The sequence below is a fragment of the Peromyscus eremicus genome, chromosome 23 (assembly GCF_949786415.1).
Source record: "Peromyscus eremicus chromosome 23, PerEre_H2_v1, whole genome shotgun sequence".
Lineage (NCBI taxonomy): Eukaryota > Metazoa > Chordata > Mammalia > Rodentia > Cricetidae > Peromyscus > Peromyscus eremicus.
Window position 1 is genome coordinate 3582034 of NC_081438.1, and position 60948 is coordinate 3642981.

The 60948-nt window shown below is 51.8% G+C and overlaps 3 protein-coding genes across 3 annotated transcripts; 2 read left to right on the forward strand and 1 right to left on the reverse strand.

Annotated features, from left to right (window-relative positions):
• The first annotated feature begins 19362 nt into the window (after positions 1 to 19362).
• Positions 19363 to 23012, forward strand: Ficd (FIC domain protein adenylyltransferase). The gene is made up of 3 exons (XM_059248953.1): positions 19363 to 19602; positions 20368 to 20723; positions 21791 to 23012. Exons 1-3 carry the CDS (start codon positions 19376 to 19378, stop codon positions 22864 to 22866), a joined length of 1659 nt encoding a protein of 552 aa, XP_059104936.1. The 5' UTR covers positions 19363 to 19375; the 3' UTR covers positions 22867 to 23012.
• Positions 23013 to 25663: 2651 nt separating this feature from the next.
• Positions 25664 to 52847, reverse strand: Sart3 (spliceosome associated factor 3, U4/U6 recycling protein). Its single transcript, XM_059248761.1, has 19 exons — positions 51511 to 52847; positions 47605 to 47731; positions 46389 to 46493; positions 44527 to 44711; positions 43635 to 43686; positions 43102 to 43226; positions 40399 to 40554; positions 38437 to 38575; positions 37770 to 37877; positions 36634 to 36711; positions 36458 to 36516; positions 35399 to 35508; positions 33044 to 33156; positions 32200 to 32276; positions 30735 to 30903; positions 29277 to 29728; positions 28725 to 28877; positions 28125 to 28303; positions 25664 to 26541 (listed from the first exon to the last, which is right to left on the reverse strand). Exons 1-19 carry the CDS (start codon positions 51823 to 51825, stop codon positions 26367 to 26369), a joined length of 2877 nt encoding a protein of 958 aa, XP_059104744.1. The 5' UTR covers positions 51826 to 52847; the 3' UTR covers positions 25664 to 26366.
• A 116-nt stretch (positions 52848 to 52963) lies between these two features.
• Positions 52964 to 58889, forward strand: Iscu (iron-sulfur cluster assembly enzyme). The gene is made up of 5 exons (XM_059248762.1): positions 52964 to 53123; positions 54527 to 54640; positions 55350 to 55460; positions 57067 to 57145; positions 58400 to 58889. The coding sequence occupies exons 1-5, from the start codon at positions 53010 to 53012 to the stop codon at positions 58483 to 58485; spliced, it is 504 nt and encodes a 167-aa protein (XP_059104745.1). The 5' UTR covers positions 52964 to 53009; the 3' UTR covers positions 58486 to 58889.
• Positions 58890 to 60948: the final 2059 nt, after the last annotated feature.

Consider the following 60948-nt stretch of genomic DNA (forward strand, 5'->3'; position numbering starts at 1 on the left):
AGCCCCAAATACACTTGACACCAAGATTTTGTTCCAGATATTTTTCTGTTAAGTTGAAGCGGGACTCCCTTCAGAATTGTGGTACCAATGATTCTTCAGACAAAGAGCCATCTTGTTCCAGAAAGCAGGGCGTGCTCAAGGAATCCTAGACTGCAAGAGACAAGGAAGCCTGAAGAGGCCCTCACTACCCAATGAGACAATTTAAGCATCAAAATTGATGACATTAGTGACAGACTGCAACCCACTCACCGCAGTAGCAAAGAACAATTCCATTCTCACGTACATAAATGAAGGAAGGAAGTGAATGCTCCATTACTCATGAAAGATGTAGCCTCAGCCAGGTGTGGCAACACACGCCTTTAATCCCAGCACTTTGGAGGCAGAGGCAGGTGGATCTCTGAGTTCAAGGCCAGCCTGGTCTACAGAGTGAGTTCTAGGACAGCCAGGGGTACACAGAGAATCCCTGTCTCAAGAAAAAAAGAAAGAAAAGAAAAGAAAGAAAGAAAAGAAAGAAAAGAAAGAAAGGAAGGACGGAAGGACGGAAGGACGGAAGGACGGATAGGGTTCAGCCAGGGACATGGTCCCCAACAGCGAAGAAGGCCAGGAAGGTACAACAAAGGACTGGAGGAAGCTAACACCGGGGAGGAGGAGAGGGTCCTGTGAACACGTGGGGGTCTCAGTTAGATTTCAGCTTCTTACTTAGAGTTGGCACAGCAGGATGAGACCCAAGCTGGACTTTTGTTTGAGGGAATGAAGATTTTGTTTATGATGTCTGTCTGTTTTTGTGAAGATCTCACTCTAACCCAGGCTGACCTGGAACTCACCCACAAATCCCAGACTGGCCCTCAAATCATGACAATCCTCCGACCTCAGCCCCCCCCCAAATATGATCTGTATTTCAAAGAAAATCCCTCAGTAGAGAGATGTGGGGTAAAGGAGGAGGAAATGGGAGGGGTACCAATAAGTGGGACCAATGTGTCACTAGAATCAATGTCCCAACCCCACATCTGTCTGGACACTATTTTTATTTTTTTATTTTTTTCTTTCTTCCTTTCTTCCTTTCTTCCTTTCTTTTTTTCGGAGCTGAAGACCGAACCCAGGGCCTTGAGCTTGCAAGGCAAGAGCTCTACCACTGAGCTAAATCCCCAACCCCACACATTATTTTCATAAAGACGGTATTTTTTTATGTTATGTGTATGGGTGTTTTGCTTACATGTATGTGTGTGCACCATGTGTGTGCCTCCTGCCCTGGGAGGTGAGAAAAGGGCATTGGATCCCTTAGAACTGGAGTTCCAGACAGTTGTGATCTACCATGTGGGTGCTGGGAACCAAACCCAGGTCCTCTGCAAGAGCAGCCCATGTGCTTAACCACAAGCCCTCTCCAACCCCTCGATAGACACTGATAGAAGGTTCTGTGGGTCTCCTCCACCCTTCCACACCCCCACATCTGGATACCCAAGACAAGTTGGCAGTACCCAGGATAAGTATTGTCCCGGTCACTGGGGAAGCATCCTTCAGTGAATGACAGGCAAGCACTGGTAGATAAATCCCTAATGCTGCTGGGACACTTTCTCCGGGAAACTTTTAACCAGTGTGTCATTTTACAGTCTCTCGGGGATTCCATGTGAGTGGGCAGCTGAGGGACTAAGGGAGGTTCAGACCCTCAGCTCAGGTCCTCATCTCAGCTGAAAACGGAGGTGGCATGCACCCAGCCTCCTAAAAGTCAGGCTGGGAAAGACCCCCAACTTAATTTGAAAGCACCCCAACCCCAGTTTGTCCCACAGACTCCTCAGCAATGGTGGCGGTGCTAAGCCTGCTAATCCTGTAGGGTGACCACAGGACGCATGGGGCCATTGAACACTGAAAATGTGGTTCATGAGACTGAGGGATTGAATTTTTTCCGTTGTATTCAATTTTTCGTTATATTTAATTTTAATGGATTGAAATGTAAATGGCCCCGTGGGGCTGATGGCTGCAGTATTGGATGCTGGGAACAAAATTCTAAGGCATAAAGCACTGATGCCTTTGCCCAGCTCCTGAGTTCTCTAAATAAAGCCAAACTGACCTCTGTTGTGTGTCCTTGGTATTTCAGTTCCGGGGTCTACCTGCAAGGCTTAGCTCTCCTGAGAAAGAACCGGGTGCTAACCTGCGTGGCTAGATCCTCACCCTGCATGGCGATCTCCTAACCCTGCATGGCGATCTCCTCTTCCTGACGTAGCTCTCCCTGAGAAGGCTTCCCCTGGTTGGCTGTCTTCTAAAGAACCCTTTCTCCTGAGCCCGGCTACTCCACAAGGCTGGGAGTAGGGATTCAGATCTTGCCTTTCTGGGGACAGCTAACACAATCTGCCTCCTGTTGAGATGCAGGGCTGCTCAGAGCTTGGGAGCAGGAGGAGGAAAGGCCTGCTGTGGGACCAGCTGAGTGCCATGTGGCCAGGTCTGTTACAGCCAGCCACCAGCAGAAAGAGCCTCCTCAGCGATGGGGAAGGCAGGCTTTTGTGTACCCTGAAAAGTGAAGAGACCCGTTTTTTGTGGGAGTTGACTAGAATTCATTCTCTTTAAGCAGTGAGTCCCAGCAACCCTTAGCCTGGATTGCTCTCCCTTCACCCTTAGATCTGACACCAAACGCCCCAGCACAGCTGAATCCCTCTTTTGCCCCCCCCTCCCTAGCCCAATGCCATCCTTTCTCACAGTAATGAACAGGCCATGTCCGAGACATCCTGAATTCCATTCTTACCCCAACGCCTGCCCTCGCACACCACCCTGTCTTGAACAGGCTAGATCAGGTTAGGGTAACATAACAATCTATCCCCTAAAGCCAGTGACTTGGAACAATCAAGGCTCATGTAAGTAAATGTTCGACCCACTCACAGGATTCAGCGGCCACTCCCATGGGCTGCGGCTGTCTGTGGCCTGGGGGGGGAGGGATGTGTTCTGCAGCATCCTTCAGGAGCGGTTCTGAGCCCCAACCTGCCTGGAAATGACAGCCTCTGTGGGCTGTGGATGCAGAGAGAAAGTTAGCCGTGGGACGGACCCGAGAGAGCTCTGACCCTTCCACAGGTGGGGAAACTGAGGGCAGAAGCAGAGTTGACTTATCTGTGGCAACAGAGCTGAGCAAGGTGTCACCAACCCTTTGTTCCTGTGACAGAGCACGTGAGAAGACAGCTCAGAGAAGGGAAGGTTCATTTCTGCTCACGGACTCGGGTCTCCGCGTCCATGCCCTTGGTTCTGTCACTTGTAAAGCCAAGAGCACCATGGTGCAAAGGTGGCCAAAAGGGAGAGACAGCTAGCGGCGTGAATTAGGGACAAGACAGACCCTTTAAGGTACAGAAAGTGCCCTACTTCCTCAGACCAAGTCAACGTCTCACCAACCAGTCAGTAAGGGAACCCTACAAAGGACTGATCTAGTGAGCTCATGCTCCAATTGCCTCCCAACAGCGCCACCTGCTGATCCAGACATGCCATGCACTGAAGAGCCCAGCTGGGAACCGAAGAGCAGGACCCAGCTGCTGCTCACCCAGTCCACTGCCTAACCAGGGAGGCAATGGGCAGTTACATCCCAGATGAGACACAGAACACTGGTTTTCCCAATGGCTCTCTTGAGTCAAGGAGAAATTCCACAGGCTTAAACAGGGCCATGTATAAATTGGTTCCTATGAACATCCCACCATCCTGGCAAGGGACATGGGGTGTGGGCACCCTGGATCAGTGTCCTTGGGAGTACTACACTATCGTGGGCCAAGTCCATGCACTTTTCTGAGGTTTAAATGAGTCACTCACCCCTTGGGGTAGATGATGTGGGGACAGACACAACAGTCCGCTGGTGTCCTCTGATTGCTGGCTGTGGGGTTGGCAGAGGAGATATATCTGGTACTCAGTAAAACATTCACTGAGTGAATAAAAGCAGAATTATAGGGAAAGATGAAATTTTAGGCTCTAATGAACTCCAATCATGTTTTATCTTTGATGGTTAGCAGGTAACGTCAGATTGATGGGGACATGAAACACCTGGATAATCACTATACATCCTACACTGTCACCTTCTGTGAGATAAGCCTCATGCTGTCCGTGGGGTGTGGGTTTGAGGACACAAACCTACCGGCTACCCCCATCTCAACTCACCATCCGCATCTGCCCCCAGAAGCATCATTGTTGAGAGTGTGGCTCTAGAGCCAGGCTCCAATTCTCACCTCTTACAGCCGTGTTACTCAAGCTCCCTGCACCTCAGTTTCCCCATCTAGGAAATGGGGATTCGATGCCATACCACAACCTCCGCATTAGTTGCTTCTGTCTTCACTGACATGATGCCTCCCAGAGCCGTGAAATAAGGGGAAGGTGTGTTTGGCTCAGAGGGAGTGGTCCACTGTGGCGAGGAAGTCCATGCTGGCTGGAGCTCGAGGTACAGATGCCCAGTCAGGAAGCAGAGAACAGATGGGAGTGGGGCGGGCTGTGAGGCTCAACCCCGATGCCCCAGGTCTGAAAGCTAGGCCTCGGTCCCAAAGGTGATGCGACTTCCCCTAGACAGTGCCACCAGCTAAACACCAAGTGTCCAACACATGAGCCTGTGGGGACAGTTTATGTCCACACCGTGACAGTCAAAAAGAATTTTTTTAGGGGCTTTTTCAGTTGAGTGTGTAGTGTGTGTGCACACACATGTACATGTGCACACACACCATGGCATGCATGTGGAGGTCTGATGACAATCCATGGAGTCAGTTCTCACCTTTTTTTACATGGGTTCCAGGGACCAGACAGGCCGCCAGGCTTGTGTGGCCACTAAGCCATCTTGCTGGACCAAGAATTTTTAAAGAAGGTCATACCTATAAAATGAGAGCTGACTGTCATCAAGGGCATCCTTAAGAGCCACTGGGGGAGCAGTGGCTGTACAAGGAAGAAGAGCTCCTTGATGTCAGGAAAAGGTGCAGGGTGAGTGTGGCTTCCCCAACCAGCCATCGCAGCCCCACGTTCCAACCACAGAAGGCCAGGCCCACCAGGAAATACCTCCAAAGCCCTGAGAATTGAGCCCTTCTGCTCTCCAGAGCTTCCGGGTGAGATGCAGCCTTAGGAGTCTGTGCAGCGACTGCCCCAGACCAGATCCCAGAGGTCCATTTCCCTAAACAAACAAAAGGAGAGAGCTCAGCAGGTGAGGCCACTTGCCACCGAGCCCTAAGGCCCGAGTTCGATCCCTGGGACCTGCAGTTTGGAAGGAGAGAACCGACTCCCGCAAGTTGTCCTGACCTCCACAAGCACTGTAGCAACCGCCCTCCCCATCACAAGTAAATGTTAAAAAGGAAAAAAGAAAAAAAAAGTTATCACTGTAAGAGCTCAAGCGATGTCAGCCGCCACCATCCTTAATGTGTTAAGTGCTATGAAGAAAACTGATGAAGAAATAAAGTAGGCGGGAGACAGTGTGTTCCATTAGGCTGGTCACAGAAAAGCTTCACCAAGAAGTTTTTGCTGAGGCTGGAAGGATGTGAAGGAGCCAGAAACCCGGAAGAGCTGGAGGCGAAAGCACTCTGAGCATCAGGGGATGCACAAAGGTCCTGAGGTGGCATAGAGATGAGGAGCCACATCTGGAGTGAGTCCCTCCCTCCTCCCTGCCTTTGCTGGGTGGCTGTCCCCTCCCTCTCCCCTCACCTCCAAGCCTGGCCCCTCTGGCCAATCAAACTCCTGCTTTCCCAGCTCGGCTCCAAGCTACCTCCATCCTCATATGGCTGTCTCTGATCCCTTATAAGAGCACTTGTCGGGGCTGGAGAGATGGCTCAGTGGTTAAGAGCACTGGCTGCTCTTCCAGAGGTTCTGAGTTCAATTCCCAGCAACCACATGGTGGCTCACAACCATCTGTAATGAGACCCAGTGCCCTCTTCTGGCCTGCAGGCATACATGCAGACAGAGCACTGTATACATAATAAATAAAAAATAAAGAACTCCTTGTCATGGAGTTTGCCACACAAACACCAGGAAGAGATGGCATGAGATTCTTAATTGCAGCTGCAGATTCCCAGGTCCCAGGTTAGGATGTGGACATGTTGGTTGTCATTGTTTGGCTTGGTTTGTTGTTTATTTGAGATGGGGTCTCCAGTAGTCCAGGCTAGTCCCAAACTAGCTGACCTTGAAGTCTTAAACCTCCTATCCCGGGATTACTGGCAGGCACAGAAAGGGAGTGAGCACTCTCAGCCCACTGCACCTTTCTGTCTCCCCTCACTGCTCAATTTCACATTTGTCTGTGGGATTACTTGGCATGATTATCTTCTCAGGAATCGAGGACCAGGGTCAACTCTATGTCTGTGCTATGTATAGAAAGAGCTGCCGCAGGTGGGTGTGGCCTGAACAATGGTCTGGTCTGGAATCTAAGTTCAGAGGGATGCTAGGCAGTGAAGCCACATGCCTAATATAAATACCCTTAAAAGAGAGGATTGATCCGTCTGTAAAGAAAAATGAAATCATGAATTGTGCCGGTGAATGAGTGGCACTAGAAGATCATATTGAGGTAACCCAGACTCAGAAAGACAAATGTCACGTGCTCTCTTTCACCGGAGGCTCCTAGCTCCAAATCTTCAGATATGAGTGCATATCCTGGAGTAACTACAGAAGCCAGGAAAATAAAACAGGCCCATTGTGGGGATAAGGGGTTCGAGAGCCATAGAGAGGGGAGTAGCAGGTGATCTGATTGGGGAAACAAGAAACACAGGGCCCTAATTAGGGAAGGGGAGATAAATACAGAAGAAGGAGGAGGGAGGGTAATGTAACAGTAAGAATGTCTGAAAAAGTCATAAGGAATCATATTACTATCCACCTAAAAAGAAAACCTATAGTATATGTAATTCTTGGTATAAATATACAGATAAAGTTTTAATGAACTTCTCTTATCTGGGCTGACAGTGCTTTCCACAAGAGTCATAAACCATCTAATAAAAACCCCAACAGCAGGCACAAGAAGCCTCCTTGAGTTGTTGGTCAGGATTAGCCAAGGGATTCCCAAAGCATTATAGACTATTGCTGTTGCCCTTGGCTGCCTCCCAAAGGTGGAAGATAAGTCCCTATGGCTGGACACCATGCCCTTTGGACAGAACGCAGAGGACCCGAGTTGGAGCTGACCTGGATGCCTCCTTCCCGAGGACTAGCTTTCATGGTACAGAAGGCACCATAAGCTTCCAAAGGAGGGAAGCCACCAACAGTCCTACCCAGCTACGATGCCTGTGAGATATAACAATAATCAGCATGGCCTGGTAACACTAAGGGTGTAGTAGTGGCAGGCACACCTTGGCTGTAACCAACAGCTCTCTAACTGGTCTTAAGACTTGCTGAACAAGAGGAAAATCATGCCTGGTACTGGAAACCCAGCCAACTACCCAGGGCAAGTGAAGTCATGGATCTTGGAGGAGAACCTATAACTGTCATTTTACTAAACCAGCATGGTCCCTAACCACACTCTAAATATTTGTCCTTACACCCACAAATAAGTGTGGTCCTCAACCCTTATCAAGAAAACCTCTCTGCAACAGATAGAGACCATTACAGAAAACCACAGGCAATCAAAAGGCAGAGTTGTGGAGCTCAGTTCCAATGGATACATCTACAATACAACTCCTACACCCAAGACTAAAGGAACATTCCGGAAAAGGGGGCAGAAAGAATGTACGAGCCACAGGATCCGGGAACTTGCTGTGAGAGTGTGTCTCTGAGGAATGTCAGAGGCTACACACGAAGTCTCATCAACATGGCTGCCTAACATGACCTGAAAGACACCAACAGACACACTAAGTAGACAATGGAACACTCCCAAGGCCTCAACCGTAAACAGAGACCTGTAGGCCGCTGAGGAATGCTGAGGGTGGGATGAATGGTCTCCCCAGGGAAGAGCACACCCACTGGGTAGCTAATGCCAAATGATCAGTCCTGAAAATATCCATACAAGTAACGTAGAGACTGGGCAAGGCGTATTTATGTACTTAGGAATCTATAACAATGAAAGAAAAAGGCCAGGAACTTGAAAGCAAGAGGTGGGTACATGGGATGGTTTGGGGGTGGGGGATGATATAATTATATTATGATCTCAAAATAATTGAATTACTTAAAGTTTTGGTTTTTTTTTTTTTTTTTTTTAAGGTAAGGACTAAGGTTGGCGGGTGAGGTGGCTCCGTGACAAACGCGCTTACCAGAGAACAAGCTGACTGTCATCCTCCGGGAAGCTTCCCACCACCTGTGAGGCAGCGTGGCTCACCTGTCTCTGACATCTTGTCACAGCAGCGTGACTCAAATAAGTGTTGTTGCTTGTTGTTGTTGTTGTTTTTCTTTTTTTCTCTCTTTTGTTTGTTTTTTAGACAGGGTTTCACTGTCTAGCCCTGGCTGTCCTGGAACTCACTCTGTAGACCAGGCTGGCCTCGAACATGTGTCTTTTGAGACTGACACCAAAGGGGAGGGCGGAAGTGGAAGCGTAGGGGGTCCGATGCTGACGGCACAGGTCACCTGAGTGAGGTAGACAGCTGGGAGAGGAGGACATGAGACCCCATAGGCACAGGCTGGATTCCTCCAAGATTCCAGAGAATCCAGGAAACTCATGTCCTCCCTGCAGTGAGAAAGGAGGGGACCACACCTATCCCCTCTAAAATACAGAGGCTGACACGGCTTTATATATGAGAAACTACTGGCCAAGAAGCAACGAAGTATTTACAGTGTGTTTCCCAGAACTCAGAGAAACACTGAATTTTATTTTTATTTTTTTATTTTTTTTTGCACAGGCCTGAAACCAAAGCATGATTTATAACAATACATCACACTTAGCAGTACATAAATTCTCCCCGCCTTATAAAAACACACCGAGAATTGCTCAGTCTCCACGAATGACTCAAGGCCATCCCGAGTTCACACGTCACCGTGGAAGGATTCTCATCATGGGGAAGAGGCTGTTTCTACTGGTGATGACTTCCACAGTGGCAGAGAGATACACTAACATGAGAAGCAGAGAAATCACCACAAAGCACCCAGATCTCTCCACCATGCATTAAGCCCAAAAAATTAGTGTCTTACTGAACGTCTGTCTTTCAAGGACAACACTAGAAAAAACCTAAAAGCATAACTATGATCTACAAACTATAGTTTATGCACTGCTGTATCCCAAATACATAGTAACTGCTCAACAAATACTGGTTGTGTGTGAGGAGGGAGAGAGGAAGGGAAATAGGGAGGTCTCTGCAAGATACAAAACCATCAGTTAGCTATGGCCGCAATACTGCCGTGTAGCAAGTACCGCGATGGCCGAAAACTAGTCTTTTTACGGTTGCCTCCATGAGTCTGAAGGCTGCCTGGAATTCTTTTGACCCCAGCTGAATTCACCCACATCAGGTCCAGTCATTCTGGTTGGTGTCTGATGACCTTGGTTGGGACAACCAGGCTCTCTCCCTCCTCTCTCCCTGCATGTCTTTCATGGCCCCCTGGAAGACTGCTCTGGGATGTTTTTTAGCTACCCTGGGCATGCTCCCATGAGGACAGCGTGGTACCAAAAGAGCAAGAGGAAACACACATGTCTCTGCTGGCATGATGCTGGCTAGGGTCATCGGACAAAGCATGTCGTGTGTCCTGCCAGATAGAGCAAGGGGCTGAGTGGTAAATACAGGGCACCAAATGACTGCAGAGGGCATGGATGCAGCCAGCCTACCACAGAGCGATGCCCAATTCCCGTGCTCCCATCCCTAGCCCATGCCACACCCAGTTACCTAAAACCATGCAGAAGAAACAGAAATCAAGAATTTTCTCATCTGGGAAACTGGTGGCCACACGCTCTTCAGTTAGAGACACGCTTGTTTAGAAGGCACGCACAAATCTTTATTCTTTGACGATTTCACAAATGTATCCACTGGATGTGGATCGGACCGACCCCCACTCCTCCAACTCCTCCCGGTTTGCCTTGACCTGGGAGCAAGCCTCCCACCTCTCGGGGGCTGCAGTTACGGGCACCTGTCTGCACACCTGACTGACCATTGGGAAAGTCCATACATCTCAGAACCGTCGTCCGGAGGAACGGTCTGTCTTCCTCCAAGCTCCTCTGAGCTTCAAGACAGCACTCGCAGGCCTTCTGAGAAAGTGGGGGTCTTCAGGTAGTGTCGCATGAATCTTAAAAGATCTTATTAATAAAATCAAACCTGAGGCCAGTTATTGGGGTGAATGCTGGAGGATCAGAGAAGCAGAACAAGCCACAGCTTCCTCGCCTTGCTAGTTTCTCAGCTGATCCTATTTCCTCAGATTGGAAACCTCTGTGGCCTCATGCGGAATGAATCCCAGCTGAACTGCTGCTCAAAAGCCTGAAGCTTAACCAGCTAAAATCTTAACCAGCCAAATGCTTCTAGTTTCTGGTCTTCACGCCTTATATATCTTTCTGCTTTCTACCATCACTCCCTGGGATTAAAGGCTCGCTTTCTGGGATTAAAGGCATGAGTCACCATGCTTGGCTGTATCCTTGAACACATGGACTTCTGCCTCTGGAATGCTAGGATTAAAGGCGTGTGCTACCTACCACTGCCTATCCTAAGTATCTAGTGGCTTGTGTTCTCTGACCCCAGATAAGTTTATTAGGGTACACAATATTTTGGGGAACACAATATCACGACAAGGTAGCTTTGTCAGAGAAGTAGGATGCAGGGAACACCCGCTCTGTTGGCCGGTCATGTTGGCCCTGGCTAGAACGATGACTCCAGCATGAGTCTGGGCAACCTGATGCGTGTGTTGATGGGCTCTGAAGCCCAGACTGGCTGTGCAGTTCATACCTGGCCTTATCACTGTCCGAGGGCTTACCAGTAAAGACAAGGAACAAGGCCTCATCTCCCAGGAACAAGGCCTCGTCTGGGAGGGACTGTGGGTCCATCCACACAGCTCAAAACCACGACACCTGCTGCTAGTTCATCCTGCTTTGGCTGTGATCCAGAGCGCCTGTGACCTGGGTGGCTGGGATTCAGCTCAGCCATGATGTGGTCCTTTTCTTGGTTTGTCTGATACCATCGCCCTTCCATGTAATTTCCTAAGCCTACAGAATAGGATGTATTTTTCTTCTGTTCCCATAAAACAAGGGCCAATACCTTCTGGCATTTGTGAACCCTCTGTGTTTGCCAATAATGGGAGGGGGTGCTGTAGTGGGTACTCTGCCTCAGTCTTTTCTTTGAAAGTGCCCTCTTCTAACTCTCTGGGTACCTACTGGAGCTGTCTGTCAGTGCTCATAGTAATGGGCATGCTCTAATGGAGAAACCCTGACTCCTGAGCTGGGCTGGTTCTGGCGTAGTCATGTGACTTGACCAAGGCCAATCAAGAATTCTTAATAATCTGCAATTGTCTCAGGGAAGACTGAGCGTTGCCCTTGGCATCACAAGGCTGAAATCTGGGTCTGCCATATGCTCATGCTACTCGGAAGCAACCTGGTCCTTCCTGCCAGGTGGCTCCAGGTCCAGCGATCAGATGACGCCACCTCCTCAGTGTCCATCTGGCCATGGTTACCAGGGTGATTTGCTATTGGTCCTTTGTGGGTCACCTTACTGCCCCGTTCGACTCCTCAGCTGTTCCCACACTTGAGTCGCCAGCTCCCTGCACTGTGCTCCTGGCCAGGCCTCGCTGCCTCCCTCCCCGCCATCCTCTATCCCACAAGAACACTAAGTTTCTCTGATGCACATTAAACCAACTTTCCTTACTTTAAAAACCCCAGAGGCTTCCCATCAGCCTTAGGATACGACCTAGGTTCTTCGCTGCCACCCACACAGCTGCTGAGGACCAGTCTCCTGCCTGCTCCCTTCCTCATGCCCTGCCCTTCTCCCACATGGAGCCTGCATTCCATCCCCGCCCTAAGCAGCGCCCTCCACGTGCCAGTCTCTTATCTCCTCTGAGCATTTGCACGTTGTTCACTCTGCGTTGCAAGACTTGACTCTCAACCTGGCTTCCTCGATTCCTCTCCCTGCAACCAGTGCCGGTATTAACGCCCTTCTTTCTAGACCTTCTCCCCCGCCGCTGCCACCAGTCAGCAGCCAGTGGAAAGCCCATTGTCACTTTTGATTTTGCCTCAGCGCCCTGAATGCTTCTCTCTTAGGATGGTTATCATCCCGTTCACTTATGAAATGTCAGCCTTCCTCATTGTCTAGCACCACGGAGCAGTTCCGTGTCACTATCGCATTGTATGTCCAGTGTATTTGTCACACTAAGGAAATAGAGCAGGAGAGAGAGACCGAGTCAGTGTAGGGCGGGGATAGAGAAGGTGGGGCTGTGGTACACAGTGTTTGTGGAGCATGCGTGACATCCTGTGTACCAACCCCGGCCCTGGGTAAACTGGGCACGGTGGCATCCATCTACAGCCCAGCACTTGGGAGGTGTTAGAAGGAGGATAAGAAGTTCAAAGTCATCCTCAGCTAGATAGAATGAGTTCAAGGTTATCTGGGCGAGCCTAGCCCATTCAGATGGATACCTAATATTGACATGACCCCAGGCCAGAACCACAGATCTATCAGGTAAAAGAAAAAACATGGGGTCACATGGTGTGGGGTCATCAACGGGGTCCTGTGGTCCTGAGGCTGTCTTGGGTTGAATTCTCTAGAAACAGGATCTAAGCAAAGATTAGCATTTTATTAGAGTTCATTCAGAACTCACGTAGGGCAGGAACCTGGAGGCAGGAGCTGATGCAGAGACCATGGAGGGGTGCTGCTTACTGGCTTGTTCACTATAGCTTGCTCAGCCTGCTTCCTTATAGAACCCAGGGCCACCAGCCCAGGGATGGCGCCACCCACCATGGGCTGGGCCTTCCCCCATCAATCACTGATTAAGAAAATGCCCTATAGCTGGATCTCATGGAGACATCTTCTCAATGGAGGCTGCATCCTCTCAGATGACTCTAGCTTGTGTCCACTGAGCCAGCTCAGGGAGGGAGCCCATGTGGAGCTCAGTCCTCAGCTTCCACCTTGTTTGGGGCAGGGTCTCTTGCTCGATGCTGCTCACTCCAGTCTAGCTGGTCTATGAGCTTCCGGAGATCCTCCTGTCTCAAAGCAGGCATGCTGAGATTGCAGACACCTGGGTCGACATACATTCTGAACATGTTCCCATGTTTTTTTCCGGCAAGTGCTTTTCCCATGGATCCATCTTCCCAGCCCAACATTGTTAGTTTAAGAAGTAAAGGTTGTCCAGGCATTCAACTTACACCTGGTTCCCTCTAAGAACTCCCAAATGCCGCCAACCTCTCTGATTGGGGCCGAGCTCATTCCCCAGTAATTAAGGAGCATGTCCTCGGCTCCTGAAATAAACCCTTTGATGTCTGGCCAAAGCTCTCCCAGGAAAGAGCCCTCTCTCTGAAAGAGAGGCACACGCATTAAAAGCTTGGCTTCCTTGGCCAGCAGCACCCTTCTTCATTTCCACGGCTCCTGTTACTATGACAACACAGAGCTTCCACCCACAGAGCTTTAGGGATTCTGGATGAATCAAAGGGACAGAGATATCTGCAGCCCCTCTGCCCAGTAGCCCCCATGCCACCTCAAGCAGACTAAGCAGAGGGTCTAGAGAAGCAGGAGATTAAGGGGGTGGCTCCTCTCGGGCCTCACTGCATCATGATTTACCATCCCGGAGCAGAAGGAGGAAGCATTAGTCACGTCTCGGTGAGGCTAAGAGCACATTGAACACCTGTAGCATGAATCTTAAAGAGTCTTATTAATAAAAACAAACCCAAGGCCAGCTATTGGGGTGAATGCTGGAAGATCAGAGAAGCAGAACAAGCCACAGACACCTCACCTCGCCAGTTCCTCGGCTGATCCTGTTTCCTCAGACTGGAAGCCTCTGAGTCCTCATGCAGAATGGATCTCAGCTGAACTGCTGCTCAAAAGCCTGAAAGCTTAATCAGCTCTAGTTCCTGGTCCTCAAGCCTTATATACCTTTCTGCTTTCTGCCATCACTTCCTGGGATTAAAGGCGTGAGTCACCATGCCTGGCTGTTTCCAATGTGGCCTTGAACTCGCAGAGATCCAGATGGATCTCTGCCTCTGGAATGCTAGGATTAAAGGCATGTGCTACCACTGCCTAACCTCTGTTTAATATTATGGCTGTTCTGTTCTCTGACTCCCAGATAAATTTATTGGGGCAAACAATATATCAACCACAAACACCTGAGCCAGTTTCCACACCAAAAGGGCATCTTTAGGCTTTTCTGGCCATTTAAGAGTCCGTTGGCCGGATGTTGGTGGCACATGCCTTTAATCCCAGCACTTTAGGCAGAGGCAGGCAGATCTCAGTGAGTTCGAGGCCAGCCTGGTCTACTGAGCAAGAGTAGGCACCAGGACAGGCACCAAATCTATACAAAGAAACCCTGTGGGGTGCGGGGAGAGTCCTTTGTCTGGGAAAGACTCATGCACAGCTCAGGGAGGTGGTGACCAGTGGGAGTTTCCTGTGCACTCAGATAAATCCCACCCCTGCAGAAGCTCCCCGGCCTGGATCAAGGAGTCTTGACCACTGGGCAGAACTTCTGTTGGACCTGAAGAGGGAAGGAGAGCCAAGAGGCTCCAAGATGGCCCTGACTGCCCTTTTCTTGTGACGAGTGTCACGGGGAAGCCTCCCACATCATACCTACAGCAAAGGTGACAGTGTGTGGCTTCCAAAGCTGGATCATAAATGACACCGCCCAAAACACATGGGAGGCAGCAGCAGGCGGATCTACTTCAAGGCCAGTTGGAGCTACACAGTGAGATCCTGTCTCACAAAAAAGAAAGACATTGCATCCATTTTTGTTTTGGTTTTTATAGACAGGGTTTCTCTCTGTAGCCCTGGAACCCCCTCAGTAGACCAGGCCAGTCTCAAACTCAGAGATCCACCTGTCTCTGCCTCCCAAGTGCTGGGATTAAAGGCGTGCACCACCACGCCTGGCTGACATCGTACTTCTGAGCCATTCATGCTGGGATGTCCAAGCTCCATTCAGACACTGCGGGGCACAACGAATCTTCACTGATCTCAAAAGATACCTCCATCTCAACAGTCCAGTGATCCTTTTTTTTAAAAAATGATATATGTGGGAGGCCTCAGTGGGGGGTTGTCCTCTGGAACCTCAACATCTGTCTCCTTTAGCAAAATATGGCAGACGTGTAGAGATACAAAGGCTTGTGATTGGCTTTTTTCTTTCTTTCTTTCTTTTTTTTTTTAAGTAACTCCAGGTGGTGGTGGCACATGCCTTTTTTTAAATTTATTTATTTATTGTGTATACAGTATTCTATCTGCATGCATGTCTACACACACTAGAAGAAGGCATCAGATCTCATTACAGATGGTTCTGAACCACCGTGTGGGTGCTGGGAATTGAACTCAGGACCTCTGGAAGAACAGGCAGTGCTTTTAACCTCCAAGCCATCTCTCCAGCCCAATGTTTGTCTTTTCATAATGGACATGTTTTCCATGCAGCCATTTTCTAGGTTGTCATGTGTCAAAAGAAGCATTAAAAAAAGAAAGAAAAAAAAAAAAACTCCTCCAAGTACCACAAGGAAGCAATTCTACCCAGTACAGAATGCTAAGGATGGAGAAAGCCAACTTTTCGATATTGCTCCGGGGACCATGTTTTGTGCATTCTACGCAGCTAAGTGCAGAGAGCAGAGAGAACCCATCACAGCCTCTCCTGAGGAGGGATCGGACGAGGAAAGCCATTCCAGGGCAGCTACTGCCCCCTGGTGTCCACACAGCCAGGCTGCTTGCTGCTCTGATGCTCCCTGCCACGTTCCCCTGCACATGCTGTGGTTTTGAATTGTTGTTACGTTTTAGATTTTCTACTTAATATATTTTGATCATATTCCTTCCCTTTTCCCTCAAGGCCTCCAAGATCTGCTTCTGTCAGATTACAGCCTGGTCCACAGACGGGCCGACTATTTAAAACTGTGGAAACTTTACTTAACAATCCAAGCCAGATGAGTCTTCTGAAAAACGGGGGCCAGGGGTGTCCTGTCAACTGTCAGAGTGCACCCAGCCTGAGAGCTATGGGTTAGAGCTGAACATGTTCCCCGCAGTCCCCACCTCTCCCCAGTGGCCCTCGGAACTTCTGGATCTGCCTCTGGTGGCCTAAGTTCATTACAGATTATTTATGTTGGCCTCTCAAGAAGCCCAGAGAGAGGAGGGCTTTAAATATGAGGATTTTAAAGCAAGGCGGTGGTGGCATGCGCCTTTAATCCCAATACTCGGGAGGCAGAGGCAGCCAGATCTCTGTGAGTTCGAGGCCAGCCTGGTCTACAGAGTGAGTTCTAGGATGGCCAGGGCTACACAGAGAAACCCTGTGTGTGTGGAGGGGTGTGTATGAAGATTTAATATCTGAATGCCTCTGCCTGGTAACTTCAGAGGGTAAGTGACTTGCCCAGGGTGGTGCCCCAGCATTTGAACAGCTGTCAGTCTGGCCTGAGAGCCCTCTTGTCTTCTGTGACAGCAACTGCCTCCCTCTTCCCTTACACCAGGTGCCTCCTCTGGGAGAGGCTTTTACAGAGATATTACCACTTAGGGCATCAGGCTGAAACCTCAGAGGATGCTGAGAGGACTATGCTGAAGAGCAAGGTTCAACGTAAGGACCGCTTGGCTGGCTAGTGCTGTGCCAGCTCGGCACTTGCTCCAGTGTTGTTGGTTGTTTTTACTTTTTGGGGGGCCCGCCACCCAGCTCCCAAATAAATTCACACACAGAGTCTTATTATTACTTATGAATGTCCAGCCTTAGATCGGCTTGTTTCTAGCCAGCTTTACTTAATTATCCATCTATCTTTTACGCTGGGCTTTTCCCGTTCTCTTACTTCCGTAAAGCTTACTCTTACTCCATGGCTTGCTGGTTGTATACCTGGGTGGCTGACCCCTGGTGTCCTCCCCTTCTCTAATTCCTTCTCAACCTCCCTTTCCAGATTTCTGCCTCTATAATATTCTCTCTTCCTGCCAGCCCCGCCTATCCTTTCTCCTGCCTCGATATTGGCCATTCATCTCTTTATTAGACCACCAGGTGTTTTACAGGCACAGTAACACAGCTTCACAGAGTTAAACAAATGCAACATAAACAAAAGTAACACACCTTAAAATAATATTCTACAGCACTAGAGCAGCAGTCCTCAACCTTCCTGATGCTGTGGCCCTTTAATAGAGTTCCTCATGCTGCGGTGACCCCCAACCATAAAATGATCTCATTGCTACTTCATAACTGTTATTTTACTAATGTTATAAATGATAACATAAATATTTGATATGCAGGATATGATATGAGACCCCTGAAAAAGGATCATTCTACCCCCCCCCAGGGGTCAACCCCCCACTGGTTGAGAATCACTGTGCTAGAGTTATATGGAAGGAAAGAACCTCAACTGAGAAAATGCCTCCATAAGAACCGGCTGTAGGCAAGTCTGTAGGGCGCTTTCTTAATTAGTGATTGATGTGGGAGGGCCCTGCCCGTTGTGGGTGGTGCCATCCCTGGGCTGGTGGTCCCAAGCCCAGCACTTGGGACACAGACGCAGGAGGATCTCTGTGAGTTTGAGGCCAGCTTGGTCTACAAAGTGAGTTCCAGGACAGACAGGGCTACACAGAGAAACCCTGTCTTGAAAAATAAAAAAAAAAAAGGAAGGAAGAGAAAGAAAGAAAAAAAGAAAGAAAGAAAGAAGGCTGAGCAAGCCATGAGGAGCAAGCCAGTAAGCAGCACCCCTCCATGGCCTCTGCATCAGCTCCTGCCTCCAGGTTCCTGCCCTGACTTCCTTCAATGATGAACACTAATGTGGACGTGTAGGCCAAATAAACCCTTTCCTCCCCAGCATGCTTTTTGGTCATGGTGTTTCGTTGCAACAACAGAGTGCCTAACTGAGATGACCAAGACAATCACCACCCTAACTCTGTACCCTGAGAAAAGTTTGTCCTGCTGCTGGTATTTCCAATTCAAGTGGTGAAATTTCTTGAGCCTCTACTATGTGCCAGACTGTACTGATGAGAGGTGAGAAACTGGGGGCCCAACAGACAAGGATGAAAGCTGGTCCATCTCTTCACAAGGTTCCTCCGGTGTCTGTCACAACGGGTGACTCTGGCCATAAGTCTCAACTCTGGTCTGGTCCCAGGCACTGTAGTTTGTGCTGAGGGTCAGCAGTTCCCCTCCACCAGACTCAGAATGAGGCTGTCCTCGGGGCTGGGGCAGCCTGCAGCTCTGGAACTTTCTTCTGTAGAGAAAAATAAATAACCCCTTGGTGTTTTTTTCAAAACGACTCTGATAGGTTGGGCATGGTGGCCACATGGTTAACCTCATCACATGGGAGGCAGAGGGAAGAGGATATTGAGCTTGAGGCCAACCTGGTCTACATAGTGAGTTTGGGGCCAGCCTGGGCCCTGTCTCACAAAATAACAGCAGGGAAAGAAGGTAACTCTACTGAACAGACAGTACTCATCAAACACACTATCCATCAGATGCATAGACTCTCACTCAAACCCCCAGAAACATGATCACTAATTGGGAGGTTGGGGCAAGAGGACTGCTATGTGTTTGAGGCCAGTCTGGGCTACACCATGAGTTCCAGACCAGTTTGAGCTACCGTCTCAAAATAAAATAAAATGAAAAATGTAAAAAGATTCCACAAGCACATTACCTGCAGGTGACAGATTGGCAAACTGGATTGGCACCATCAAATCAGTTCAACTCAATTTGCAAGTGGCAGAGCTGGGATTTGAACCCAGGGCTGTGTGGCTCCACAGCAGAGTCAGCAAATTAAGTGAGAGACCCAAGTAAATATCATGACAGGCCCCTAATAACTCAGTTAAGAAGTAGGCCTCGCCGGGTGGTGGTGGCGCACCCCTTTAATCCCAGCACTTGGAAGGCAGAGGCAGGCTGATCTCTGTGAGTTCAAGGCCAGCCTGGTCAACAGAGCGAGATCCAGGACAGGCACCAAAACTACACAGAGAAACCCTGTCTCGAAAAGTAGGAAGCGAGACCCTGTCTCAAAAACAGCAACAAAGAAAACAGAAGGGAAAGAAAAGGGTCAAACGCCGGAACGGAATGGCTAAGAAGGGGAAAATGTTGGGTGGTGTGGCTACCGCCATTGCACACCAGAGAAACTGAGTCACACGAAGTCTAGGCGGAGGCCAGGGAAAGCAGGGCAGCAGTTGCCAGGGAGGTGAGGCAGGGCGCGAGCACGCCCACCGGCCTGTGACCTCGACTCCGCCCCCCCGCCGCTTATTGGCTGCCGCCCGCACGCGACGCACAGGCGACAGCCAATAGGGGCGGCACACGGCGCGCCTTAGGTCGAGGCGAACTTGAGAACCCGGAAGCGCGACGATGGACAAGTGGAATCCGCCAATCCGCCGCGGCGAGGGCGGCAGGCCGTCCAATGGCGAGGCACCGGAGGCGGGGCCGACGGCTGTAGCCCCGAGGAACGGCCGCGCGGGCTTGGATGGTGCGGCGGGCGCGAGCCCTGGGCCAGTTTCTCAGCGGCACCTTGCGGCAGGCCTGGCGCCACTCCCAGCCTCAGTTTCCCCCGCTGCGGGAGTTAAGCCCAGCATGCTGGGCTGGAGCAGCTGCACAAGCCGCGCGCAGTGATGACGTGGCGGATAAGGCCCTCGAGCCCCGGCGCCGCCTGTCAGAACCGCGGCGTCCCTCTTCTGTAAACCGGAGCTACAGGTAGCTTGCTCTTCCGCAGGGGTTGCTCTGGCAGGATGCAAGGCTGGCGGCCAGCGCAGTGCTCGGCACACCATAGTTGCCCCATAAATGCTTATTGTTGGCGAGATGGCGTTTGCATACCTGCACCTCGCTCCCCCGAGCCAGCCCCCAAGCCTGTGTCCGCCCTGAACTGAGGTGGGGCATCATCACCCGCTGTTGTTGCACAGGTCCAGGATGGACAAGCTAGGGAAGGAAGGCCAGAAGGGACACAACACTGTGGGCACTGAGGCGGCGTTCGTGTGGTAACAGATCAGGACACCAGCCATTCGTGCTTATCCAAGAATGTGGTGTGTGTGTGTGTACACGTGCGTGTGCAGGAGTGGTGGCCCCCGACACTAGGTGTCCGGTGGCAACGCACACTTATGGTAGTGAACTGGTGGACGTCGTGGCTGAGAAGGCTTCACTTCTGTTTCCCCATCTGGAGGAGGCGGGGTGGAAACAACACCTCCTGGGGTTATCGTCTATTATGGGAGTTAATGTATACAGTCGGTGCTCAGTAAACGCATGAGATTTCTGTCTCACTCCCCAGGAGGAGCTAGGGGTTAGTATTAGAGTCTTTCCAGGCTGACCCTCCCCTATGAGTCTCCGTACCTTCCCCCTTCTCCCTGGTCCCTAATGCATTAGAAGGTGTGATGATTCTTCACACCTGTGTCCCCACCAGACATCACGTTACTGGGAACAGTCCATCCCCCTGCCTCATTCTCTACAACGCTTGGTTCCTCGCAGATTCGGCTTTCCCTCTGTGGCGGGACAAGTGCCCCGGGCCCAGCCCTTAGTCCAGATGACACTCATGCCCATGGCTTCCGTGATGGCAGTGGCTGAACCCAAATGGGTCTCAGCCTGGGGCCGCGTCCTGTGGCTCACCCTGCTGAGCATGGCTCTGGGGTCGCTGCTGGCCCTGCTGCTGCCACTGGGAGCCGTGGAAGAGCAGTGTCTGGCCGTGCTCAGAGGTTTCCACCTGCTCAGGAGCAAACTGGACAGGGCGCATCACGTGGTCACCAAGTGCACCAGCCCATCCACAGAGCTCAGCGTCACCTCTGGGGACGTGAGGCTGCTGACTGTCAAGACTAAGACATCTCCAGGTGAGCACACTGGCCACCTCGCCCTTGTCAGTTAAGACAGATATGTATGGCATGCCTGCAGTGCCCTGGGTGTGGGCATGAGGGTGTTACGGTGAATGCGGCCGGCAGTCGAGAACGCCTGTTGGGTGAGTGACCGAGAACAGGTGTCCCCGTGTGCGGAGGGAGACTCACAGAGGGTGGGGCCTGAGCTGCATCTCGGCTCTAAGTGGGAGCGGTTTAAGGAAATGCACACCTGAGAACAGGGCTCTGGCTGGAAACCACAGGGCGTGGAAGTGGGGGGCACCTGAGGGATTCGGGGAAGCTGGGTGTGAGTGCTGAGCCCCAGAGACAACACAGAGCTGGGAAGAGGGCCGCATCCCAAGTGGGATCGCTCCCCTAGTGTGCCCCTTGTACACAGTGACATGCCAGTGGATGCCAGCAGCACACTGCCCCCCAGTGGTGACAGCTAGACATTACCACCAACTGGAGTCATTAAAAGTAGTCCAGGGCTGGAGGCATGGCTCGATAGAACACTTGCCTGGTGTGCATAAGGGCCTGGGTGTGCACAAGGGCCTGGGTGTATACCAGGGCCTGGGTGTGCACAAGGGCCTGGGTGTGCACAAGGGCCTGGGTGTATACAAGGGCCTCGGTGTGCACCAGGGCCTGGGTCTCATCCCCACAATTGCCAGAAACAAAAACAGTCCAGGCATGGGAAGGCCCCAGGAATTAGCTGAGTGGAAGGTGTTGGCATCCCCAGGCCTGAAGGGGAGGGGCTCAAGAGATGGGGCCACCTGACCACAGGGAAGGCAGGCACCCGGAGCTCCCACACTGTAGGGAGAACACAGGGATAGTCAATGCCCAGACTGTCTATGTCCAGGCAGGTGGCAGGGGAGCCCAGCTGGTGTCTACCAGGGTAAAGTGGCTCGGGACATGGCCCAGTGACCAGCATTCCACCCCACAAGGCTGTGGAGAGTGGCAGTACCCGGGGCATGTTTAACACAACCAGCATGGTAGACCCACACGGGGACATCTCCTGAGTGTCCCCCGCGGCCAACCCTCCTCATCAGGCCTCTCTGGCGCTCTTGCAGCAGGGAAGCTGGAAGCCAAGGCCGCTCTGAACCAAGCCCTGGAGATGAAGCGGCAAGGCAAGAGGGAGAAGGCCCACAAGCTCTTCCTCCACGCCCTCAAGATGGACCCTGGCTTCGTAGACGCCCTCAATGAGTTCGGCATTTTCTCAGAAGAGGAAAAGGACATCATCCAGGCGGATTACCTGTACACCAGGGCACTGACCATCTCACCCTTCCATGAGAAAGCGCTGGTCAACCGGGATCGGACGCTGCCGCTTGTGGAGGAGATCGACCAGAGGTATTTTAGCATCATCGACAGCAAAGTGAAGAAGGTCATGTCCATCCCCAAGGGGAGCTCGGCGCTGCGCAGGGTCATGGAGGAGACCTACTACCACCACATCTACCACACGGTGGCCATCGAGGGCAACACCCTCACCCTCTCGGAGATCAGGCACATCCTGGAGACCCGCTATGCTGTGCCAGGGAAGAGCCTGGAGGAGCAGAATGAGGTGATCGGCATGCACGCGGCCATGAAGTACATTAACACCACCCTGGTCTCCCGCATCGGGTCTGTCACCATCGACGACATGCTAGAGATCCATAGGAGGGTGCTGGGGTATGTGGACCCGGTGGAGGCAGGAAGGTTTCGGAGGACCCAGGTCCTGGTGGGACACCACATCCCACCCCACCCCCGGGACGTGGAGAAGCAAATGCAGGAATTCATGCAGTGGCTCAACTCGGAGGACGCCATGAACCTGCACCCGGTGGAGTTCGCAGCCTTGGCCCATTACAAACTGGTGTACATCCACCCTTTCATCGACGGCAACGGGAGGACCTCCCGCCTGCTGATGAACCTGATCCTCATGCAGGCGGGGTACCCCCCCATCACCATCCGCAAGGAGCAGAGGTCCGAGTACTACCACGTGTTGGAGGTCGCCAATGAGGGTGACGTACGGCCCTTCATCCGCTTCATCGCCAAGTGTACCGAGGTCACGCTGGACACACTGCTCCTCGCCACCACTGAGTACTCTGTGGCGCTGCCGGAAGCCCAGCCCAACCATTCGGGGTTCAAGGAGACACTCCCTGTGAGGCCTTAACCTTGTCGCCAAGGGAAGCCAGGAGACGGCCTCCTGAGAACACCTTTCTAGAGACATAGCTCTCCCCAGTAGCAAAAGGAGACATTCATTCTTTACCTCCAGATGTTTTTCTTAGTTGGGAAAGAAAACTAAATTATTAAGCCTTGTCTTTGGGGTAATTTATACTTCAGCCAAGTTATTTATTTATTCTTTGAGTGAGCTAGCAGTTCCGAGGGGTGCCGTGATCCCCGCACCCTGCAGGAGCCATGCTCCTCCAATGTCCTGAGCCTGGGTTACAGACAGAATTTGCACTAAGGTGGTGGCATAGGGGCCAGGTCTGTGGGGCGAAGCCCAGGGCCACAAGGGCCCCTCAAATGCCTTTGAGGTCCTGTGACCAGAGGGAAGGCTGGGCAAAACCTGCCCTGCTCTGTGGCGGTTTTTCACTCCTGAGAGGCTGTGGTGGCCGCTTCCACTGGTAGAGCAGCCCTCTGAAAACAGGAAGCAGATGCTGCCATCTCCAGCAGGAGACTGCAGATTTCCAAAGACCCTCTGAGCCATTAACTTGCTAACCTGAGGGGCAGGGGATGTTCTTTTCCTATACAGACTTCTGAGGAGGGCGGCCAAGCTTGGCTTTTTCTTTTTCCTGTACTTCACTTGCACCAACTCAGACCAGATGCTTTAGACAGAGTTCTCCAAGCTTGTCAACTTGCTCCATCACGCCATAAAGCAGGTCTGCTTCAGTTCCCATTCAAGTCTCCTGCATGAGGATGTATCTGAAGACCTGGAGGTGAGGCTCAGTGGTACAATGCTTACCCAGCATGCACCACGCCCCAGGCACCATCCCTAACATCAAAAACAAGAATGTATCTAAGATACATACCTACCCCAAATAAGCTTTTCTGATAAAAGCAAGCAGACACCTGTGACCACAACCCAGACTGGTCCCTTTTGTCCTGTGTTTTTAACCCCCCTTCCCCTATAAAGCCATTATAGGGTCCAATGTCCCCTTGGATAGGTAGAGCCTCCGAGTGGCCTTGCTTTTCTAGTAACTTGTAACGTGATAGTATCGTGCCCGATACAGATGCATTTCGAAGTTGTCACCTTAGGAAAGATAACCTTTTTCCAATCATGTGGCTAAGTGCCAATCTGCTGCTGCTATTGAGTCGGAATGGGTAGAGGTCACTGGGCTTGTTCCGAGGGACAGCCCAGGAGTAGCACACAGTCCTGCACTTTCTCCTTGTTTAGATGATGGTAAATTCACACCAGGGGTCAAACCCCCAGTTAGGTTCTGCCAACTGATGTGTCGGTGTTTACAAGATACTCAGTGGCAGTTTCTGCGGGGCTGAGAAGAGTGAAAAGATGTGTGCATGAGGTGGTGCCATACACAGCTCTCCAGCCTGCGATGTCACACTGCACACCACCGCATGGTAGTGCAGTAGTGCAGCCCCAAGCTTTTCTCCCAATACCTGTAGTGAGAAGCTGCACTTGAGATACACGGGAAAGAGATTTTAACAAATTACTGGTTCTAATAAAGTATTTTATTACATAAACATTGATTGCGTTGTCTTATTCAGGGAGGGAGTTCTGAGCTGCCACTGTGTATCTTGCTCTGAGAACAGATCTCAGAGGATGCTTGCCCTGAGCTAAATTCGTAAGTTTTACCCAGATTGAAAATGATTTTTGTCTCTTTCTGATGCCCTCAGTGGGCCCTTCTGCGTGTGGAAAGGCTCACCTGTGTCATGAACCCTGTGGAGAACATCAAGTCATACCTGTGTACTGGCCACCAGTGAGAACCAGATGGTTTCTGTGAGACCATCAGGAAAGCCACACAAACCCAATGGGATTAGCTCACGGTCACTGTCTTCTCAGCACACACCCAGATGCACTCTGAACTGCCTAGTCAGCTCCCTCACAGATCCAGGAGGAGCCCAGGCCACAGCGAGGTCCCTGCTCTCCATAGCTGTTGCCTAAGTGAAAGGCAATGCCTAGAAAAAGGTCTGTGTGCGTTGTGCAGTGAAGATGGAGGAGACCTACACCTTAGAAACTGTGATTTACAGGAAGGGTAAACCGCCGTTTACCAGACGGGAGCTGAAGTTGGGCTGTTAGCTGATGGGTGCCCTGCTGTCTGGAAAGGGAGAAGGTCAGAAACAGAGGGGCGCAGGAGCTGAGTGCCGAGAGCCCCCGGATGCACACAGCCCCGGCTACACTTAAAAACGTTACGGGCCTGGAGAGCTGGCTCAGCGGCTGAGGACGAGAGTGCCTGTTGCTCCTGCAGAGGACCTGGGTTCTGTTCCCAGCATTCACATGGCGGCTCACTACCATCTCTGACTTCAGTTCCATGGGATCCCTTTTCCAAACTCTATGGGCACCAGGCATACACATGGTGCTCATACATGCAGGCAAAACTCATAAATTTTTTTAAAAGGGATTTTTTTTTAAATGTTAAAAAAAAAAAAACTTAGGCTGGGCACATGGCTGACTGATGCATAAACTCACGCAGGAGCAATGTCCAGCACACGCAGGCTCCCTAGTGTTTTCCTCCAAAGTCCTTCTACAGTGAGTTGTCCCCCACGGCTCTCCCTGCCCCTGCCGAGAGGCTTTCCAAGCGGGAGCTGCAGGACTCCAGGTAAGAAGTAAAACTCTTCCCAGCAGTGTCAGGCTGCTACAACCAAGTCTGCGTCACTGCTGAATAGTTTAATCACACCGACACAGGATTGGACTTACACAAGCTGTTAACACACTCCTTAGGAACGCAGGTGCATCCATGTGAAACACACCCGCTGTAAGTGAACACAAACCCAGCAGCACTGTGCAAGGCTTTGGTAAGAGAGAACTTCACTTTAATAAACAAAGCTAAGTGGGGGACGACTTTGCGCTCGACACAGCATTTAGACACAAGTGTCTGGACAGAGGACACAGGTCTCCAGTCACCAGGCAAAGAAAATGGTCCACAGCAGTGGCACACACATTCCTAAATAAACAAATACCGCAGACATTCCGCTTTGGGAACATAGGACAGTTGATGTGTCAATTACAAATACATAATAAACACTGGCAGCCTCTTTGGACAAAAGCCCATCATCACCTGTTCTCTGCGATGGCCTCACCCGCACTGTACTAGCCAGGCCATTCTCATGAGTGACAAGCATCTTCCATTGTATCTTTTTAGGTTTAAAGAGTGATGGGCACTCGTGCTGTGCGGGGCTTGGGGGAGTAGGGGGTTCGTAGAAAAAGGGCCAGAGGTGGTCAAAGTATCAGGACAAGTGGGTCTCAAAAGCTGAGTCCCTCCTTGTTAGACACTGAAGTACCTTGGGACAGCCTGTAAAGCAGCTGGCCTCCGCCCTCAATGTGAGGGAATACTCCTCGCCGCCATGCTCAATGTAGGCTTTTCCTTCTCGTCTCCATCAGAGGAGAATCTGTGGGAGACAGGTGAGTGCCCAGCCCTCCTGTCTCCAGGGCCCACAGTGACCTGTCTGGCCAGCATGAAGAAGTAAGGCATTTCCCATCTCTCAGAGTCCTCTTCACTTCCTCAGAAGCAACTTCGCAAAATCAGCATTGGACATCTTAGGAGCCTCGGTGGTCATGGAAGTGGTGGCAGCCGGCCCCAGAGCAGGGCCGTTCTCGGCCTGAGGAGCAGCACTGTGGCGCTGCAGAGCCCGAGGAAGAAGAGAAAGCTGGGTCCTTCCCTTCCCGCGCCTAGAAAGAGCAAACACCGTGACCCTTTGGTTAGCAGACTCCATAGCCCCAGCTGGACTGCCACACAGCTGGGAGTATCAGCCACGTCAGAAGATGGAAATGGGAAGAAGCACGACTGGCCAGCATGCCTGCGGCTGAGCTCCACCCTCACACCAGGAAAAGAAAGCATGGGAACCACGAGACACCCTCCGCCTGGATTCCAGCCAGAAGCAAGGACACTTGAACAAGCCGCCTTCTCACGGCCCTGACCATGCACATCCATCCCTCTGCCAAGTCACAGAGGTGACAAAGGAGGCTGCCATCTCTCAGCCTCAAAGAGCCTGGCCTTGTGGGCTCCTTCTACCAAGTGAGCACAACAGCACAGCCTCTGCGGGGTGGCAGCTCCACCGCCGCAGACTGGCAGGCACGCGGTTCCAGTTCTAGTGACAAAGGCACCACGCACGTGCGCTGCCAGCGCTCACCTTAGCTGGATGCCTGTGCTCCCAGCTCTGAGGAGGCGAAGGCCCTGCCTCAAAATTTTCTCAAAAGCTAAGACTGTAGCTGGCTACGTTTTCGTTAACTTGATAGAATCATCTGGGAAGAGGGAACATTGATTGAGAAAATGCCTCCATCAGACTGGCCTGTGTGCATGTCAGTGGAGCTTTTTTTTTTTTTTAAATTAATGTGGGAGAGCCCAGTTCCCTGGGGTGGTGCCATCCCCAGGCAGGTAGGTGTCCTGGGTTATGTCAGAAAGCAGGCTAGGGCTAGAGAGATGACTCAGCAGGTAAGAGCACAGGCTGTTCTTCCAGGACTGGGGTTTGAGTCCCAGCACCCACACAGTGGCTCACAACCACTCAATTCCAGTTCTAATGCCCTCTTCTGGCCTCTACAGGTACTGCACACACATGGAGGGCAGACATTCATGCAGGTAAAACACCCATATGCGTAAAAATGAATACATCAATATTAAAAATGAAAGAAGGCAGGCAGGATGAGGGGCTAGAGACTCAGGCGTTAAGAGCACATCTTGGAGATGACCCAGGTTCAATTCCCAGCACCCATAAGGCAGCTAACATCCATCTGTAACTCCAGTTCCAGAGGATCTAATCCCCTTTTGGCCTCTGTGGACACTACACACATGTAGTGCACAGAAATATGAGTAGATGAGATATGCATAACACAAAAAATGAATGTAAATAACAAAAACACTTCCTTAAGAAAGCAAGCTGAGCAAGGCCTGGCGTGAAAGCCAGTAAGCTTCCTGGTAATGGACTAACTCTAAGTGGTTAGCCATATAAGCCTTTCTTCCCCCACGATCTTCATGGCAGCACTAGGAACCTAATACTTGCTCTGCACTCATGAGGCCCTGGGTTCCATCCCAGTGCCCCAAGAAAAGGTGTGAACTGGCAAACACCACACCATGCCACCAGGGCCGCTTCCCTTTAGAGACCTACCTGTATGCACATCTTGGCCGGTGACACCAGAGATCACTCAGCAGCAGGTCCTGGCGTTTCCGACCTAACTCACTGGCCTCCAGACATGACTCACCCCTCCCCCCAGCACTAGCCAGGACAGACCTGCACAAAACAGCAGGAGACACTTACGCTCCATACATCTGCCGGGGTACCATAGGGGTCCTCACTTCTGGCTTCTCTGGAACCTTCCGCTGAGGGGGATTACTGATTGCCACCTTAATGACATTCTCTTTGATGGTCATGCCATCCATCTTCATGACTGCCTGTGACGCCTGTGACTCGTTCTCATATTCCACATAGGCCAGACCCTGAAAGACAAATTCACAGCTCGGTCAGATGCCAAGGACCTGACTTCTTCAGGAGAGCAGCACCCATCGGCAGGGACCTCCCTAATGCCACCTCCTGGCTGCCGATTTACCCCCAGTCCAAACATGTGCCCTGTGGCTGTCACTGACTGGAAGCTCGAAAAGCCTCTGCGCTTGCCCCAAAGACAGAAACAGTGTAAGCCCAGCGAGGTGGAGAGACACAAACCCCAGACGGTCAGTATCCTTTGGCCTCTTCTTTCCACCACACTCCAACTCTCCAAGTGGGTGGAGTCGGGGCTTGAAAGATGACCCCAAATGTGTCACACAAAGGATCCAACAGGGCACAGAGAGGAGGAGGAGGACAGGGAAGCCCAGGCTGGCCACTCCTCAGCAACAGACCCAAAGTCTGCCCGCACCCACTGACCTTCGGCTTGCCAGCCCTGTTGGTAACCAGCCTGAGGTCCTTCACGGTGCCATGAGCCTTACAAATGTCCTCGAGTTCCTCTTTGGTGCAGGAGAAGGGCAGGCCCGAGATAAAGAGTTTGTGTTTCTCCAGGGTGGTGCTATATCTGAACACCTGCAAGAGAGGCAAAGTCCATGCACGGTTCAGGAAGGCACACGCCAGCGTACGTGCCAAGGAACTCATAGGCGTGTGTCCCAGCCAGCCAGAGACTTGAGTAACAAAACCACTGGGCACACACATCACCTCTGTAAAACGGCCAGAGTAACAGCCATGCACTGAGCACAGGTGGAGCTGCTCTTGCCATGCTCCTGAGCACCCGAAGGAAAGCAGCCATCTTTCCACACGCTAACTCTATCCACCACCAAATCAAGGAGGCTCAGAGTGGCCAAGCCTGGCAGACGGCTCCTCAACAAGCCTCGCGGCTGCCAGCACATGATCCTGTGTGGGCTCCAGGCGCTAAGCACTGCCCATCTGGCAGCCCACCTTAAAGGCATCCTTTTTCCTAAAACATACCTTAAAATCGGGGTTTTTGCTCTTATCCACACAAGGGGAGACAAACATCGGCCTTCCTTCCACATTCTTCCGGTCCAGCTCCAGGGCCTGACGGGCTGACTTCTCCTCTTTAAACTCCACGTAGCAGTAGCCCCTGAAGTCCCCACGGTTGCTGAAGACCGGCCTGATCTGGACCACCTCCCCGCAGGCCTCAAAGAGTGGCCTGAGCTTCACCTCTGGCTCGTCCATGCTATAGGGCAGGTTGCTAACAAAGACCGTGACGCTGTCTTTACTGCTGTCATGAGCCACCTTGGGCATGTCCAGCTTGAGGGAGGCTGCCTTCTCCTTCTGCTTGGAAGGAGGAGCAACGTCTATGGTCACACATCTCCCAGCCACTTCCGTGTCTTCCTGCGTGGCTGCAGTCACGGCAGAGGCCACACTATTCTCCAGGCGTCTGCGCTTGCAAGGCTGTTCTGCAGGCATTCAGGAGAACAGAGGCAGTTAACGCGTTACGCATTCCTTCTGCACCAGCACGTCCCAACACAAACGAACCGCAACGCAACGCAGGGACAGCCACCAGGCCCCCAATGTGTGGGCCCAATTTACACACCAGCAAAGGCACTAGCTGTCTGTGAAAGCAAGAACATAAATCCCCCTCTTACAATTCCCAAGTGACCCGGAAGAACAGACCCTGGAAGCAGTACGGAAGCCTGCAGGTGGCAGACCACCCACACATGCACTCTCAATGTTGGTACAAAGGATGTCTCTAAAACTCTTTCAATACTGACAGAGCCTTCTGCATCCCAGCAGCAGACGTGAGCTGGACCTGGACAGCCTCTACCACTGCCTCAAGAAATGACACGGAACAGCTACACAGAGCACTGATTTTCAACTGGAGCTTTACCACAGACTCACGACTGAGAGACATGGGGATGGTGAGCAGAGCTGCAGACTCGATGGTATGAATCCTGACTGTGCCAGGGCAGCACAGCTGTGACACCAGTGTGTGCCTCTCTGAGGACATCAAGGCCACTCCTGGACATGTTCTATGGACTGCATGTGCGGCCTCAGCTAAGTCCTATGGACCGCGTGTGCGGCCTGGGCTAAGTCCTATGGACCGCGTGTGCGGGCCTGGGCTAAGTCCTATGGACCGCGTGTGCGGGCCTGGGCTAAGTCCTATGGACCGCGTGTGCGGCCTCAGCTAAGTCCTATGGACCGCGTGTGCGGCCTGGGCTAAGTCCTATGGACCGCGTGTGCGGGCCTCGGCTAAGTCCTATGGACCGCGTGTGCGGGCCTGGGCTAAGTCCTATGGACCGAGTGTGCGGGCCTGGGCTAAGTCCTATGGACCGAGTGTGCGGGCCTGGGCTAAGTCCTATGGACCGCGTGTGCGGGCCTGGGCTAAGTCCTATGGACCGCGTGTGCGGGCCTGGGCTAAGTCCTATGGACCGCGCGTGCGGGCTTCGGCTAAGTTGACGTTACCTTCCTCCTCCTCGCCCCATTCTCTCTCATCCTCCTCGTCCGCCTTGCGTTTGTCTGCACCGCGGGTCTTTTTCTTCTTTTTCAGGGCTTTCTTCTCGGCCCTCACCTTCTTCCGCTGTTCAGCCCTTTCTTCCTCCTGCTGCACAAGAGCGGCTTCCTTCTCTGCAGCCTAGGAAAGAGGGCAGGACATTCCCGGGTGTCGTGTTAGGCTGGCTGGCTCCTGAGGAGACAGGACCTTGAAGGAGATGGGGGGGCGGGGTGGGGGGAGGGCAGGGGGATCTCTTCATGCAGCGCAGGAGCTTATGAACATGGGAAGAGGAGACTCGGAACTCATATACTCTCAATATCCGCAATCATTACACACCAAGCAACAGAAACCCATTCCTAAAGCCAAGGCCTTGCCCTAGGTTCATGTCTGCTGCTGGGACAGAATGCCCGACAAAAGCCACCTAGCGGAGAACGGTTTATCTGCGCTCACAGCTGCAGGCTGTTTACAAGTCTACTGTGGAGAGGCTGGGGCAGGAACTGGAAGCAGCCAGCACCATCCACAGATAGATGAGAGAAAGAATGCCTGGAAGCAGCCAGCACCATCCACAGATAGATGAGAGAAAGAATGCCCGCGGGCCATGCTTAGCTTGCTCTCTTCGTTTCATTTCAGAGCCCAGTCCATGAAATGATGCCACCCACATTCAGGGCAGGTCTTCCCACCCTCAACTTAGAAAATCCTTCCCAGGCTATAAGCAAGCCAGATGCTCATGTTCCACTCATAGGCCTATTGTGGCTCCTTAAAAAAAAAAAAAAAAACAACATTCTTCAAGAATTTCATCCATATATACAACACGTTTTGATCAAAATCCCCCCCCCCATTCCTCTCGGATCCTGGCCACCACATCTGCCTCAACTTCATTCACTCTTTCTTTCTGTTAAACCACTGAGTCTAACTGGTACAACTGGTCTCTCTTCAGAAGCCATCCAGTGGAGGGAGTGTGGCAATCTGTCCCAGGCTGCACCCTAGAGGGAAACTGAGGCTCCCTCCTCTCCCCAGTAGCCATCAAGTGCCAACAGCTCCCACGAGTGAGACCCAGGAGCCCCTCTGGGCTCTTGTGTTTGATCTAGTGCGGTCAGTTCTTGTTGTTAAACTGGAAGTTCTAAGTGAATCTATAAGACAGCAAGGGCTAAGTGTAAATACCGACCCAAATAGTTTTAGTTAGTATCCTATGAAGGGGCAGGAGAGAGGGCTCTATGGTTAAGAGCACTAGTTGCTCTTCCAGAGGACCCAGGTTCAATTCCCAGCACCCACATGGCTGCTCACAACAGACACTCCAGTACCAGGGGATCTGACACTCTCTGGCCACTGTGGACACTGCCCACACAAGGTGCACAGACATTCACACCGACAAAACACCCGCAGCAAACCACGGGGGTGGGCAGTACAGTCCCAAACCCTCGGGAAGATCACTGTCACCTTCATCCTCTGCTCATTCACGCGGGCCAAGCGAGTTTCGGTTTTCTGAACGGCCACATCCCAATCTTCTAAGGTCCCTGGACAGAAAGAAGAGCAGAGCTTGAGCGTCACCTCTGGGCTGGGGGCAGCGCTCCCCGACCCCGGCGCTCCAGAGCAGACAGCCCCCGTCACAAGAGCTGCAGCTGCTCCTCTTTAAGACAGTGCATGCCGTCAGACTCCAGTCTGTAATTCCAACAACCCTTCTGGGTTGCTGTGTCCTCCTCCTTCTAAAGAGACTTTAAAACAAAAAGCCGACTTTACAGGCTCTCAGTGGTAAAGAGTATAAAAACAGTCCAAAGCAGAGTGCAAATGAAACTCAAGAGCTGAGGGAGCTACTCCAGTGTGCCAGCGTCTCTGTTCTGGGTCTAATCTGCAGGTCTTGGGCTCACACCCTAATCCAGACAGGTGCCCATGGAGAAATCGACACTATTTCCCCAAGTGCTACCGCTATGGCTTAGGGCCAACACCAAGAACCTAAAATTCCACAGGGGACCAAAGAACATGCTGAGCTGAGTCCCGCTTTCTGAGTGCCTTTGTGGGCAGACACCACCAGAACAGCAGTTCTCATGCGGGATCTTCCCATCCAAGGGGCATCTGTGAGGGGTCCCGTTTGGTTGTGTGGGGAGGACAGCTCTGGTACTAACTCATGAGGTCAGCCAGAGGTGTGACTGCAGACTGAGGGCTGCTGCAGAGGGCTCACTCCCACAGGCAAGCAGCCAATCTGTCCTTACAGACCAGATGCTTCCCCTGGAGATGACTGGCCAAAGGGCCACACTCCAAGCCAGAAGCAGAGGCAGGCTCCCACCTTCTGTCCTCTCCATGGTGAGCAACACTTCGCAGACATGCTCAGGGTAGTCACTGGTGCACTGGACAGCTCGGTGCAGAGCCTTCCGACAGTGCTGCGTGTCGCCGTGCGCCCTAGAGCAGAGGACAAACAGCTGCCATTAGGGCCCACGGCAGAGAACGTGGACGGGGTGCCTGCGGAGGCGGAAGAGCCCCGACTACAGAGGAGACGGCGGCTTTCAGAAGCACCAGGGCATTTGCTCCCCTCCACACGCCTCTGCAGGTGCAAGGGGAGACCCTTTTCTACACATGCTTCCCTTGGAAATGCACCTCAGACAAGAGTCTCTAGCCAGGCCTTCTGTGCAATGGGAGGGAACCATGCATCAACTGAATGCACCTAGACCTAGCTACTGAAGAAGTCTCTGCAGTCCACCAGAGGGCTCTGCACACCCACTAACATGTTAAGAGATGCTATTCACACTGGCATGTTTATATGTATGTATGTATGTATGTACTAGCATACTCAAAACCTTCAGAGCAGTGGTTCTTTGACTATGATCCACACACCCAAGACCTCAGGTCTGCAGAGTCAGAACACTTTACATGGAGTCTCCAAAGGTTCTGAGGCTTTGCCAAGTGCTGGCGTTTGCATGGATGGTAGAAAAGCAATGGAGACTCAGCGCAAAGCAAGTACATGCCTCTAATGCTGTGCAACAACACAGCAAGTACACAGGAGCTCTGTGCACACTCAACAGCTCTGTGCCACTGAAGGATGGTACTTATTGGAAAAAGTTGGACATCACAGAATTACAGCATCAGGATGAAGGTCTATCAGCCAAGAGGCAGACAGACAGACAGATACTGTAAACCAGAGAAGCTCGCTGACATGGCTCCAGGTACCACATTCCATCTGGCCCTGTTGGGATTGGCTGTAGTGGAAGAACAGCAACCCATCTCTGCAAGGCCAGTTTCTTTTTACCCTGCAATAAAAACTCCAGCACCACAGAGGGGAGCAGAGACAGACATGAGGACCCAGATGTTTGTCCCTTACTACACTACATTGACAAGACATCAGGCTCAGGGTTAGAGACACAGCCCAGTGGTTAAGAGTACCAGCTGCTCTTCCAGAGGACCCAGGCTAGAGCCCCAGCTCACAGCCACCTGTAACTCCAGCTGCAGGGGATCTGATGCCCCCTCTGGCCTCTATGGCCCCCGGCACAACTGTGATGCACAGATGAACATTCAGGCAAACACCCACTCACAGAAAATAAAAGGTTTTAAGCCAATTGTGATGTTGTATGCCTTTAATCCCAGAAGCTGGGGGGAGAGAAGCAGGTAGATCTCCATGGGTTTGAGGCTAGCCTGGTCTACATAGTAAGACCCTGTCAAAGAAAAATAAAGTTGTTGTGTTGTTGTTGTTTTTAATGCCAGACTGTGTCATCAAAGTATCTGAAGTTTGGAAAGTATAGAAATTTCTATTTTTTTAAGTGTATTTATGTTAAATGCACGGATTTGTCATCTTTTACATAATTTTGATTTCCAGGTACAGTAAAATCGGCATAACCCACATAAACACTGTTGAAGTGTGAGTCACTGGAAAAGCCTGACAAGCTTCTGTGGTGGCAGGGCAATGGGGACCGCGCGCTCTACCACACACCGCTATATGTGTTTTAACTACTGTAATTTGGGCACACATTTTCTAAATAGAAAAACTATTTTAAAAAGGAAAACAGTATTAGAAATGGTGGGGATTTTCAATATGCACTGAATCAAACAGTGGTTAAGACAGCCGTGGTGTAGCTCACGCCTGCCATCTTGGCACACACTTGAGGAGGCAGAGTATGTGAATCACCATGAACTCAAGGCCAGCCTGGGCTACGCACAGTCTCAATCTTGGGAAGGAAAGAAAAAAGGAAGATCATGTTCTTTGTCTTCCCACTGGATGTAGTTTACTAAATTCAATAATCTAGAGTGGTCACAGCTTGGACACACTACAAACACACCATCAAGGAACCCCCAAACCACTAAGTCTAGTCAGTGGCTCCTCGTTAATCTGATGCTTTGCTTGTGTCTTTTAGTGCTTTGAACTTCCTATACAAACTGTAATAAAAATAAGCACCCCCCCCCCAAAAAAAGTCCAATCATGCATGTTCAAAACTCAAAACAGAAACACAAAAAGCTTACAAGAACTTCATGGCTAGGGAGCCCACCTCACCCCTCACCTCCCCCCACAGACACCCACAAAACACTGGTTCTCAAAAAATGCCAGGCACAAGCCCTGCTAAAGGAAGAAGCAGGAAGGTGCCCACCCCAGGAGCAGGCTCAAGTCAGCTCAGCCAAGAATGGGTAGAGAAGTCACCCACCCTGGGCCACTCACCTTTCCAGGTTGTAATACTCCAGCCACATGTTGGCGTACTTGGCATTTCCTCTGGTCATGATGCTGTCCCAGAGTTCTCGAGCTTTCTGCATATTGTTGCACAGACGAGCCTAAAATACGTTAGCAAGGTCAGCTGCGACAAGCCCAGACCCTTCCCCTCACAGCAGCATCCACACAGGCATGCCTGGGTCACATGAGTCCCTGCAGGGTCCAGCACTAGCAGGCCTAGAGCCGGCTGCCTCTCTGCAGCAGGGAGTCTAAAGGTCTGCAGAGAGCTGCAGCTCGGCTAGAGCCTGCAGCAGAGCGGCCTGGTGCCCAAGGAAAGACAAAGGTCCCGCTGACAGCTTTGCAAACTGAGACGGGGCGCCGTTCACTTTTTACATGAACCTGACTGCAAATGTCTGCCTGGAGAGCATTACAGAGGAAGACACCGACCCAGCAGCAAATGCCCGAGCAGACACCCCAAAGTCACGTGATTTGAACTAGTTACATCACCTAAGCGGGGAGCCTGTTTCTCATCCTTCAAAATTCATCAAGAATCTCACAGAATTACCCAACAAGGTTAGTTTCATTGACCCAACTCCCATCATGGAACAGGACTGGAGCTGTAATAGTCTATCAGCTGATGAAGAGGAGGTTCCTCACTCAGCTCAGGGTCCCGGGCTCAGGAATAGTATCCAACTGCGCCCTCTACTGCTCAAACTGTCCATCTTCTGGACGAGGTTAAAACCTAAGGATGCAGAGACCGGCTCATTCACAGCACCTGCAGAGTGCTGGCGAACAGCAGGCACTCAGTACTCCCTCAAGCATCAGTGAGGGAAGGGCTGAGGAGGTGAATGAGTCGACAGCTAGCAATCCAGGCACTGTTGCTAAGCAGCTACTGGCTGGGAATGTCTACAGCAAGAAAGCCAATCAGGCCCAGCAGGCCAGGTAAACACAAATCCTTCAGCACCGAGACCACACCCTCAGACTCTGGCCGGTTTTCATGAATGGCAAACAGAGCACTTAACCACAGCCTTCAAAGGAGGGCATGACAGACAGGTCTGTGAAGATGCTCACCTCTACCCGAGCCCAGCTCTGCATGATCACGCAACTTGGATCTCCGCTCTCGCTGAAACCTTCCAGAACGGAAAGGAACAATTAGGACGGATGTAAAGCAAGAGCCCCTGGCTGGGACGAGGTGCAACAAGCAAGAACAGGTAAGGCAACTGGGCAGACCGCAGCTGGCCACTTACGCTCCTCAACCTCCTGCTGCAGATACTCCAGAGCACGTGTGAACGTGGACCGCAGCTCCTCCAGCTCCTTGCTAGAGTCTGTTGGAAAAGGTAGAGGAACTCCATGAAGGCACCACAGCCACCATTTTGAAATCTCACAACCAGAGACCCAGTATGGACACAGGAACCTCCGTCACACTTCCTCTCACAACAATAAACACTGGGAAGGCGTGGTGGCTGTGAGAAACACAGCCACTGCCCGGCAGGGACACAGTGTAAGATCCAGCATAGTTTAAGTCCACCACAGGCTTCTCTAGCTGACCTCTGGTGTGGCGCAGGGATCTGTGGACAAAGATGTAAAAGAACACGGCAGCCTTATTGGGAAAAGATGTGGGGTTTGTGGTGGTGCGTGTCAACTCCACAGAACCTAGACTCAGCAGGGAGATGGGCCCCCGGGAGTGCCTGTGATGGATGATCTCGGTCACATTAACTGAACTGGGAAGGCCCGCCCACTGTGGGTCCTGGGCTGTGTGATGGACAGGGCACACGCAGCGTCTGCTCTCTCTGTCCTGTGACGGCTGCTCTAAGCTCCTCAGCCCTGACTCCCCTCGTCCTGGCCTGGGCCTCCACCCGGGGCTGCTTTCGTCAGAGCACGTATCACAGCCACAGAAGAGAAACGGAGACGGGCTTGGAAAGGTCAGACACAGAAAACGAGGCCGTGACGGCTGCTGGGAACCGCGTGAGCACGGACTGTCATCCTCTTCACTCCGGTCTGACTGACGAAGCTGGAAACTGATAAGGTTCTGCTGAGGGACCGGCACCATTGTAAGGTCCTTGCTGTGCCAGCATGAGGACCCGATCCCCAGCACCAAGTACAAAGCAGGTGAGGTGACGCGTCCCACTGCTGCCGAGGTGGGACAGGTGGGTCCCGGTGCTCACCACCAACCAGCAGGCTGAAGCTCAGGGGCAACTCACGGGAGACCATCTCAAAAATCAGTGGATGGCTCCTGAGGAGCAGAACCCAAGGCTCATCTCTGACACGCACACGCGCACGCGCACACACACACACACACACACACACACACACACACACGCACACGGAGGGAGGTGGGGGGACACGATGACCAAGTCCAGTTCTGAGGAGGCCCACACTCTACCTTGTCTGAAGTCAACCCTCCTCCTCAGGTAGTCTAGGTACACCTGCCAAATCTCCACATAGTCAGTGGCCTGGATGAAGCCAGCGCTCAGAGCAGTCTCGAAGGTCGCTGCAATGGAGAAAAACACAACGTTCACTAGACAATCCACAAAGAAATAAAGCCATCAAAACTCACAAATGTGTGCCTTATGCACTTATAAATTATGTACTTATAAATGCACAGGCTGTAGATGTCCATCCACAGCACCACACACCAAGGAAGGAAGTACAGACACAGTGTTTGCGGGGGACACCCCTCCAGCGCTGTGCTCTAGAAAAGTATAGAGGCTGTTGGCCGGGGACGCCCCTCCAGCGCTATGCTCTAGAAGGGACTCTTCCAGAGAGAGTTACAGAGTCCCAGTCGGAAAAGACAGATCGTGACTTCTAAGAAACCCACTGAGTGTTAGAGGCTAACGTGCTAAGAAGCCAAACAGCGTCTGTCAGTACAAGGCAGGCCCTGGGGCGCTGGCTCAAGACTGTCACAGCTGTTCCTCACTGGGACAAAAGGCTAGAGCTGCCAGGCATGGCGGTTCATGCCATTCATCCCAGCAAGCCTAGGCTCCACATGAGCTGCACAGGAAGGACATTCCAAAAAAAGAACTGAGACATTCTCCAGACAGACATCACACCGGAAATCATTTGATGGTCCACTCCATGTCTCTCCATGGCCAGGAGGTACCGACTCCACAGGGCGACTGTCCAGGGGCAGTTCCGCACAGCACGGCTGTGTACAGATAAAACCAAATCCTTTACTTTCAGCTGCCGATCCTGTGACAGAGAGCCCAGAGTGAGAGGACAGAAGTGCAGGCTGAGTGTAAACTCCCCACACCTTCCACCACTCGGGACCAGCCGCTGGCACTACTTGGGGTGGTTGTGACACTTTGGGGAGGCAGGCCCTAGCTGGGCAAGTGGGTCAGGGGGCGAGGTGAGAACCCTGAGGGTTACAGCCCAACTCAACCCAACGCCCACCCTGTGCCCTCTCCAGTCCCTGACTGAAACCACGCACCCAGCAGACGCCACATGCACATCAGCACCCCCACACCATCAAGGGCTGCGCCCCTCAGCCGTTTCCCCTAAGCTGCTTCTGTCAGATATTTGGTCATGGATGAGAAAAGTGACTAATGACATCAGTGAGACACCCCAGCACAGCCACCTGTTGAAGAGACTCCTTTAAAGGGTCTCTGGTGAAGCAAGGAATGCACAAGGAGTGCCCTGTCAGCTCAGCACTCAGGAGGCTGTGCTGTGGAATATAGTTAAAGACGGGTTACATTCATTTATGCTGTGGATATTTGTTTAATGATCCAAAGATGCATTGTGTTCTTTCATGATGCATTTGTTTAACTCTGTGAAGCTGTGTTACTGTCAGGCCTGTCTAAAACACCTGATGGTCTAATAAAGAGCTGAATGGCCAATAGCAAGGCGGGAGAAAGGATAGGCGGGGCTGTCAGGCAGAGAGGATTAAGCAGGAGAAAACTAGGCTTGAAGACAAGAGGGAGGATCGAGAAAAGGAGAAGGAGAGGAGGAGGCCAGGGGCCAGCCACCCAGCCACCCAGCCAGCCACGGAGTAAGAAGGAAAGAAAGGGCCGTGTGGTGGTGGCGCACGCCTTTAATCCCAGCACTCAGGAGGCAGAGGCAGGTGGATTTCTGTGAGTTCGAGGCCAGCCTGGTCTACAGAGTGAGTTCCAGGAAAGGCACAAAGCTACACAGAGAAACCCTGTCTCGAAAAACCAAAAAAAAAAAAAAAAAAAAAAAGGAAAGAAAAATATATAGAACAGAGAAAGGCAAAACATGGTTAAAGATGAATGGGATAACTTAAGTTGGAAAAGCTGGCTAGAAACAAGTCAAGCTAAGGCCAGGCATTCATAAGCAAGAATAAGTCTGTGTATTTATTTGGGAGCTGGGTGGCAGGCCCCCAAAGGGGGGGGGGGGGGACGACTACAAGGCTGAGGCAGGAGAGTCACACATTTGAGGCCAGTTTGGGTTACATACTGAGACCTGTCTCAAAAAAAAAATAAATAAATAAATAAAATAAAATGAAAACAAAAACCAATAAAAGACTGCTGTGGCCTGGCTTCTTCAAGGAAGAAATCACCAGGAGCATGCAAGATAGGCATGGCAGGGAGCTAGCTGGTAGTCCAAAATGGCCCACAGACACAATCCTGATGTGTGGACTCCCGCCAACCCCTTCTCTCGGGAAGACACTTCCTGTACATGCTGAGGCAGCCGTAAAGAACAGCAGAGGCGAGACAGTGGCCATGCAGGCCTCTGACCGCTGCTGAAGGCGAGCGGTGTGTGTACGGGGTGTGTACGGGGTGTGTACGGGAGACTTCACTTTAACCATCTCTTTCACGTCTAACATTCTTCCATGATGAAAAGGCAGCATGAAACGCTACTGTTGCAGTCCTCAGTAAGAAGACCACAGACAGGTTCTCTCTAGAGCTGGTGTAAGTTTAAAACAGCATCAAAAGCAAGGGAGAGGGGGTCAAGGGGGACAGAAAGGGAAAAAGCAGAGGGGGCACCATGCTGCTCCTAGCACCCCCTCCTAAGACGGCTCTACCTTGACACACACAGAACTGGAGCACATATCTTACTAGGTACCGACTGTAGCGGATCCATAAGTCTGGGACCAGGCAGTTCTCCACCAGGGCACGCTCAAAGATCAACTGAATGCGAGCAGGATCCCCAATTTTCATCTCAAAATCAATGTACGCTTGGTATTCTGCCAGCCTTGGGGCCTCTGCTTGCAACTGGAACACAGGAAAATCACACTTGTTAAATCTAGATGCTTGACACTCTCAGAAAGCATCTTCAAATAGTTCAGCGTTGGCAAGAGCAGCTAACCCAAGATGAGAGCTCCTAACTGCCCACAACAGGACAGAGCTGTGACCTATGAGCACTGGGATCCTCCACACACCCGGCCCCCGCCACCAGGATCCAAACCCTTTTCTACAACCACTCCTGACCACAGATGACAGAACAGCACCCCTGCCTATGACCACTGCTCACATCCTTCCGGCGGGTGCAGTGAAAGCCTCACACTCAAAACACGTGTCAGGAGAACACAAGTGCAGGCTGAGTGCTACCAACCTGACACACAACACGGCCTCTCAACCCTCTTTCTCCCCATCTTCTCTTCTGCCACCCTTTGCTGATGGCCACAGTGGAACAGACGGCTTGTGCACACAAGTGCCCACACACTGTTTACAGATGAAGAGGAAAGAGGAGGACATGGCTCTGCATACCTGACAAGATCTGCTCCAGTAGCCGGCCTGGCGCGAGGACGGACCCTGATGAAGCAGAAAGCCTACTCGGGGTCAAGCCTCTGCTGGCTGCAGCAATCTGATTCCCCAAACGTTTGTAGGAGGCAGGTCTCAGAAAGCATCTTACATTCAGGGAAAGCGAAGCACAGGGAAGCTCAACACCCCCGAGTCAGAGCTACTAAGTGCCAGAGCTTGGTTCAAAACCAGGGCAGCCCAACGCTCAGTGTGGCCTCTTCCTCACTGTGCTCACAAAGATGCTGAAAACAGAACCGAGATGCCTAAGGCAGCTCAAGACAGACAGACAAGGCAGCCAGCCCCACCTAAGGTAATGAGATCGCAGGACAGCCAATCAAACCATGGGAGATTAAAATCACAGACGGTAACGAATTCCTTCCAAGAAGCACATCGGTGACAGACAGCTGAACTGCCTGTGACAACAGAAGACAAGAGAGAGATGTGTTCTGTTGCCAAGAACAGCACATCAGTGCGACGATATGGCCTGAGAAAGCAGCTGTTGAGAAGGAAAGCAGAGACAGGGCCTGTCAGAGTCAAAACGGAGAAAACCTGCCGCCAGTGAATCCCGGGTGCAGAGACAGCACACACTCAGCTTCAAGCCGCAAGGGTCCAGATACAGAGCTAAGATTCCAAAGGACCGAGCAGCAAAGCAAAGAGCATGCAGAGACTGTCTGAGACAGCGCAAACAATGATGTCTAGAGGGTCAAACCAAAGAGCAAAACAAGCCACGAAATGAGAGCACAAGGAGGTGTATGGTAAAGGTCACCATACTAACACTGTTAACACAAAACAGCCCAAGACCAGATCTCCTGTGTGAGTAAACCCGACAGATGATGCACATCAGGAAGTACAACTAGAAAATGAAAGTCTTTAAAAGAACCAACCGACAAGGACACCCAAAGCACTGTCTGTCTAAAGTTCCAAGACAGCGGCCTCCCAGGGCGATCACAGCCTCTCAGGAGACCTGCAGGTTCACATGCCAGGAGCTGGGAACCTCCCTCAAGTGACCCGCAGATCCAGGCAACAGCAATCAACGTTCAACAGAACTGACAGGCGAGTGTGGGTCTGATGGACACGCCAACAGCTGAAGAAAGCCAAGACCCCTTGGAAAGCGGGCTCAGTGAAGAGTGCTCACTGTCACTACCAAGACAGCACAAGCAGGGCAGCGGGCAGAGAGTCACGGCAAACCTGCAGTCTCTGTAATGCAGCAAGGGACACACTTGTCCTCATCAGGACCACAAGTGGCTCTCCACAGACTCTGATCATACTGCCCGCTTCCACTGGAGGGAAACCCTCCAGACTTCAAGACGAACTCAGCGCCACAAAGACAGCAGTTCAAAAGCAAAAAGATGCCATGAGGAAGATCAAAAGCCAGGTCTCCCCAGAAGCACTAAGAAAAAACAAAGAACGTCACAACTTCTAAAAGTGAAAAACCCCAACGGCCAAGGCACATGAGCAAACGCTCTGTCATTAGCAATGCAGGCACCCAGGGACATCTGTAGCAATGACACTGTGACCTCTGACACATGCTAGAGAAACTCCTCCACGTACACAGACAACACTGCACCACTGTGCTGCACCACTGTGGGCAAACTGCTGCACATACAGCCCCACAGGGCAGCCACAGCTGAACCGTTTATGACATAAGCTAAACCCACACACGCGGGAAAGAAACACGCCTAAGCCACCACGCCAAGTTCAACGAACAGGATCAAGCAGTACACTACAGGACTCTCACAGGGCTACACCTGTCAAAGGGAGGGATTATCATAAAAAGTCATCAGCGATTGATTACCTCACGGGAGAGGGAGGAAGAAGCAATCGGAGAGGGCACATGGGAGACTCCTAGGGCACTGCAAGGCTCTATTTCTGAACCTGGGTGGTGGGTACAGGGACGTTCACTTTGTTAGGACATTTCTACATTCTATACAGCACACAGTAAGACATACTTAGACTGTAGAACGTGCAAGCACGGATGAGGGGAGCTTGCGGGAAGGTCCCCGGGAGCAGAGCACTCACCAGCGCCTCCTCAAAGGGCTTGTACTTCTCCAGCTGCTCCAGTGCTTTCTGATAGTTCTGAAGGACGGACTCCGGGATGGGCTCTTCTGACCACTCTTCATACTCTGCAAAGGTGGCCTCCATATCTATTGGAAGATGGATCAGCCCATGGGTTGTGCCACTGAGTTTTATCAACACAAAAGAAGCCAGGAGACTGACGCCACCCAGCCCTCCCACATCTGTCCACGACAGCTCTCACTGTTCAGCTTCCCAGCTCTGTGGAGCCCACTGACATGCAGAGACAGACCAGCAGCGGGACTCTGGGCCAACAGCGACCTTTTCCACCTGTGTCTTCAAAGCAGGAAGACACGGCAGCTGAGCTCTCTCCCCTGCCTCTGCCCCCCCTAAGTCTTAACACTAACAACTCCTAACAGACTTCTCCAGGCAGAAGGAGAGCGCCACTCCTGCCGGGGCAGGCAGGACCCCGGGGAAGGACATGGACAACGGCACTAACCAAGCAGAGGACTGGCTACTGACAAGTCTGCTTCCCTTACCGTACAGTGGGATCGCCAGCTGTCGCCGGAAGAGGCTGTGGACTTTCTCCAGCTGTGAATCAAAGGTTTGTTCCCAGTCAGAAGGGGAAAGGAAGGCAGCTATGGGCTAGAGAAGCAAATCGGTGGTAAAGGACAAGGGTTGGCTCCTTCTACTTCAGAAAGACATTTCAAACTAAGAGCCTATGATGTCTTAGACAGGAGGTATCGTCCATATTGTTGCCTCTAGGGGCTCATGGCAAAAAGGGAAAAGGGAATACAAGGAACCCGGGGGCCAGTAAGATGGCTCAGCAGGTAAGGGTGCTTGCCACCAAGCCTGACAACCCGAGTTCAAGCCCTACGTCAACAAGGTAGGAGAACACCAACTCCCACAAGTTGTCCTCTGATCTCCACGTGCAGCTGTGGCACACATATACCACACATACACACAAGAAAAATGCAACAAAAAATTTTGAATACAAATCTTTAAAAAAAAGTCCAAATGACTACAAGGTACAGAGCCTAAGTATCACAAAGCAAAACACTTAATGGTCACAGCCTTGGGGACCTGCTGCTGTCATGAAGGGAAGGCTGGGAAAGGCTCTAGACAGGGTGGCAGGCTCCGTGACTGCAGGGGAAGCACAGTGTGGTAAAGCCACAGCAGAGACAACATGCCAGAGAGTTTAGAAAGCCAGGCATGGTGGGGAGCCTGAGGCAGCAGGTGCTGTGTCCGGGGCCAGCCTGGGCCTGTGTCCACAGATAGTCTGGGAACAGGGTGGAGACCAGAGGGAACAACAGAGCCCAGGCTCGGGCTTCACTCCACGCTTCCTGTCACTGTGGGTTAACTGTTAGACTCTTGGACGTCATTTCAAAATAATACTACCTACAAACTTAGGTCAGAGACCTGGGCACTCACCCGAGCAGCTTCCACAATGGCACTTTCAAACTCTCGGTAAGCTTCCCAGATAGCCAGGCCTTTCGTCATGTGTAAGCCAACAGATGACAGGGCCCTTTCGAACACAGAGCGAACCTTCTCAAGGCCACCTTTCTGACCAATGCCACCAACTGAGTACTGGCCATACTCTAGCCAAATGTTCGGACCTAAAAAGGAGAAGCAATCTGTAAGTTCCGGTCATAATATGCCCAGCGTCACCCTAGTGCTAACAAAACACATGCCCCACCAAAACGTGCTCATTTGTGCAAAGAAGAACACTGCCAACAAGCACCCCAGTTTCCCACGAGGCTGCATGCTAGAAAAGCTATCTCTGTACTCTACTAAACACAGCACAGAGATCTGAGTGCACAGACAGACAGCACACCAGGGACAACATGTAATAAGTTAAAACACAAAGGGGGAGCATGGAACCACGCAAAAAGACAGACAGATGGGTGTATAGGTGTGTGTGTGTGTGTGTGTGTGTGTGTGTGTGTGTGTGTGTGTGAAGAAACCCACTAATGTATTTCAATGACTGTAGTTACAAATCTGAAATAAAAAATTTCAGATCCTAGAGCTTTTCTTGCTGACCGTAGTCTTGCAAGTCTTCAGGCCAAAAGGAAAGAATAAAACCAAAAGCATCAACCCCGCCTCAGAAATCCACTTTTTGTTTGATTTGAATTCTTGAAGCAAGGTCTTCCCCTACTGCCTTACCTGCCCTTGAACTCGCTGTGAGACCTCCCTCCCTCCCTCACACACGTGGAGTCTGATACCAATATCTCCTTCACAGAGTGGCACATCTGTGACAATCCATGAGCCCGCCTTAATGGTCTTGGTGGGGACAGCTGTGATCCCGGTATGTGAGAGGCAGAGGCAGGAAGACCAAAGGATGAGAGCACACAGCCACAGCCTGTTAGCACAGCCATTCTTTCCTTGTCGTCTCGGAGCTGGGACCCAAAAACTGTCCTCATGGGTTTGGGTTTTGTTTTGAGACAATGTCTCGTGTGTCCCAGGAGAACCTCCATCTCACTACGTACCCTAGGCTACCCTTCATCCACCTGCCTCCACCTCCTGAGTGCTGGGTTTACAGGAGAACACCCCCATTCAGCTTTCTTACAGTAATTTTAATGTTCTTCTTAAAAATATGTTGTCTAAAACTGGTAAGAGGCTGTGTAAAGCCGATAGTTCAGAATTATTTTGGTTTTTGAGGTGGGGTCTTACTCTATAACTCAAGCTGCCCTTGAACTCACTGTGTAGCCCAGGCTGGCTTGCAACTCACAATGACAAGGATGTGGTGTAAGGATGTGGTGTAAGGATGTGCACACCTGTGCACCATGTTGTGTTGGAACTCACGAAGACATGTGATGGGTGTGGTGACAGGCTCCTGTACACCATGTTGGGTTGGAACTCACGATGCCATGTGATGGGTGTGGTGACAGGCTCCTGTCAGCACACTGGGAAGCTGAAGCAGGGCCAGCCTGAGCCGTATGATGAGAGCTTGTCTCAAAGCAAGGACAACAAAAAGGACACAGAGGGACAGACACCCATGCCTTAGGAGGTAGAAGCAGGAGGGTCACAAACTGAAGGCTAGCCTGGGCAACAGAGTGAGAGTCTGTGTCAGTCAAGAGATCCGAGCTAAACTTGAAGTGCCTGCCGGAGAGATGCTGAGTGAGGCTTCACTCTTTTCCTGCCCATAGTTCTCCACGTGTCTCAAGCCCAAATAACCTCTACTGAACACTAAGACATAATACAGAGAATGGAGCTCTAACTTCCTGGCAGCATTTCAAATGCAGCACAAGGCAGGAGAGATTTGCCCAACCAGCCCCCAGGGCCCGGGCACTCACAGATGTAGTCCTTCACGGCTCTCTCGAAGAGCTTGTACACATGCTCTCGGTCCAGGCCGTCCATGGCCATGCTGATCTCATCATGCAGCCACTCCAGCCAGAGCTCTAGAGATGACAGCACACCTCAGCACACCCTTCACCTGCTCCCACAGGTTCCCAGAGATCCAGATCTTAAAGCCCGAGCAGGGCACATGGACTGTGAGCTTCCAGACACAGAGGCCACTGAAGCCGTCACACGCCAGGCATTCCCCACTTTGCAAAGCACTTGCACGTATCCCCATTCAAACTTTATGTCCATCTTGTAAGACACTGAGTGATGACATGTGACAATTTAGAGTCAGCTGGCATGAGACACACATGTGATCCACAGGAGTGGATCCTACGGTTATGTACCAGGAAGAGCCGCTGCTACCCTAGGCTAACCATGGGAAACTGGGTCTCCACTGTTTCCACAACCTGCTTCGTCAGCTACTGAGAAGCTTCATTAGAAATGCACACTGCGGCCTCTCTCGGCAGCTTCACCTGAGCTATGCTTTGTGAGATGGGACAGAGACTACCCCAAGGCCATGGTTTCTGAGCTGAAAGGTCAGGTGCAAATATGAACCAAGACTCAGCCACAAAGTTGCTCACTACAAGCATGTTTCTCAGATGCAAATGTGTGGGAGTAAACAAAATGTACAATTACTGTACCAAAAGGAAACGTTTGCATTTAAACTATTAAGTTTAGAGGCTGCAAAGATGGCTCCGTGGTTAAGAGCACTGGATGCTCTTCCACAGGACCCAGGTTTGATTCCCAGCACCCACAGTGGCTTACAGCTGTTTATAACTCCAGTTCCAGGGAATCTGGCGCCCTCTTCTGGCTTCTGTGTGCACCAGGTCCACACATACATGCATGCAGGCAAAAGCACCCATATACATATTTTTTAAAGAGATTTAAAACTATAAATGTTTACCTAAATTTACAATTCCATGGCACTATGAGCACAGGCTAAGTATACACTTGTGGAATGGGAAAGAGACCACAGGAAAGTTAAATTACGTTAAAGAAAATGTTTCTCATAGTATTGGGGTAAGGAACCAGTATTCCACGCGTGAATCTGTATGATCAGACCACGTTCTGCAGAACAGTCTAAGACAATGAAGAAGTGAGAAGCAGCCAGCTTCCCTGTATCTCCTTCACCTCAACTCCCGCGCCCTCCCGGAGTGGCAGCGTTACCTTCAGTCAAGGGGAAGAGCTCGCTCATCTTCTGGCGGGCCATCCTCACTTTGTTGAGCTCTCCTTCCAGCCGCAGCAGCCTGATCAGCTCCACGTGGCAGTTGTAGTCAAAGCCATTGATGGACAGCTAAGAGGACAGTCAGCATCTGTCACCTCCAGCAACAACAGACACATCTGCCCCAAACAGCACTGGTGTCTACCTGGGAGGCCACTGAGTAAGCAAAGCAAAGCAGCCCCTGCCCCCACCACACAGAAGACGGGGTGAGAGGTGCTCCATCCTAACAGGAAGCAGCTCCCCCCCCACCCATCCCCGGGGCCCTCTCTAATGAGACAAAGAGCGCCATCCCTAGGAAGTCACCAGTGTCCTCCTCAGCCTCAGCTCTCCATCTATAAAGCGGGGACACTGCTAGTCTCCAGCCCACAGAACTCACAGGGATTTCTAAATGGCAGCTCTGCCTTAGGAATCCTTTCATTTTACTGAACAAGTAAGGATAGCAAGAGGTTGGTGTGAGATCCATAATAATATGACTGTAGCCATCAACTCTGGCACATATCCCAAACCTACAAACCAGGCTGGCCTCGAACTCACAGAGATCCACCTGCCTCTGCCTCCCAAGTGCTGGGATTAAAGACTTATGCCACCACTGCCCAAGCCTGGGCTGACTCTTAACTGACACTGCCATGTTCATCATTTTCTATTTTTAATATTTTCTTGAACTATGTATGCTGGGAACCAAGCTCAGGTCCTCTGCCAGGTGCTCTCACCACTGAACCATCTCTCCAGTCTCAGGTTTTGAGAAGGGCTGGTGGTGCATCTGGTTAGCCCTGGCCACCAGCCTCCTATCTGGAGTGCAGACCTTGCTGTGCCTGGAGACCCACAACGAGCCGCCCTTGGTGCGGTCCTGGCCCTCTGCCTGCTGCCTGCTGTCTAGGTGCATAAGGGCTCATTTTACATCTGAACCTTTTCCAGCTAAAAGTTGGGAATGTTTTAACTCTTACACACCCACTCGAAGGGGAGTACCGAAAAGACGGCAACAGACAGGTAAGCACACAGAGGAGCACGGGCTCCTCGGTAAGCCACGTAAGGAAGACACAGACAATGCAGACAGCTGACCCCAAGACAGTAATTACGAGTGGAAATGGGAAGGGGGCACAGCTCCACTCAACAGCACAGCCTGGAGCTAAGTCAGCTCAGGGGAAGGAAGACGCGACACACCGAGCACCACAAGTCGGCCGGTGCAATCCCGGCCCTGAAGGGCAGACTGGCAAGACTGAGCTCACCGCCAGCCCTGGCTGCTTTGAGAAATCCTGTTTCAAGGAGAAAGGAGTTGCTCAGATGTGGTAGTGCATGTCTTTAATCCCAGCACTCAGGCAGAGCCAGGAAAATCCCTGAGTTTGAAGCTAGCCTGATCTACACAGTGAGTTCTAGGTCAGTCGTGTCTACACAAGAGATCCCATCTCACAAAAGGAAAAGAAAAGAAAAAAATGACAAGACACTTTCCTGAGGCCACATGGACAGCAAACAAGACAACTGAGCGAGTGTTCAACACCCTCAGCCAGCAAGGACACCCACACTGCAACCAGTGTCACTCCACAGCAAGGCTGACAGAGGCCATCTAAGGTCTGTTAGCCGTGTCTAGACACTCCCACCTCCGTTAGCTGTACACAGGCAACCCCCAGCACTCAGCTCTGCCTCCATGCCAGTCAGCACTCGGTCCTTTCCCAAAGGATGAAGGAGAACACTGTCACCCTGCATGTGAGTGCTCATGCAGCTTTCTTCCTAGCCCTCCAAACTGCCAACAGCCAGTGTCCTTGCGGTACAAGGCTAAGCCAGAGTGGAACACCCACAGCCTGCCTACTGCCCAGCAAAGGGAAGGGACCGATGCACCCCGTGCTGAGCACATTCTTGGAGTGGAAAGGTGGTTCTGAGGCCAAAAAAAAAACCCAGTCCTCTTAACAGATAAGGGGAAAACAGTGATGCAGAAAAGGCATCTGATAAAACCACCCAACCATGATCTGGAAATTTTAATTAGCAAAACACCAGAAAGACATAGCCTAGCCTGTGATCCTGCTCCCTAGTGATCCCTAGTAGACAAGCATCCAGAACCTCCTGAAATCACATGAAGATGCCCACAAGTGAATTCTAGTCAACCAACCTTGGCTCAAACAGCCAAGAAAAGAAATTAATGACCTAAGGGGAGAGAATGTGACAGCTGTACACATGCTGAGACTGCACAGTAAACCAAGATTAACCTACAGATCCTGAGAAACAGCGAGCAGGATTAGCAAGAGTGCTACCACACTCAACTTCCCTTTCATATGAAGTTTCTGAAGTACTCAATCTCACAGAAACGAAGCAGAATGGTGTCCCAGGCTGGAGACTAGGCTACAGATCTGCCAAGTGAACCCTTCTAGAGGTCTTTGAGCACACAAACAGATGTCACACCAAGACTTGCACATTTGAAAATGTTCCAGATGACAAATTTTGTTTTGTTTTGTTTTGTTTTTCAAGACAGGGTTTCTCTGTGTCGTTTTGGTGCCTGTCCTGGATCTCGCTCTGTAGATCAGGCTGGCCTTGAACTCACAGAGATCCTCCTGCCTCTGCCTCCCGAGTGCTGGGATTAAAGGTGTGCACCACCACCGCCCGGCTCCAGGTGACAAATTTTAAATCAGAAATGTTATGTGATATTTTATTTGGAGGCCTGTAGACAGATGAGACAGTAAGTGGTTAGGCGGGCTGAGAGAGGATCTTGATCCTTTTGAACTGAGGAACTAAAGAGGTAGGAAGCAGCTGGCAGCTGCTCCAGGTTCTCTGATCTTTCAGGTTCTTACCTCAATAGTTGACTCCCGATTTTTTTACTTGATAAAGAGTAATTAAATTAACACTTCACAGAAAGTCTGGAAATAGCACTGCAGTATGCTGGCACAGCACAATCTAAACTACAGAGTGCCAAGACATCCATCTCATGAGAGACTGCGTGACCGCAGGGCAGATGTCTGCAACATTCCTGAGGTGTTAAGGTCGCCATCAATAAAGCTTATGTGCCATGTGTGCTATGTTCCTGGATTCCAGAACTGTGGTGGCGCACATATTTTAACACCAGCACTCGGGAGGCAGAGGCAGAAGGATCTCTCTGGATTCCAGGACAGCCAAGGCTATTTTAGAGAGATCCTAACTCAAAAAAGAACGTTTTAAAAGAAAAAAAAAATCAGTCAAGCATGGTGGTGCACGCCTTTAATCCCAGCACTTTGGAACCAGAGGCAGGAGGATCTCTGAGTTTACAAAGCCAGTTCCAGGACAGCCAGGACTACACAGAGAAACCCTGTCTTGGAAAACCACAGACATACACACTTGTGTTAGGTAACAAACATCAGTGCTAAGAAACATCTAAAGGAAAATTAAGTTTTCCTGCGACTGTCAGACAGTTAACACCGTTTGGTTAAGAGTGGCCGTCCTGGCTGGAGAGACGGCTCAGCACGTAAAGGCGCTTGCAGCCAACCCTGATGACCAGAGTTCAATCTCCGGAGCCCACAGGGTAAGAGACAACCCTGTGTGTGCATGCATACAAACACAAATTTCAAGTATACAAAGAGTCAACGTCCTGGACTCGGCTTAAAACAAGAAACACTTTCAATGAAGTGTTGCCTTGCGCCAAGAGCCCCTTCCACGAGCCTCAGTTTCCCACAGTGAAACCGGACGACTACTGCTTCCGTCCCAGCCGGGGGAAGAATTCAATTGGAAGACATTAGCAAAAACACGGGCCGCGCAGAGCCCGGAACGCAGGGAGCCACGATGGGTGCCGGCGCGCTGGCGACCTCCGAGGTCTCAATACGGCGGAGCACCAAGGGGGCGGGCCAGGCCCGGGGACCCAGGGGACGGAGTGCCCGCTGCCCGCTGCGGCCCACCTGCTCCTCCAGACGCTCGATCTCCAGCTGGTTCTTCTCCTCCTCCTCGTCGTACTCCCACTCGTCCTCCCCGGGGGAGCTCTCGGCCGAGGAAGCCATGGCGTCCTCCTCATCCCCGTCACTGTCGCTCACACCTTCCTGCTGCAGGTCCCACCCTGGCCCCTTGGCCTTGGCCGCGTCCACGGCCACAGCGCGGGACAGCACCTTCCTCTCCACACCGGCCCCCTTCGCGTCATCCTCTTCGCCCTCCGCCTCAGGCACGGCCTGGGGCTCAACCTCCGGCTCGGACGCAGAGGATGCGGCCGCAGTCGCCATCTTGCGCAGCCTGCGACTCACGGGTCTTCCCTCGCCCGCCGAAGCCCGGCGAGTGTCGGGCTGCCCGTGGCGTGCGCCTGATCAAAACTCCGCTCAGTCGCCACCTGAAGCGGCACGGAGGGCCTCGGGACGCGGGAAACCCGTAAAATATCCACCGCGGATAGTATCTTTATATTTCTCTGGAAGCCACTGTTGGGAAAAAAGGCTCTTTTAGCATAACGTGTGTTCCGTTACAACCTTGGACAGTCGCTGGGTCTTTGAACCGGAAGTGGCGGCCATGGCGGAAGTCGTGTGAGCGTGATGTCTGTAGTTAAGGTCGAGACGCCATCTTAAGAAGGTCAAAGTCGTTCTTGGGTTAAAAAACGCCTTCTGTAACGCTCGGCCAGCTCTAGTGCGTGCTGGTTTCCCAGCAACCGGGCCTCGGGTGCAGACAAAACCCCAGGTCCTCGGCGATCGAACGCACCATTCATGAGGAAATTCTATCTCCCGAAGAACAGAGCTCCCTCCCCCTTTGTAACGTCTGGTGCCTCGTAGCTGTTAATCGCGTGGAGTTTGTGACTTTATCGGCTCACAGCCAATAGGATTAATAAGCTACAGTAAGTATTGTTCAGGAATGCCGTGCACTGGCAATAAAACTGAACGTTTTCTACCTAGGCGTGGTGTTTGTTTCCTTCTTACACTTCGCCTTCTTGGGGGTAGAAAAGCACGGGTGTTTTCCTCCGCCGACAGTCTTTCTCCCTCGTTTGCAAGGTTAACGAGGCTGGAATCGTGTCCGTGTCGCTTTCCCCGGGACCCCCGCGATTGTGTAGTGACACCTAGTGTACACTGTGTGTCGGCTCCACGGATGCAAGGGCGGTACTTGAATTAGGGAAGAGAGCCCGCTTCCTGAACCACATGGCAGAACAAGGAGTTCCACGGGGACTTAGGCAAGTTCGAATCCCAAGGACACCTGAGTCTCAGCGCCCTCGGGCAAGTCAGGCCCCGCGCGCCTGCAAACCGCTCCAGCGGACCCAGCACCCCAAACAAACGCGCCCACCGCTTCAGACCTTCCCGCTCTGCGCCCGTCCCCGCCCCTTCCGGGGGGCGTGGCCAGAAGGTCCGGTGAGGGCGGTGCCCCGGTGACGTCAGACGAGCGCGCCCTCCCTTTGACGTCGCCGCGGTCGACGCAGGTGCAAGCCGGCAACATGGCGGCGGTCGGAGCGGGCCGTCTGAGGAGGGCGGCTTCCGCGCTGCTGCTCCGGAGCCCGCGCCTGCCCGCCCGGGAGCTGTCGGCCCCAGCCCGGCTCTACCACAAGAAGGTATGGGCGGGCGTGGGGGTGCGCGAACCCCCGAGGGGACGGGCGACCGGCGCCAGCCGGGGACCCCGGGGAGAGGCGGTCCGCTCGCTCCCCGGCTCCTGCCCGGCTCGCTTGCCCCCGCTGCGCAGTGCCCCGACCTGCGGCTGTTGGCACAGATAGCACCCACCCGCCCGCCCGCCGAGGATCCCGCGGCGACCTCAGCCCCGCCGCGGCCGCCACTTGGAGGGTCCCAACTCTTGACAGCCCAGAAGGGAGGGTCCTGGTATGTCCCGCCGGGGGTCAAGGGACCGCGCTCGCACACACGCACGCACCCCACACACACGCACACACGCACGCACGTCTGAGGCTCAGCTCACCATCCAGCACCAGCGTCCTCACCAACCAGGCCACTGCCCTTGCCAGGTGGCCTTGAGCAAGTCACTGGCCCCCGCCTGGCCTGTCCCCCCCAGCTCCGAACGGGGTCTCCGGCAGACCCCCTGTGTATGGAGAAACCGCTCACGGTTTTGATGATGCTGTTTCAGGAGCTGATGTCCTCCAGGCGAGCCAAACACCTAACCCACATAAAACTTTGGCTCTCGGCTGTATGTGTATTTTCAGGGAGCAGAAAGTGTAGAGGGGTGGGTAGTTCGTGGCCCCCTACCTTCTAAGGGCCCCTTGACATGAGACTCACTCCGAAAAACAAAAGCCTACCACAGTTGGACAAGACATCAGAAATCCGGATTAGATAATGTGTTGCGGGGCCTTAGGGCTTAGACTCAAAATCTGCCGATGAGGGTGCCTCCTGCTAACTAGCCAAAAAAACTTCCGAGATTATTAAATCTTAATATGTCCCAGACTTTAATGGCTGTGTGTTCTAATCTTGCTTGGGTAAGGCCTTCAACCCCCAAAGGGCAGGATGTTTTGTTGACATTAAAATCTACAGGAACTTGGGCGGGCTGGCAGTCTTGTGGCACCAGGGGGCGCTCCTGCACCAGGGTGGTGGTGTGTTTACGTTTACAGTCACAAATGACTCATTCCTCCGACCTTGGCTCATCTCTAACAGCCACCTTGAAATTCATGAGGAAATCTTCCATTTGGGGCCATTTGTATTGTTGGAATTTTTAAAGGCACAATTCTCTTATGACAGTGTATTTTGTTTGGTTAAAAACACAAGTGGTGTTTGAGCCCAAATCTCGTATCATTATGTAAGTCATTGTGTAAGATTAATTGTGGTTGAAATCCCTCTGAAGCTAAGATGTAACTGAGTTGTTTGCCAGTATCTCCGGCAGTATCTCCAAGGTGAAGGTCGCGGGGAAGGAGCTGAAGGGTTCGGGTCACACATTGTTCTCCCTCCTCTGTTCCGTTCAGGTTGCTGACCCGAGGGAGACAGTGAAGCCTGGTGAATGCTGTTACTGTCGTTTCAGGTTGTGGACCATTATGAGAATCCTAGGAATGTGGGGTCCCTTGACAAAACATCTAAGAATGTCGGAACCGGATTGGTGGGTGCTCCGGCATGTGGTGACGTCATGAAATTGCAGGTACTGGCTGGATGAAAAGCATCACCGTTTGCTCACAGAGCATTTCGTCTGTCTGTCTGTCTATTCCTGCGAGATGGGATGAGTGGCTGTCATGGATGGTGAGGGTAGAGACTTGTCTTGTTCCGAAACACTTGAGTGAAAGGATTTGTGAATGCTACTGACCAAATGAAGACTCCAAAGGAGCTAGCACTCCCCAGTGAGGAAAGGAATGTGCTAACCAAACCTCTTCAGAAGGAAGGGGCAGGGAGGTGGTGCACTGTACCTGAGGAAGTCAAAGCTTTAGCTGCAGTCTCCTTAATGGCCAGTAGGAAGGAGCCACTAAGTCCAGTCGGTGTCCGAGAGAAAGGTATTAATGGAGACCTTGATTACAGGCCCTCCCAGTGCCTACGGAGGCCAGTAGTGGCAGCAGCTGTGAACAGACTTCTACAAATGGGGATTGACGTACAGCAGGCTAGGGTTGAAAACAGAACCAAAGTGAGGTGAGAGCTTCGTTTCCTGCTCCTCTCCGCCAGCTGGGCCTGTGTGGACCCCGAGTTTCACTGTCAGTGGTTGAGCTCTTTGAAACAAAACAGTGATTGATGTCGTAGCATCTGGTGTGGACAGCAAGCCAGGGCTCACTGGGAACAGCCACTGTGGGCTGGGAAGTTCCAGGCTTGCATTCTAGATGTCAGGCCCAGGAACCACCTCTTAGCCCCTGTTTCTTTTCTAGATCCAGGTGGATGAAAAGGGGAAGATTGTGGACGCCAGATTTAAAACATTTGGCTGCGGCTCCGCCATCGCCTCCAGCTCCCTAGCCACAGAGTGGGTAAAGGGGAAGACGGTAAGGGTGCTCACAGATTGTACGAACTATCGAATCCCAGCACTCAGAAGGCAGGGGCAGCAGGAGCTCTGTGAGTTCTAGGCCAGCCCTGTCTACATAATGAACCTGTCTCAATAACTATAGAATTAAATCAGAATTCCCTGTGACCCTGGCTCTGGAAGAGTCTAGTCCTAAGTCCCAGAGCAAAAAGCAGGAAGATGAAGATGGTGAGTTCAAAGCCAGCCTGGGCGATGCAGCAAGACCTTGCTTTTAAAAAAAAAAAAAAAAAAAAAAAAGTGCCTATGATGTCTTGAAGCCGTTTTTCTGAAGTTTAATACTGGTTCCATTGCTCACATTGGAGGTTGTGGACCATTTTGTTGCTTGAGGCTTTTTGTGAATTACTGGTATTTGGTTACCAGCTAAATAGAAGAGGATCATCACCAGTCTTTCCAGAAGAGCAGAGCTCAAAACCACCGTGGGCTTTCCCTAACGTTTCTAAGGTCCTTAAGGTTCCCTGAGAGTTGCTGTGTAATAGTTACTGGTTATTTCCTCCCATCTCCTGCCTCAAGTAGGATCCCAGAAAGCCACACTCACAAAGTGGTGGATGTAGCTTATGTTGAAAGGGGTTTAGAATCCAGAATCACAGGGTGAGAGCCAGGTAAGCAGATGAAGGCGAACAATGGTCCAGGTGGTTGGACCGGAGCTCCTGAAAGGGATCAGGAAAGGGCTGTGACATCTTCTCTGTCCTTTTCTCTACCTCACACTCCCCAGCAGCTGAGCTGAGACTGCTAAGATCCAGCCCCATCAAAGCCACCCACACTAGCCAGGTGTGGTGGTACACGGCACACCAGCCTGGAATCCTGGTTCTTGGGAGGAAGAGGCAGGAGAATTGGGGTGGGAAGGTCTTCCTCAGCTACGTAGCAATTGAAAGATGACCCTGCCCTGCATGAGACCCCATTTTAAAGCAGCGTGCTCATCCTTTGCACCCTCACAGGACCCAGTTCAGGAAGCTGAGTCTTGGAGGGGTATTGCCAGACAAAGCCAGCTCTCCAGCAGAGCTGTTTGCTAGCCTCGTGCCACCCACTCCACAGGATTCAGACCTTCTGGGTGTAGAGCTCCTAGAGGCCAGGGAGGCCCAGGCCTGCTTGTTGTGAAAGAAAATGGCTCAAAGGAAATTGGTTAAGAACTTGCCTTGGGGAAAGGGGAAGTGAAATTGGGCACATGCTCCCAGGACCTGGCATTTAGAGGGCTCTGACCTATGATCAGAAAGTAGGAAGACTCGATCTCTAACCTTGAGGTCTCCTGTCTGAGGGAGACTGGCTTTCTTTGATACACAGGCTGTGCCTCACTGCCTCCCATCATCCCTCAGAGCTCTCAGACCCCAGGCATCCTCGGGCAGAGGCTGCTCAAGCAGCCAAGACAATGCCTGCCTTCAGTGGGCAAGGGGGTCTTGTTGCTTACCCAGCCAGGCAGCACAGGGGTGTGTGTGTGTGTGTCCCGGAGACCCTTAGTGCACAGTGGTGGTCCTGCCCAGTAGCTGTTGTGAACTCTACTGACAGCCTATCAGGGGCGTGCTGACCTCGGCAAGATAAAGTCACTAAAACACCCACTTTCCCCTGCACCTCAGGTGGAGGAAGCCTTGACCATCAAAAACACAGACATCGCCAAGGAGCTCTGCCTTCCGCCCGTGAAACTGCACTGCTCCAGTGAGTCTGCCCCAATGCCAGACAGCTGAGACGCTTGGTAGTCATAAACTCCCCGTTAGGAGCCCATGCTGTGACCCCAGAGAACATCTGCCATGGTGACCTTGGGGAGGTTGGAGCCTGTGGTCTCCCAGCCCAGAGCTCTAGGAAGTCAGGCTAAGAGGCCCTGTGCCCTGAAGCCGCACTGAGCACCAGGCACACCACAGCAGGCAGCATTGCTCCCCGAGATGAGGAAGTGAGCCCCATCTTTGTTCAGGGTCTGTACTGTTCCCACCACACCATGGCCCGACAGGCTGAGCGAGAGAATTTGCTCCATTGCCCTGTTGACTGCATTTCCTCAGATGAGGCCACCGTGCAACACCCACTGACTGCCCCGAGAGAGGCTGTGCACCTCAGAACCTGCAGTCAGAGCTGATGCCTTCCACCCTCTTAGGTGTCCCCTAAACATGCTGTCAGGGTGTACTGACCGAGGGCAGACAGGGAAGAGCTGGCGCTGGGCTGGGCACTCCAACACCATCCTCAGGGTGTCCTCAGGATCAACACCCTGAGATCACGCTCTTTCCACTTGAGCTGACACAGGTTTGTCAGTTCTGGGAAGCCAAAGCCGTTAGCTTTCCAGGTGCCATGGCTATAGCTCATCTCTGCGGGTCATTGGCTTTCTGTTGTCTTCCGGCTCTCAGCTTCTTCCTCCCCTGTAGCCTGACTCTCCGTGTCCACTCTCAATAAAAGCTTTCCCATGTGGAACTGCAGGAGGAGGTGTGCAGACCACACCATCAGAGTTCTTCTGTGACCACAGTCCACTCTCTCTGGGGCCTAAAGCTTGTTTGTGTCCCTGCCAGGGAACAGGCACCTTCAGGAAACCCCCCCACTATCCCAGCCAGGAAGTCATGACTATCCCAGTCTGTGTGGCCCAGCAAGGACACTCTTGGACCTTCCCATCTCTAGCACCCTCCAGCTTAAAAAGATTCTCTTCCTCAAGACCACCCCCCAGGCCAGGGAGACGGCCCAGGGTAAAGGCTTGTCCCAAGCCTGAGTTAGAGCCCCTAAACCCACATGGTGGAGGAGAAAACTCACTCCCCAAAGTTGTCCTCTCATCTCCACATGTGCGTGGCACAGCACCCACTCACATACATGCACATGCACACATACTCTAAATACATAAATACACAAAGATGTGTGTAGATAAGTGTACAAAATAATAACAGCCACCTCTCCAGTGTCTAGAAATTGAAGCTCTCCACCCTTCATGCCTTCCAGTGCTGGCGGAAGACGCCATCAAAGCCGCCCTAGCTGACTACAAACTGAAGCAAGAATCCAAGAAGGGAGAGCCAGAGAAGCAGTGAGCCCTGGGGACGCTCTCGCAGGTCACAGCAGCTGCTCCTGCCTCCCGGCACCACATCAAAGAAGCCCCGAGAAACGCACACTAGTCACCATTTGCATTATGGTTCCAATGCGGGCAAATACAGTTTGATTACGCCTAATCCTGTGTTCTTTCAGCTCACTGTGTCCTTAGTGCACTTAATGTCTGTCTGATTTACGTTGTGGCCTGGGAGCTGAAATCAGCACCGAAGTCTTAAGCTTTGGTAGCCTTTGGAGAGTGACGGCAGGTTTTACCTAACCCCGTTGGGGGAGATTGCCAGCAGAATGCCTTGTTGTAGCTATTTGATAGAATTTATTACTGTATATTTAACAGATCTGCATATATATTATAATAAAAGAATGTAAGACGATGGTTTTCTCTAGTGAACCTGTCTCTTGAATCCTTCACTCACCCCCCAGTGCTGTCCAAAGCCCCTTGGGGTTCCCCAAGGCCAGGCGACAGCATGCCAGACAGCAGCAGACACTTGGGTGCTTTTAAAAGGGTGGAGGAGATGTCCAATGCTCTTCACTGCTCTTTGGGAAGTGTGGTCAATTCACAACAGCTTCAAGGGTCCCTGCAGTAATTCCCCTGGTCTGTGAAAGTCAGAAATTAACCCAAGAAGCTGGCTGAGGTGTTACCTGACCCTGTGGGCCAGGCAGAAGCCCCCAGGAGATTAAACTATTGCACTCTAGGCCCAGGCTCCAGCTCATGCTGGCAGATTGTTCTGCTAGCCTTCCAAAGGCCTCCCAGGCTTGGTGTGGTGACCAGGGAGCTAAACCAGAGTGACGAGTTCTCTGCCCAGTGAGTGTGCCCTTCTCGTGTGTCACTGAAGAGTCCATGTACTGCACCAGCCCTCAGTTTGATCAAAACGGGCATCTCACTGTTCATGATGGCACCTGCCCGTAAACCCAGCCAGCACTCGACAGGCTGAGGAAGAAGATTAAAAGTTTGAGGGCAGCCTGGGCTACTTAGACCATGTCTCCAAACACACATCTGACTCAGGCATGGAAAGCAGCCACTCTTGCCCTGAGCTACCCCGTGGCATAGCTCAGTGAAACACCGTTTTCTAGTGAAGACACTGGAATACTACTGCGGTGAACTTCAGAAGCAAACTGTTTATCTGATGGCTTTTTTTGTCCCGGCATATGCAGGCTGACTCTTAAATCATCCTTTATTTTAAAATATTCTGGGTTCTGGCGAAGGGCTCAGAACTTCAAAGGCCACTCCCTCCACAGTCTGGGGGAGACCACAGGCCAGCAGCGTCCATCAGAATCTCAAATTAGCCCCTGGGTGGGGCCGTGTCAAATTGTCCTGCTGGGTGTGTCCCGCTGTGTAGTTCCGCCCCTCCCTGTGGCAGTGGCAGTTCCCCACCCCTATTTGTGATTTTAGAATGATCCACTTCTGTCCCAGTTGACAAAATCTGAATTCCACACATCGGAAGGTGCCAGCACAGCCTAACCCTAAGAATGTGAGTGGCTGCGGCCCAAACAGGTCCAGTTTCTAGAACCTGTTATAGGGCCAACCCTCTGCCGGCAGACGGACTCTGGGCCCCATGTCCCCCTCACTGAGCCTAAGGGGTTTGTCACAGTCTCCGTGCGGATCTCGGAACCCTGACGTAGCTCGTCCATGCCATGTCTGCTATTTGGAGGGTTTGGGTTATTATTGTTTTGTGTTTGCCTCAAGCTCAAAAATCCTCCTGCCTCAGCCTCCCAGGTGTGTGATTACAGGCATGAACCACATGGGTGGGTCGGGTTTTGAAAGCCAAGGTGAATCACCGAGGCCTCTTGATAGCCCCCTGCCCTTTTCCTGGCGGCCTCTGAGGGAGCTGCTCTTTAAACACACCATCAGCTGGCCCTGGCTGAGCTGCCCGGAGCCTACACGTCTTGCCCTGTCCATCCTGGCAGATCACTGCGGCTCTAAGGACATCAGAGGCTTCACCTGGAACACCCCACAGGAAGCACTAGCCTTCATGTGCCATGACTGTCATCTAGGGAATCACCACTGTATGGCTGACGCTTCAGCCCCTCTATACACCAGGCACTGTAGCTGGGATTGCAGTCTAGAGAAATCTGAAGTGCTAGGAATTTAACAAAGAAAAAAGTGAGGCGACGTCAAGACCCTCCAGCCAGGACTCAGCGCAGGAAAGACCTTGGCTGTGACTGTAGTTGCCACGAACACTGGCATCATCCTTCTTGCTGCTGCTCATAGTAACTGCTGTTACCATGACAACCATTACACACACACACACACACACACACACACACACACACACACACACACATACCACTCTTTTTTTTTTTTTTTTTTTTTTTTTTTTTTTGGTTTTTCGAGACAGGGTTTCTCTGTGTAGCTTTGCGCCTTTCCTGGAACTCGCTTTGGAGACCAGGCTGGCCTCGAACTCACAGAGATCCGCCTGGCTCTGCCTCCCGAGTGCTGGGATTAAAGG

What these genes read in the sequence shown, in the direction of transcription:
- Ficd (XM_059248953.1), top strand. Translation starts at nt 19,376, where the DNA reads ATGGTGCGGCGGGCGCGAGCCCTGGGCCAGTTTCTCAGCGGCACCTTG. An exon ending in TCTGTAAACCGGAGCTACAG is followed by an intron (nt 19,603 to 20,367) that starts GTAGCTTGCTCT and finishes GGTTCCTCGCAG; the next exon opens with ATTCGGCTTTCCCTCTGTGG. An exon ending in CAAGACTAAGACATCTCCAG is followed by an intron (nt 20,724 to 21,790) that starts GTGAGCACACTG and finishes GCGCTCTTGCAG; the next exon opens with CAGGGAAGCTGGAAGCCAAG.
- Sart3 (XM_059248761.1), bottom strand. Translation starts at nt 51,825, where the DNA reads ATGGCGACTGCGGCCGCATCCTCTGCGTCCGAGCCGGAGGTTGAGCCC. An exon ending in AGAGCTGGGCTCGGGTAGAG is followed by an intron (nt 35,509 to 36,457) that starts GTGAGCATCTTC and finishes AACGTATTTTAG; the next exon opens with GCTCGTCTGTGCAACAATAT. An exon ending in CCCCGGCAGATGTATGGAGC is followed by an intron (nt 26,542 to 28,124) that starts GTAAGTGTCTCC and finishes TGCTCTTTCTAG; the next exon opens with GCGCGGGAAGGGAAGGACCC.
- Iscu (XM_059248762.1), top strand. Translation starts at nt 53,010, where the DNA reads ATGGCGGCGGTCGGAGCGGGCCGTCTGAGGAGGGCGGCTTCCGCGCTG. An exon ending in AGTGGGTAAAGGGGAAGACG is followed by an intron (nt 55,461 to 57,066) that starts GTAAGGGTGCTC and finishes CCTGCACCTCAG; the next exon opens with GTGGAGGAAGCCTTGACCAT. An exon ending in CGTGAAACTGCACTGCTCCA is followed by an intron (nt 57,146 to 58,399) that starts GTGAGTCTGCCC and finishes CATGCCTTCCAG; the next exon opens with TGCTGGCGGAAGACGCCATC.